This window comes from Hylaeus anthracinus, unplaced genomic scaffold, assembly GCF_026225885.1.
Source record: "Hylaeus anthracinus isolate JK02 unplaced genomic scaffold, UHH_iyHylAnth1.0_haploid 11994, whole genome shotgun sequence".
NCBI classification, from domain to species: domain Eukaryota; kingdom Metazoa; phylum Arthropoda; class Insecta; order Hymenoptera; family Colletidae; genus Hylaeus; species Hylaeus anthracinus.
In genome coordinates, this window is record NW_026534341.1 from 14,857,142 (window position 1) to 14,929,230 (window position 72,089).

The 72,089-nt window shown below is 34.7% G+C and overlaps 2 protein-coding genes and 1 long non-coding RNA gene across 9 annotated transcripts in view; 2 read left to right on the forward strand and 1 right to left on the reverse strand.

The window, feature by feature from the left end:
• Positions 1 to 12,824: 12,824 nt before the first annotated feature.
• On the forward strand, positions 12,825 to 24,310 carry LOC128888567 (pre-piRNA 3'-exonuclease trimmer-like). The gene is made up of 12 exons (XM_054145549.1): positions 12,825 to 13,027; positions 13,103 to 13,337; positions 13,688 to 13,966; positions 14,043 to 14,247; positions 14,341 to 14,442; positions 14,517 to 14,627; positions 14,715 to 14,811; positions 14,902 to 15,001; positions 15,065 to 15,148; positions 15,231 to 15,319; positions 20,304 to 20,402; positions 23,951 to 24,310. The coding sequence occupies exons 1-12, from the start codon at positions 12,897 to 12,899 to the stop codon at positions 24,027 to 24,029; spliced, it is 1,611 nt and encodes a 536-aa protein (XP_054001524.1). The 5' UTR covers positions 12,825 to 12,896; the 3' UTR covers positions 24,030 to 24,310.
• Positions 24,311 to 59,303: 34,993 nt separating this feature from the next.
• The window catches only part of LOC128888534 (calcium-transporting ATPase sarcoplasmic/endoplasmic reticulum type), an 87,263-nt gene continuing 74,477 nt past the window's right edge, over positions 59,304 to 72,089 (forward strand). Inside the window, exons 1-2 of one of the 4 annotated variants that reach the window (XM_054145485.1) lie at positions 59,304 to 59,601; positions 67,921 to 68,111. In XM_054145485.1, the coding sequence (XP_054001460.1) occupies positions 67,994 to 68,111 (118 nt within the window). In that variant the 5' untranslated portion in view covers positions 59,304 to 59,601; positions 67,921 to 67,993. Of the gene's footprint in view, positions 59,602 to 62,051; positions 62,265 to 66,583; positions 66,859 to 67,920; positions 68,112 to 72,089 lie in introns of those variants that run through there. The other 3 variants (XM_054145489.1, XM_054145487.1, XM_054145488.1) reach the window with 3 other exon arrangements.
• The window catches only part of LOC128888669 (uncharacterized), a 5,819-nt gene continuing 1,785 nt past the window's right edge, over positions 68,056 to 72,089 (reverse strand). For 2 of the 4 annotated variants that reach the window (XR_008460299.1, XR_008460297.1), the window contains 3 exons: positions 70,964 to 72,089; positions 68,284 to 70,924; positions 68,056 to 68,197 (listed from right to left, as the gene is read on the reverse strand). The exon at positions 70,964 to 72,089 is cut by the window's right edge. This is a non-coding gene — a long non-coding RNA (uncharacterized LOC128888669). The remainder of the gene's footprint in view (positions 68,198 to 68,283; positions 70,925 to 70,963) is intronic. The other 2 variants (XR_008460298.1, XR_008460300.1) reach the window with 2 other exon arrangements.

Sequence of the window (72,089 nt, forward strand, 5' to 3'; positions counted from 1 at the left end):
ATTGGTTACAAAATCACGAAAAATTCGTTTCCCGTGAACCACTGTACTTGAAACTTGCACAATATCCGCAACGTGCAAGTTAATGGCGCACAACATAAAAAGAAAATGTAATCCAAAGTAGATTAATGTAATCAGTTTCGAGTAGCGATTTCAAAAACTTCGATTCCCGCACGGATCTATTAAAAGGCTACTCAAGTTTTCCACACTTAAAAAAAATCACAGAAAAACCTGTGTTAAGTAACTATTTTGTAATAATTGCTTCTAACTTGTCACATTCCAAAACATATTAATTTATTTCATAGAATTCTTTCTGAAGAAGGTCTCTGTTTTGACGGAAAATATTTACGGAAAATAGTAACGAATACTCACAGTTTATCCAGTACTAAATACCTTTCCTCTAGAAATTAAGATTGAGCACGAAAAAAAAAAGAATTGATCGCAAAAGTGGAGTATGCTCAGAACCTTCTAAAGTGAACGTAAGCGCCGAGAACATGCATGGAAATTGACTTCCGTGTTTCTTAAGTTCCATGAATGACCTACTGTTGTTAATTATATGCAAGATTGTAGCTAACTCAAGTGTCGATTCAGTGTTTGTTAACGTAGTGATTAAGTGATTGCTTCAACAAGTTTCCTTATTGCAATATTAACTGCTCCTTATTACAGCACCACATCTGCATGATATAAATTCTTCCTAACTAAATCTTTTTAAATTCTAAGTTATAAATCCTCCCAAAAATAACTGTGTTCTATGACTAACATCGACAAAGGTCTCAAAACTACTCAAAACCAAGCTACTTTGATAGAATATTACGTCTCCATAATATTAATTCTTGCTAACTGTATCTTTTTAAATTCTAAAATGTAATCCCTCTTAAAAATAAATATGTTCCATCACTAGCATCGACAAAGGCTTCAAAACTACTTAAAACCAAGTTACTTTGATAAAGTATTGCGTCTCCACAATATTAGTTCTTGGTAACTGTATCTTTTTAAATTTTAAGTTGTAAATCCTCCCAACAATATATATGTTCCGTCACTGACATCGACAAAGATTTCAAAACTGTTCAAAATCAATCTACTTTGTTAGAGCACCACATCTTCATGATATTAATTCTTGGTAACTGTATCTTTTTAATTTCTAAGTTGTAAATCCTTCCAAAAATAAATATTTTCTACCATTAACTTCGACAAAATTCTCAAAATCACGCTAATCTACTTGAGCACCACATCAACACATAATTATTATCCTTGTTCACCCTTTCTTTTTAAGTTCTAGCCACATAAACCTTCTCACAAATATACGAGCTCATAATACACATCTTTACGTCTTCTAAATAAAAATAAACGTGTGGCATCACTGATGTCATCAAAATCACGCGTCGTAAAGAGGCAATCAACCGATTAACACAAATAAATGTGACAGATGAAAACAAGAATAATTTTCTCGGAAGCAAATGAGGATGACAGTTGAGAATGATTCTCGATGATAGCAAGAAGTAAATATAATATGCCACTGCACCGACGTGATCAATGCACGAACACCCGAGGTCAGAGTGAAGATCACTGTCGCAGTTCCCGTAAACGACTGACGAGCAGTTTTGGCCCAAATTTCGTTGCCAAAACTGGAGGCTAGACCTTTCCCTCTCTATACGACCCTCTCTCTTGCTCTATCCTTCTCTCTTAGCGCAATTTTTACCGGCGACACCCTCTCTGTGAGTACAGGTAAAACAACATTGAAGATATGTGTCAGAGGCAACGACGAGTGAAAGTTGCCTAGAGGGATTCGTAGACATCGAGTACCTCCCAGCAGATGTGTTAGTGGCCAGGTGGTGCGTGTGTGTCTGCTGCAAATAAATTTTTGATGAATTAATGGAAGGATTTTGTTCGCAGAAGAATTTCTACCTGAAGACACTACTAGAGAATGTTCTTGAGTTCGTTTCCTGGAAAAGACTTTTAAAAATTGATTAATTTGCTTTTTAGAGGCACCCAGTGTATTAAACAAAAATTATTTTACTGTCTAAATTTTATTCTTGATCCTAATTATCTTTAAAATAATTTTTAAGTACTCTTGTCTTTCATGAATTGGTTTCCATAATTTTCATTTAATACATATTACCATAAAGATCCTTAATGACGAAATTCTAAATCCAAATATAAAAATAAAAATTTACTATACTCCTCGTAGTAATGGTATAACTAAATAAATGAGTTGATATATGGTGCATCATAAAATATAGATAGATGTATACCAGGAATTAATAATTATAAAAATAACTTACTTTACATGAATTTTACTGAGCCCAAAATTAAAATATTAACTGCTGATATCAACATTCTGTATAATACATGTTTCTATTCTTTAATATTTTAATCATTCCACTCCCTAAAATTCACCATTCAGATGTTTCATCTTTGTAATTTAACATCTAGCACCTTCCACCCTATCATTGACTAATTACTTCATTTGTCATAGTAAATTACTGGAGAAAACTTACTTTATATGAATTTTACTGACGCCAAAATTGAAAGATTTACTGCTTATATCAATATTGCATTCTGTATAATACATGCTCCTATTCTTTAATATTTTAATTATTCTGCTCCCTAAAATTCACCGTGCAGATGTTTCATCTTTGTAATTTAACATCTAGCACCTTCCACCCTACCATTGACTAAATACTTCATCTATTATACTCAAGAAAACTTAAAAATTCAACATCAAAAAATGTACTTTTGTTTAATATGCTCCAAAGAACAATCCTCAAATTTCTTCATAAAATTAACAACAATCTCCATCATCCAAAAAATGGGGCCCTACGCAAATGTCAACCTCCCCTACCTATGCCTTATATTGCCGGAAAGGTTGGGAAGCACTGTCCTAGTCACCTTCCACGTCCGTGTGCGTTTAAACTCCAAGTTACGTCTGAAGGCGTAGACGGATACTTTCATCTCCTGGCAATTCTGTTCCCCTCTGCTCCGTCTCAGTCTGACCTCACCTTTCCATTGGTCTTTCGACGTTCGCCAGCGTCCACCGTTGTTCGACGATTGGAAAACGGGTGCCATTTCTGGCGGATGTCGAGGTCCGTCACTTTCTACTTGTTGCGGAGATTTTACAAGTTGGCGACTTCGTAATTGGCAATTACAATATTTGCTGTCACGGTTGTCATTGGCTGGATACTCTCTTCCAGGTAGTGTTCTAGTATAAATAGTCAAACTCACTTTCTATCGATAGGCTGATCCATTGGTTGAGCATTGTGGTCCTTGCGTTGATTAGTGGGGACGATGGCACTCTTTTCTGTTCATTTATTAGGTGTAGAAAGTAGTTCTGGAGCTTTTTATTCGATCATTTATAACTCTAGTCTAAAAGGATATTATTAGTCGTCATTTTGGCACAATAAAGTATCAGTAAATCCTCAATCTGATCACTATTGTAATGTATTTGTATACATAACCTAAGTTTCAACCTGGTGGCCTTTACAATGCATCTGTAGGAACTTTAGTAGTTATCAAATTTTTCTTATTATTATATTCATCAAATCTATAAAGAACTTCAAACATGCACATATATTCTAATGGCCATCAAGTTGAGACTCAGATTATCTGTATATATATACATAGATTCATTGTAAAGATGGATTTATAGAGATTGAGTTGGAAGACTTGGAATATTAGTATTATAATGTAACAAAATGACAAGTGAGTATTTCTAATTAACATACAGTTACGAATATATGAATGTAAATGTAGAATTAATTTCTACATCTAATATATATGTTTCACTCTGTTTACTCTTTAGACTGGTGTCTCATTTAAGTTATTGTATTACTCTGTGAAGTAGAGTCTAAAGTGTATATTTTACTAGTTAAGATCGTCGAAAGAAGCTAAACGTCTTCGGACTAGTTAGAACGAAACGGTGATCGTAACTCGAACCATAAAAAGTTAAGGACTCTCCTGGCAGTCTGACTGAAGAAGCTCGTCGATAATGTTCGTTAAACGCCACTGAAGAGTTATACGCATCTGTCGAAATAAATCACGAGCCCATAAACATAGTCCATGCTAAACACTTTCATTTTAAATGACACTTTCTCAAAGATATTACCTAACTTTTTTTTATCATTTAATTAAAAAAGGAAATTTGTTGCGACAGTTATGGTACTGACTACAACGGAAGCGATCTATTGTGTGATCTGTTTGAGGTGTTCTTAATTCACAGCAAAAACATTTTCATCGTGTCTGAATTCTTGCTTCTTTGGCAGAACATCTGTCATTTCAAAGTGTTGCATAAAATTATTTAAGATTGAAGATTCTAAGAGAAGTGTCTTATAACACTTCTCACACAAAGCTGGCATTTATAAAAGATAGAAAAGAAGTGAACGACGCAGAGTGGCGTTAATTATTAGGTTGTATTTACACGTTGTTTCACTTGATAAAAAATATTATATTGTATATTTTATTTAATGATATAAGAATATAAGTAAGGAATTGCCACTCATCTAATAGAGAAACCTTTTCTCAAACTTCAGCGCCATTTATAAAAAGCATCACTCGATAAGATTCGTTATACAAATTTTTATATCAATTTTTATATCTCTATGTATTGTGAATGTGTTTTAAATATAATTACTTTATTCAGTGATTTTACAATATCTAGTCTAGTTAGGTACAAAAGCATGTCTGCCTCTTATACGCCATCTATCCACACACATACCATTACACACACATAGCATTACACTCTATGTTCTTTACTTTTTTCAAAATAAAATCTTGAAAAAGGCCATCGTCATCTATTCACGAACTTTGATGGGAAGACAACCTTAAGGTTGTCTTGTGTGCTCTCTTGTGCGCTCTTTTCTGCTATTCAAGGGATCTAGCTTACATAATCGATCGATAGCCATCCAGCATGGGGAGAATGTGTGGAATAAGTTACGTTATTAGAAAAATTGAACAAACTATAATCAACGATTTCCTTGTCGGTGGCAAAGTGTCTCATTTTCATTTCGTTAGAAAGCTGATCGATGAAACCCGAAGCGTAAGGCGTCCTCGTTCACACGTATTAAGTTTCAGACCGGGTACTTAGAGTCTCTAATGAATTCCTGTTGAATACAGGCGTTGCAACAAGTTAAATACAGGGAGACGTGATTATGCGTAGATTGAATCGTGTACACGTCGATTGTGGATGCTGTAGCTTTCACCTCCATCTGGAGGGGTGGCGACCATTTCTTTGTTCCTGCAACTCCTTTTGTCTATAGGGCCCTTTACTTCAGTGGTACATCTTTGAGTATGCAACTAATAGTACAGGTTCTTATTTCACCATTCACTCTAGTTTAATTCTAAGTTTTATTTTGAAACGTGCAAAACTTTAAAATTTACACAACAGTTTGGGTAAAGTAAATAAAGTAAAATGAACTGAAACACTAATGCAACCGTAAAATAAAATATAGCTATATAGTCCAACTGCAAAGAAGAAGGATTAAAAAAAAACAGTAAAATTATTAATCTTCAAAGTTCATTCGTGACATTCGAACAACCATAACACATACTAATGATAAATAATCCACGTAGTTCCGATCCTTTTCTGAACGTAATCTTTCAATTCCAAGTCGACGTATTCGTGTTAGCAAGAACAAGTTTTTCCTGAAGCCATTGTAACTGTTGAATAGCTTTTTCCTGCTCGAAGCAACGAGCGAAACACTGCTCGTCGGGTGCGAGACTTTACGATTTATACTTCAGACAAACGCAGCACTTTATAATCGGCGAACAACGCTTCAACTATGGAAAAACGTCGACAATGGAAAGGATACTTTCGTTCTCGCCGAATTGCGTAACCGTTCACGAATTACTTTCCCTCGAAACTGGTTTCGGCCAGATCGACTTCTATACTACCGCCCAATTGTCTCAGTCAAAAGCAAAAGTGGACCCCCCATCCTTTACATTTTGTGAATAATTTATCGCCCAATTTGATGAATCAGGGGACCTACTACGAGTAACTTTTACCTCGCACTTTTCACTCTGTCGCTTGTTTAATGGAGTCTCTTGGAAAACAAATTGATCGAGATTTTTTTATTTCCGTATTTTGAATTGAACTTTAGAATGTTATACCGGAACAATGTTTGCAATTAAACAGTGCATACGGGAAAATGTCACTGATAAAAAAAGTTTACTACAGCTCCTGAAATTTCTTATGAACACTAATCTTCTCCAAAAGCTTTAAAATCTCACAGTTGTCGCTAATAACCCAAGTAGTGGTTGATGGGACTTTAAAAAACTAATCAAAAATAATGTTTGCAATTTTAATTGTGCTCTGTCTTTAATTTTGTGAAACTGATCTGCTTACTTTTCGAGAGATTCATATATTGCATTGAAATATAAATTATATAATTTATAATGTTTCTAAAACTCCTATATAGTGTATATATCATACATTCTTTAAATAAATCATACCTCAATTTATCAAAAAACACACGACAAAGTTTGCCCTTCATCTACATCTGTTTTATCTAAAATTCTATCATCAACTTATTTTATTTTACTTTCTCCATTATTGCTTATCCCGATTATCTTAAATATCGACCTAATTTTGAGCCTCTCTCAAGCTTTGAATAGAATTAAAATTGCAGCATATCATCTAGGAGATATTGCAATGACTGTCACAGAAGCATTTTATAAAATTCTGCGTAGTTCATTATTTTTCGAACCCCAAACGTGCCCGGCTCAGCGTCGTACTACTTTCGTACGAAACTTTAAACGCGTTTTTCTCGAAACCACGTTTTTGGAAATGGCGAGCAGGATCGCGCAAAACCCATTACATGAATCGGGATGAAATTTTTTTTCTATAATTTTCGAACGTAATTGGTGGTACTGGCGGTGAGATTCATGTTAACAAAATTTGTTTCCAACGTCTATTAGTCGTTAGATAGGGGAAAAGATACCTTAAAATATCATTTTTTAGTTTATACGTCACCCTATTAACAATTTTCAAAATTTTGTGAATATCTTATTGCCAGTACCTTCAAAATGTAATTATAAAGAAGGTGATATTTTACTTTTTTGTTACAGATGATCAAGTACGATCAAATCCTACTCGCCGAATGACTCCTCTACTTTTAAGTGGTCTTGTTAAAGCGCCGTCTAGAAATATCCACATATCGAAACATTGTGATAAAGTCAAAAATTAATATTAAAGCGTCGATCTACCAAATAAAAAAAAATTCTTGAAAATTGCGTTGAAAAAAACGTTACACAGGTGGACCCCCTTAAACAAAAATTATATTGACGTAGTAAAATGTATTCGATTAAATAATAAGTGTTTGTAACTAATTAATTACACTCTATGATATAATATGCATTACAATTCAATTGAAATTCTATTTATAGTAATATAAAATCAACGAAATAAATAAATCAAAATTAAATTGTCATTATTTATACATTTTCTTAAGGGGTTAGTCGCAGTCAGGAAGAGGAAAAACATTTCTTTGTGATTTTTGTTTAGTTATTAAATAATAATTTGCATAAGTAACAATTAAATATATCATAAAGCATCTTTTAACGAACTAAAAAACATTTTTTATTTTAAAAAAGGTTTAATTTATATCGTCATAACAGCCGATGACGTGGACGATGATTTAAAAACATAGGTTTGCGGTGAGCAAGATTTCTCTACACTAGTTTACCTGAAAACAAAAACAAAGGTAGATTTCAAAAATAGCTTAGTCTAGCGGGTCCCTGAACGAACGATTTTGGAAAAAATTAATTTAAAACAAGATGGCGTACATTTGAAGTTGATTTTCAATTTTTTCACTAAAATTTAGCGATTCAATACAGGATAAAAAAAAAAGTATAAAAGAAAATAAAAAATATTTCGATCAGGGACCCGTTAGTCTAATATATTTTCTAAATCTACCTTTAGTTTTGTTTTCAGGTGCACCAGTTTGAAGAAATCTTGCTCACCGCAAACCAAATGGCCACCCACGCCATCGCCTGTTATGACGAAATGAATTAACTTTTTCTTAAAACAAAAATTCTTTTATAGTTCTTTAAGACATACTTTGTAATATATTTACATTTCATTAATAAAAATTATTATTTAATACCTTAAAAAAAAAACACAAGAAACTGTCCGCTTCCATTTTCCTGACTGCGACAAGGGGACTTTCAATGTTCAAATATGGCAATATTCAATGATTCTGGCAACATACACTGAATTAATAAAATAAACAATTCAAAATTTAAATTATAATTATCCACACACTTTCACAAATAAAAAAGCACTTTCAGTTTTCATAAAATTCTCCATGAATTTTCCTAGCCTTCCAAAATTAAAAGAAATTCTGAATCTAGAAACAATGAATTTTTATATACCTGTGAAAATAGAAATTGGCAAGTGTTCAAATATTAACACCCCTCGCCGCGTTACGCAACGGGTATGGTTGTTTACGGGAAACGCACGAAAGACTTGCCCAGGTAGTACATAGATGCAGTCAAGCAAGTTTACGGCTCTCCTCGATTTTCGAGTGATGTTCGACATCGTTGCCCGAGGAGAAAGCGCGACATTACAGAATCGCGATTTCGCGAAGCAGTGAATACGGCCACGGGGAAAACACCTAAACTCGTACATATTAATTAATAAACGTGAAACACGAAACTGAAAAAACGTTGCGGAAACGAGCCGCACTGTCAAAAACGAAAGAAAGTGTCCTGTAGTTGAAGAAGAAGGTTGAAGATACGTTACATGTACACTACACTTTCACACGCAACTTTCGTCCATGGCTAATTGTTCTGACGAATTCCTCAGGCTTTAAACTTGTCGACAGAGGTTGACAGAATTTCTTTAGAATGACAGATGACGTATAAAAAGTTTGCCTAATTATTTATTCGCGAGGTTCACTCGATAGGACACACTTGACGGAGATGGAACTTCTTATGATCTAGGGAAACATATTGACTTGATAACGATGATAAAGAGTTTTTCGAAAAAAGCTTCAGGATTTTGTTTTTCAATTAAACATCAGTAGGATGGAGTATATTCGATTATTTGATTTTTATTGAGATTTTGATTTAATTTGGGTGTTTATTATAACTAGACTGGCAGGTGTATTTTGTTATTAAAAAACAAAATGATGAATTTTTGCCTTTAGTAACATTTCTAACCTTTGTTAATCTTCCTTGAGTATAGAATGAATAATTAATGATAATATTTAGATAAACTTTGTTCAATGAGAAGCACAATTTGATTTTATTGTGGGGATCACGATTATTATAGGAAATCGAAATTGATCACTATGCAGTAATCGAGATAAACACGTCGAGTAAGTAGTAGAACCATTACAATTTAACTTATTCTACTTCAATCTAAATTCCTAACACACAAATTTTTAAATTTATTTGAAATCGATTAAAATTTTGCAAATACTGTGAGAACAAGAGATGAAAGCAACTGGACGCCAATGGAGGAAGCAATCACAGGTGAATCATATCGCGGATTCTTAACGGTTGTGGCATTTTCTGTGATAATAGCGCGGCTCACAGATGAACATCATCGCGCAGAGATAGCCACTAGATGCGGAAATCTTGATTCGAGGCCATTCACCTCAATAAGTTCAACACAAAATCTTTGTATTCACAATTTCTCTCTGCACTAGCTGGCTTGAAGGCAAAGTCCGCTAGAATATATTAGAGAATCCAGCCCTAGAATTAAGTTTCGTTAAATTCGTTCAAATGAATTTCATTAAAATCAATAAATTAATTTTCACTAAATTCGTTAAATTATATTTCATTAAATTCGTAAATTTGTAAATTATGTTCAATGTAATATAAACAATAATAGTAGAATACAATTTTGGTCGGAATAACTGACCTAACAAAACCATGATTACAAAATTTAGATTCGTAGTACATGACAGCACACGAACATTCAAAAACAGAACCATTGTTAGTTAATATTAATGAATTGCGTTCAGTTCGATGCAAACACAAATAGGTGCTTATATCAATAAATTCTTTAGGAAACTGACCTAACCCAAACCATGAAATACGAAATTCAAATTCGTAGAACGTTGTAATAATTAATAAATTACATTCAAAGTAATGCAAACGCCAATAAATGTCTATGGCAATAAATTCCTCGTTGCAGTCTGCAATCTATGCATTTTAATCGACACAACTGACCTAACCCAGACCATGATACACAAAATTTAGATTCCATAGTATATGACAGTACAGCAACATTCAAAAATAGAACCATTGTTATTAATAATTGATGGATTGCATCCAGTTCGATGCAAACACAAATAGGTGCTTATATCAATAAATTCTTTAGGAAACCGATCTAATCCAAACCATGAAATACAAAATTTAAATCAAATACCAATAAGTGCTTATGATGCCAATAAATGTCTAGATTAGTAAAAGATGACAGTAGATTGACGTATAGAATGAAAACTGACCTGGTATGGGCGTCAGATAGATTATGGTTGCGACAACGGAACTCAGGCCGACGAAAATCGCCAATCGGAAGAACATTGCTGAAATATCTCGAGGGTGGCCTGTGCTCCAATAACGTTATTCGAGCTTCTATTGCTGGAGCGAAACGATCAAGAGCCCGAACTGGCCAGTTTCGTGGTCGCGGCTACACTAACACGATACCAGCAAGTTCATTGCCAGAGAGAGAGTTGTTTCCTGATTAAAAAGAAAGATCTTTCAACTGCGGAAATGTTCGCGCGCCTTCCACTTGCCTTTCAAACCTCGCGAATTATGGCCACGAGTTACAGTCTGCGGATATATTTGAATTTTATAATCTAAAAATTTCGAACAAGTGGCGTTAATACACGATTCAAACGCAGAAAGAAGTGTTTTATAAAAAATTCATTCCATCATTTTGGCCTTCCCATATTTTTTATTTTTCATTTTATTACACCAACTACAAGTAAGCTATAGTGTAACCACGAATCATAATCTGCGGCTGTGTTCGAATTTTATCTTCTAAAAATGGATTTCAAACAATTAGCGTTAATAGACAATTTATATACAGGAAGAAGTTTTAAAAAGAATTATATTAAAAATTCATTGTATATTCTTGGCTTTCTTGGAATTAATAAAATATTAATTCCATCTCTTTAGTCTTTTTTTATTTTCTACTTTTCATTTTATTACAGTGTTGATCATTATTTATTTAAAAAACGTTTCAGGTGGGAAACTGTCAAATTATACATACGTGAGCTTTTTTTTCTTAAATTATTTATATTATTAGAGTAAAATGTATCGTTTTAGGTAACTCGTAGAGGGCCAAGGTAGTTGTGGTCGAAACATTGCCAGTGTTCATGCCAATAAATTGTTTAATTGATCACTCAATATTTTTCTTTCATTTAAGGTAGGTGTCTAGTCCAGAAAGCGAAAACCAAGCTTATTTTCGAAAACGTTTTTTCCCGGCTTCTTTATTAGATATTACAATTAAAAATTTGTCTAGAACATAATGCTATCCTTATAGAATGGAACAAAAATAGATTACATCGTCCAGCGTTTTTTTTTTTTTTTCAATTTTCAGAGGACGCCAAAGTCGAGTCCTCAATAAAGAGGTGTTCCCATGGCGGACAAACAATCTCCGGATTGGCACGTCTGAAACAAAAATAGGAAAGAACTTTTTAAAGAGGAATGTTTACCACGTGGTATTTACCACCGTTTGCCAATCATCGATAATAGAAAAAAGATGGCGGTTATTTGAAGAACACTGTACGAGAGTCGACCTATTTTTGTACCGTATGCGTCCTGTGAATTTTTATATTATCAATTTTTTTCCAAAAATCTGGTAAATTACTACGTGGCAAATCGTTTTCTTTAAAAAGTTCTTTCCTATTTTTGTTTCAAACGTGCCAATTCGGAGATTGTTTGTCCGCCATGGGAACACCTTTTTTTTTTAGGACTCGACTTTTTTTAAATCATTTTTTTTCCATTCGAAAAAAACGTTTTCGGAAATAAGCTTGTTTTTCGCTCTCTAGACTAGATACCCACCTTAAGAAATGAATAAATATAGTTTTTAATTTGCTCTGAAAAGTTCATCAACTATACTCGTTTTCAGCAATTTTCTCAATCATACCAAATAGAACCAGAAAATATTTCATTGCAGCTAAAACAATCTAACTAATACTATTTTCTTCTACTTCATTTTTCATTTGATTACAAGTGGTAGTTGTTATTTAAAAAAGTAACGTTTTAAGCACCAGATGATATTTCATTCTTTATCACGTGAGGAACTTTAAAATTCATTATAAACTAATATCTATAAAAATCAAGAATAATAATAAAAAAAAAGACAAAATTATTAAAGAAAATGAGAATGAAAATTAACGAAATAGATACAAACAAACGTATTCCATTTTCTTTTTTTTTTCATTCGTATTGTGTATTTTGTATGTACTATATTATTTTCATACATAGTTTTAAAATTCCTCACCTGAAGATGGTCATACCATCTGAGGATTAGAACATCATTGAATGAAGAATAATTACCTACTATGTATTATACTTATTACGTAAGATTACCACATAATATAAACTAATCATCAAGTTTGTATTTGAAACTTAAAGCAAAAGACGAATAAATACTATGTAAGTTAATTCATGAAACGATGTTATTTACTGCGATATGTTTGCTTTAAGGATGCCATCCTCGAATGTATATTGCGCTGTAAACATTGTTATTTAACATATTTTAACAGTCAAAACAAATAAAAAACTAAATAATATTTTATCCACGATTAAAACTCTAATCAGAGGAGTTTGAAAATAAACATGATGGTGCTACAATCACTCGTCAAAATAAGGTTGGAAGTTGTAAGCAATCACATGTGCCGCTTTAAGCAAAGGTTAGGTACGTAGCGCACATATATAGAAGTGTTATCATGAATGAAATTTTAGAGAATAATTTCAATGAGAATTTTCTGAAATTGGAAAACGATGTTAAAAATGCATCGTTTATTGCCATCGACGCAGAATTTACGGGAATACAGTCAGGTGAAGATTTCAAGTATAGGTTAGTTTGATTCAATATTTAGAAGTGATTTGTATTATGACCGCATTTATTATCGTTCGTACTATTTCATTTCAGCCTTTTCGATACAGTTGATATCCGATATCAAAATATAAAGAACAACATTCAGCCATTTGTTATAATTCAATGTGGTATTGCAACATTTCAACATGTACCCAGGGAAAATAGATACAACGTACAGTGCTACAGTTTCTATTTGATGCCAAGATCTGTACCATACAATAACAGACAATTCTCGTGGCAAGTGGCTGCTCTAGAATTTCTTTCTGCAAATAAGTTTGACTTTGGCAAAGTATGTGGTAGAAATGTTGAAATAACTTAACTCTTTTTACTCTGCTGGCGCTTGTATTAAAAAATGTTTAAATTGCAAGAAGAGAATAATGATATTTCAGTGGTTTCTTTTTCATTTTGTAAAGGAAACTTAAGTAAACAATACAACAAAGTATTCTCCAATTTGTGTAATTATTTAAAAAGATACAGGTGTTTTAATATCGCCAAATTTTTAAAGCAAATTAAGATAGATGAGATAAGTATGCACAATTTGGTACTGGTGGAGCAGAATGTGCGAAGCTCACAGAGTACAAAGGGTTAAATACAATCCAGTAAGTGTGTAGCGCATAAATAATGCAATTCATGTTTCAGTTTGCAAACTCAGGAATATCGTATCTTGATGAGATAGATGAAAAGCTACTAAAACAACATTTGGATGAAGGTAATTTGTCCAAAAACATGGAACATTTATCATATGAAGAAGAAGATGACTTCAAAGACTGTAAAAATAAAGTTTTCAATTGGTTAAAACGTTCTCCAAACCAAGTCTCGTTGGAGATAAAAACAGCCTCTCCTATTTTACAATATATGGTACACAGAGAATTGAGGAGTAGTTTTAATAACATTTGGACAGTGTCAGGATGTAAATCAGTATGCAAGAAATATTACTTATTATCAATGTTCTATCTAGATTGGAACAGTGTTTAAGATTGCTTTTGTCTTTCAGGTAACAGTTTTAAGAGTATCAAAAGACATTCGTTCAGTTTTAGAAAAAGAAGAAGGTGGTTTACTGGAAAAAGGATTGTTAGATTGCTATATAGGATTCTCTAAAGTATTTAAGCTATTGACTAATGCAAAGAAGCCAATCGTAGGACATAATGTATTTCTGGACTTAATGTTTATACATAAACAGTTCTATAGACCATTGCCAAGTAACTACAAATCCAAATACAAATTAAGATGTACATTTAATAGTCAGAAAAAATTTCTAAAAATTTTATAATTAAAAATTACATTTGTTCCAGATAAATATATAGAATTCAAAAATAATATCCATACATTGTTTCCACAAATATATGATACAAAATTCATGAGTATTGAATTGAAGAAAGTATTGAATAAAAATGGTGAGAATATTTTTAAAAGAATTAAATTATAAACAAATGATATTGAAACTAACAGAAATATTTTGTTTTTCAAGCAAATTGGAAAATAAATTCATTGAGCCATATATACGAATATTTTACATTGTATCGTGGGAAATATTGTATAGTCAATTCACCAACTGTACAGCTTGAAAATGATTCTTTAAGTAATAATTTCTTTATTTCCTTATGATAATGAACATTGCTGTATTTTTCAGGTAGAAGTTTCTAATTGATTTTAAATTTATTTTCAGACGAACATTTTTATCATAATGCAGGATGGGATGCGTACTATGCTGGGTACATATTTATAAAGATGGGATTCTTATTTACCGTAGGGAAATATGGAAAGTATGTTTAATTTATGATAAATATATTTCACTATTGATGATATTTCCGATTTTACTCTCCGAACGGTTATGAACTTTTTCTAAACTTAAGGGGTTTAGCAGACAGGACGGTGACACATACTGAATTAATGAGTGCCATAAAAGATTTTGCAAACTCCATAAATGTAATAAGAGGCAACGAAACGTACTTGGTAAGAAAGAATATTTATTATTATGATTATCATTCTAATTTAGTTTAATTACGGATGTTTCAGAAACTAGATGGAGATGATCCATCGTTAACGAGGTCAGAATGGCTTCACGTGAAGTTAAAATCGCCATCTTTGGATATAAAAGAGGTAGGACTCTATAATCACATAAGAAATTTTCTCTTAAAATTATTTTTATTACTGTTTTTTCAATCAGAAATTTCTATCTTAGGTAGCCGTACAACTTTCATCTTTTGGACCTGTGGATGTGATGCCTTTCGCTCGGAAACGTGTCTTAGTAGCTGTCGCGAACCATAGGAGGTGAGTCAAATTTCTTGCTTTCTTCATCTGATGTATTCAAGGCAGGTATTGTGGCTTATATTGTTGAACAAGCATGGTTTATTCATTTAATAATAAGTAGATAAAGCAACATATTAAATAAACAAATTACATTTGTTGAATCCTATTCGATACATGGAATTCAAACATTTTTCAAGAAACCACTCGTCTCACTTTGAGATAGTAAAAACTTTTAACCAGTCGTTCAATGTTGCGTATATCTTCATCCTACGAATTGCAAATATTGGTGCGTCCATAAAGCCTTTCAAACAGATATCTCGTTCAGAGGGAAACAAATTTAAACTCGGTTGTCGTCGGGCACAAATAACCCCGCTGCAGCCTGTCAAACTGACATGAAACATGCTCACAGAAACTCATATTTTACATTTTGCACGCTACAGTATCCGGGTTAACAAAACAATGGAGAGATTAAAGGGAAACGATGGGTACAGCGAATCTCTTAGATGATTCGTAACATATTGAGAGTCTCTAACGGGCACCGTACGAGCGCCAATTGACAAGTCTGGTAATCGTTTTATTTACCCGTTATACTTTACTTCACGCATCGGGCAAATATAATTAGGTATTAAGTACGCAGTTGGTATTTTAGTATGAAGCTGCTTCGAAGTAAGGTGGCGGAACTATTTTGGATCATATCCAAGGGCAATCGCGTATACTCATCGTTGCACTTACAAAGTGTAATATCGGTGCACGTGATTTTATACGACGTAACTGCATTTTCATTTTGCCAAAATTTGCTCGGGTTAGACCTCCCCTGGTATTCCGAAATGATATTGTGCCGAAAGAACTATATGCGAACGCGTGCGATAGAATGTCTCTCTTTATTTAACGCGGAAGACAACTACTTTCAATTACGGAATGGAAAATACGTGCGAATAAAATGACGAGTAATATGTTTTATCGAATGCAAGGAGCTGGATATAAACTTGCCGAAAAATGATTAATTGTAATCGTACATGATGTCGGTAGAGTATCACCAGGAACGCTATAAATATCAGCGGAAAAGGTAAACGACCTAAGATCCCTTGAAGATTATTTAGACCATTGGAATTCTTACATAAACGTTTAGTATAAATTAAATTCTTGATACGCATAATGTACGAATGTATCTCATATGTACATATTTATTTTCACATATATATGACAAATAAGGTAGACAAGCAGGATGAAATGTGAATAACTTTTGTGGCATTTACAGCATGATTGTCTATTATTGCTCATTACAACTGTTATTTGAAAATATCATTAAAAATGTTCTATGTGTATTGCTTCGTGGAAAAGAAGAATTCATAACTTCGTTTATGTATTTCTTTTCCTGGCGCATTGATAACGAGTCGAGAATTACAGTTGATGACACACGTGACCATTAATCATAATTCGCTAGAGGATTGATTTTGATTTTCCATTTCAGTGTCAGTACAAGGAATAATTCATTTATCAATACTACCTTTATCAAATTTAGATCTAAACGATTTAGCACGGAGAAAGTAATTAATTGTATAAAAATAAAAATATCAATGAACCAAGACTATGTCTCAAGGATCTTAACAAATCTGAAAAGACGTAAAACGTGGTCGACGAGAAGAAATGACCAACGACGAATCTGCTTTATGCGCGGTCTCAAATCATTGTACTCACAAAGTCACAACAATCCTCACATGCAGTTTGTTTCTTCGGGCATCTAGAATGAACAATCGGTCGCGTTTTCTTAATTCAGACAGCTTGGAATCACAAGCCGCCGCCAGTTAAATATCGGATTCAAGCAAATCCATTAAAATCGGTTTACTTTTCATTCGACGAGCTGTCGAAACAATGAGCACTTACATAAGAACTATCGGAACTGGAATATCGTTCGGTCTCACTGTTTAAATTGCATCGTAAATTTCGTCTACCCAAGCGTTTATTGTTCCATTAACTGTCTAATAACCATATCCTATCCAAGAAATTGTTGAAACAATATTTTTTAGTATATCTCCATTCGTATAGTTCGTAACAAAAACTCTTCATATTGTTGCAAAACCAAGAACAATGTGACATTATTCTGACAAAACTCACTTTCAGGTTTCTATTGCAGTCGGCAATTGAGTATATCTTTTGCATTTAAGTCGAATAGCGCTTTTATATTTTTTGAAATATTTAAGAATTCCTTATACATAAATTAAAAGTAAAATTAGTTTAAAGCTATGATTTTGTAGTTTTTGTATGTAATGGGCTGTTTTCGTAGTTAAATATTTGATGGCAGGAGTAAGAAATTATTCTTGAAATATTGATTTCCCAATTTTGTCTTTCCTTCTACTGTATTCGCAGGTAATAGTAATGACCCCAGGTTAAAATTCTATTATAAATAAAAATATAAATAACAATTCGGTAGAAGTATATTAATCAGCTAACGACAAGCATTTATGTTTGTGTATATTAAGAGCTTCGTAAATTTCAAAAGTTGACGATACTTATTCTCTTCTCTTGCGAGGGTAGATGGTGTTCCAAATTGCACCAATAACTTTTGTTAAGAACACAAAGAGAAGGATTCAATCCATAAAGCTCGTCGCGCACATTGGGGGTACGCAAATCAGGTGACTTCATCATTCCCGAATTAGAACAAAATGAATTATCCGATGCCCCACTATCAAGTATGCATTTTCACGAGCGTGGTGCATTTTCTTTCACGTTCACCGCTATTCTACACAATTCACTCGCGGCGGCCTACCGACGTTCATATATTATAAGCGTCAGATTTTCTTCTCGCCACTGGCGTTGTTCCAAAGTCTCTGTATCGTTTCTAACCAACGAACTTTTGTATTAGTTCGCGCATACCTCGTTCAGAAACTATGCAAATCCCTAACGATTGTTTTCAATGAAATTACACGATTTGTTGATAGGTGCGAGATGAGAGTGAGATTCCACGCTTGATTATATTGTATTTTACTTACCCATCGTCGAGGTCAGGGTCTCATTATTAACAATCTGGCTCTGACTCACATATTACTTTCGTTACATTAAGTTAATTAGTTTGGACTCAAGCGAATTCGAAAACAATGAATTTGAATTACGTGAATGATTTTATTAATCGTGGTTCTTAATATGAATGCTGCGGAGCATAACTATAGCACCTTTAAACATTTCAAACTTTTGAATTAGTATGAAATAGAATCGTATGAATTGAACGTATCAAGACATTAATGTTGAATTCTTTAGTCTGAACATTTCTAGAAACCAATAAGAGATGGTCAAATTACTTAAAGTCCTAAAAAATACTTCAACGAATAATAAACTTAACTAGCGTTTTTCCAATTTCGATACATGTTTTATCATACTTTAATCTAGCAATTTCATTCTGTGTAAAAAGTTCAGGTGCACTTTCGCTTTTGTTTTACAACGTTAGGAGCTTTTTTAAAGATTTGATGTACAATCCATCGTGAATTATTCAGATTATATTCTCTTGGTTTTGGATTACTAGAATTTATTGAGATACTGGCAACTTTTATAATTACTCGTTCAGCACATGAACTCAGTTTTTTCTTTGAACCGCCACTGTTGCCATACTTGGTTGGATTACTTAAAAAGTTTATTACAATATTGCGAGATCTTCCCGGTCTACGGGCAATTCCTCGGATGCTGACAATAAATTCCACTCGATGTATTAAAATTCACCTTTCTCTTCAGCATTAAGAAAAATGTACCACCTGTCATTTTTTTAATGTATTATATTAACTTTATTAAAAAGGAAATTAGTGAGTTCATCCACGCGTGTCGCAATTCTAAATCTAACGAAATTCGTTTATTTATATGGATGCTATCATTATGCAACAATTGAAAATCACTACTTAAATTGTTTCATGTCGTTTTTAAGAGTAACTTCGAAAAGATTAATTTAAAAATCATCATTTATCATATCCTTTCAGCTGTAATTGATCTTTTTTTATTCCTACTCAAAAGCTTGATATATTTAAAATTATCAATGGTGCTATAGTTATGGTTCGCAGTGTATAATCTCTCTCTTTTTTTTTCGTTTTTACATTCAAATAGGCAGGTTGCTTTTTGTAGGACGTATTTAAAAGTGCCAAAACGACGTACAAAATAAATTGCATTTAGTAATATTCCCAATGATCACAATTGTATATTTATGTTGTAAGAAAATCAACTCACCACTGAGTTTTCTTTACGGACAATTTCGACGAGTTACCCAAAAATACAAGAATGGACTGTCAGTTGGACGTCCTGGTCAAATAAAGGCCCACACACACGTTAGATGGTTATTGTTAACTTCATAAACGGCTAAATTATTTTTATCGGAACCAAAAATTGTAATATTGAATTATATTTACAAAAGTTACATAACTAATGAAATAAGTTAATATATGGTTGTCTAACGAGGAACATGAGACTGTTAAGTCCTACAAATTGTTGATAAATAGAATTTCTGATCCGTTAACTCTCGATACTGGAACTACCAAACCTATCAATTTGACCTACATAGTCTAAACTTTTTTTGGGATTAATTAATCAAACAATGCTTTTGCTGCAATTTTGTCGCGACTATTACTGAAATAAGGAGTTAGTTCGTCACACATTTTAAGAGAGCACATATTGTTATAAGACCAATTGTCGTGTGTATTCCATTACTATGATGGTAATCTAACATGATCAAATGTGCCACGTTACAAATTGTTATAAATAATTAAGTACTACACCTAGTTAATATAAATTCTACACTTAATATATTCATAAATTGATTTGCTCCCTTAATTTTTAAAACGTAGTAATAAAATAGATAGTAGTTCCAAGACCGATTGTATAATAAAGTAATTGATAAATTAATTCCTCGTCCACCTTTGCGCTACGTGTTGAACGACGGTGCAGGCCAGCGCAATGCTTAACGTAATCGATACAAAATTATTTTTACCTACGTGTTATAATCGTGGCCGCTTTAAAAATTCTGTTTCAGCGCGCTGGACATATTGAACCATTTCAAGAACAACACGGAATTGCAAGTGGCGCGATACAACCCTATAAGGCACGCTCCTCCGAGTAGGGTCTTTTTATGGTATGTATACCGAAAATTTATGTTCTTAATCATCAACACTATTACGTTAATTCGCAGGAAAAATATTTCATTTAGTGAATGATTACCACTTGCACAATAGGTGGCCGCGTGGAACAAAGCTTTCTGACCTAATTTCTCTTAATCCTACAGGCATGAATTAAATATTTTCAGCTTTAATATTGTTAGGCGTAGACATTAATTCGGTGCCTTTCTATTCGAACCAGAATTATAATTAATTATGTAAATGAAGATATACAGAATTAATTTCTCTACTTGATAATTGTCAATTAAACTGGTATACAGTATTTTGTATATTAGAGGAACAGTGTTACTGAACTTTGAATTCTATAGATAAATTGTAATGGCCGTCAGAGTGGCCGTGAGACTTGATTATGTACAGTATCATTGTGATTTATATTATATTGTAATTAATTTAAAATCAGATTGAGAACTTAGAAGGTTGATAATTCAACATAACAAAATGATGAGTATTTTTACTTACACTACAGTTATAAACAAATGAATGTAAAGGTACAGAATTCATTTCTACATCTAATATTTTGATAGTAGGAACTCTCACCTTATGCTTTATTCTTTGAGGTTGCTCAAATTGCGTTACTCGTTGCGAGAATTATGCTGATGTATTTATAAATTTCTCCATTAAGGAAAAATACTTTTTTGTAACATTCGTAAATTACACACAAAGTAGCGTCAATTTAATAATTTCATATAATAAAAAATTTCATACCATCAACGACTACGGCTCTAAACTGCAGTGTTGTGGAAATATCGTTTAAAACCTATTCCTTAAAACCCCCAAAACGAAACGCGGAATCGCGGCGCGGCTGGTAGGCAAGTGTGTGGCCCGTCGGAGTGATTTAACGGCCCGGGACATTTATCGCCGCATAATTGACTGCATTATCGTTGATCCTAAAATTATGTAGTCCGTTGGTACGGTAGAATAATTATTTCGCGAAAGCGAACGAGATATTCGTTCTTGGTTGACCCCGAAGACAAAATATTTCACGATTAGAGCCGGCAATTTTCGCGATTTCGCCGGGATTTTCGAACAAATTTTTTGGCCAATCTAATACTTCTTATTTTAATTTTAATTCAAATATGCCCAGGTCTGGCACCAATTCAGTAACATTCTTCACCCGTGACGTAATCGTGATCCCAACGAATGTGCGAGGTACAGATTCGATTCGTGTTTGCGGACGAGACTATCCACGTTACGTCAAACAAATTAATGGGGCCTTCTTACCGAGCCGCAAAACCTGTGCCCGCAAAATCTCTAATTAGCACTAAGATTGCCGTAGATGCACAAGCGTCGATCGCAGTGCCAATTGTTGCGAAGGCAGCGTTACTGCGTGGCACCCATCGCGTTACCCAATACTAAAACCTGAACCGTTGAAGACGCTCCGTTTTCGGTTGCTTCTCCTCGAACCTTACGAAACCCTAATTACATAAAACAGGGATTAGCAGAGACGAATCCATATAGCAATTTTTCTAGACCTTTTTGTGAATTAAGAAAGAAGGTGTTTCTTTACTGAACAGAATTTCTTGCTCCACTTGACACTAGAACTATCAATAGTCATACCTATTATTGTAAAATTTAGGAAAATGAAGAAGTGGTCAAATAATAACGTAAACAAACACGTTCTTTAGTGTTCGAGAAACTTTATTGTGAAAATACAAATAATAGAGAAAATAATGTGATTATGCGATGTCACCCTTAAAAAAGAGAGACATTCCTTTGTAGGCCAGTCATATTAGACAATTTTTTTGAAAAAAATTCCAGTAAATACTGTAACTTTGTTTTTTTGATATGTTGTTAGGAACCACTCAGATACTATAAATCTAGATTTGCAACCCTCAAAAATAAAAGCCAACCGAGTTACAGTCGAAAATTACCGCGAAATTTTCGCACTTTTTTCAGTTTCTCGCAACAAAGTCACCAAAGAAGTATTCTGACGAGAGAAATCATTACAGTTACCTTTTTTTAAGTAGACACAATTGTCTACAATTGTAGATGTGTTGGTGCTTCGTAGCTATTTAGTTCTAGAGATACTGTGTTCTGCGAAAATTGGCAATTTTTCCGAAAAAGTGGAAGTTTTAACTTTCGACCGATACATTGATATAAATACTCATCCTACACTAAACTTATGAGAAATGAAGTTGCAGCAAATTTAATTGCCTTAATTTTAAGACCACAACAGAACCTGTATGTAGATCAAATTGACTCGCTTGGTAGCTTCCGTGTTAGCCATGCTAAATTTCTACAGTGAAACGTATTGAAATTGTCATTTTGTGTGTCATAATAGCGAGGAGAAATGATTCATAAGCTCCAAATTATTAGTAATATATGCACAAAATAGTCTTCATTTAATACTTGTTTATATAATCACATCACTTAATAATTTATTTATTTATTCAGTTATCAAATTTGTTTTAATCCTATATAACCCCGTCTAATTTTCAAGTCACACACTAATAGATCGACAGTTTCGCAAATAATTTTAGTTTTTTTTTTTCGCAAAATGAAGTTCACGTCTTAATTATATAATGTTTCTAAGATAATCAATACCGATATTGACGACAATTGGCATCATGATCAATTTGAAAATAAAATGCAAATTGCAAGTCTTAGTTTAGTTGTAAGTGTGTTTAGACTTTTACAAAATGTAACACTTTAGAAAATAATATAATTAATACATAAAACATAATACGAATACTATAAATAAAATACAAAGAACAAAATAACAATGGAATAAAATATATATAATAACAAATAAGTAACTATGTATTGCTCTTCAAGAATAATAGCATAGAGAATTTCTCTGCTTGCAATCCGTTTCTTTTTTCCGTTAAAAGTAATCCTGCTTTAGAAAATATTCTTTCGCATGGGATTGAAGTAGCCACCACACAAAATAAATGATCTACTAATTTACTTAATAAAGGAAATTGAAATTGATATTATATGCGGATTTTTTATGCAAACTATGTATATTGAAACATTTTATAAAAAGTAATTTAATTAAGATCGAGAATTGTGATCACGCAATTCTAGCTAGATAAAAGAACCACGATCACGCTCGTGTATGAAATTAAATCACGATCAGCCTTGTGAATGAAATTAAATCACCATCGTGATCGTGATTTTGCGATCACTGTGATAAATAACGGTTAGTGATTTTGCATGCCATCACTACTCCACATACACCCCAGAACAACGTTGAACCGAGGAAATACGTATCAAACGCCATCAGGATATCACTATTGTAGATCCAAAGATCGTGGGTTCGAATCTCCGTTCCTTAACCACTATTTTCACGAGTCTGATTCGTGATGCAAATTTTATACCAAATTTAAAAATCACGAGTCAGGCTCGTTGTGAAGTTTAAGTGCGACCATTCGGACGCACAGGTTTGGCACAGCTTTTTCCAAGTTTCAGCGTAGTGCAAGGGGTTATTTTTCGTAGAGACTCCTACACTATATATTAGCGCAACCACGTGCAATTGTTCGACACCAATCGCTTTAAATTTCAGGAGCGGAATCGTCTTATCCGGTGGGATGATCGCCTGGATGATGCATCGCATATTCAAGAAGTCCGTGGCGCCAAACTGATCGGACAGGGTTGTGCAATACCGTTCGTTCAGAACGTCACGACGGGGCAAGTGTGGATAAATTTTCGATTGCTCTCTATCGGGCGTCAGTAGTATCGATTACATACGTCGAGGGAATAGACAAAGTGGAAAAAAGTCAAGTTGCGAGCGACAGTGAAGTATTAGCGCCGAGATGACGAAATGAACCCGTTTTATCTCGGAATGTTTTTGATACCAGCGTACGATAAGCGAACACACCATTGTAAAGAAAAACGAATGAAAAGGATAAGAAAGAAAAGCAAACTTTGAGTCAGTTCCCGGACGTTGGACACACACCTTCATTTGCGTTCCTTTGAACGGCGAGGTTCTATTTAAATTTTCGATCAAGAAATCATGAGTGGGTATCTTCCGCACGAGGTGTCGTTATTGTTATTTCTATACTCGTTGGTGCCTCGTCGAGAGCCAGAGCTTCGCCGCTGCCAAAGCCGTAGTACTCTTTGAAAAATCCAATTATCCCTGCCCCGCGACGACGCACGTCGATCGCCGCGGCGCTCGTCCATCTATCATATCTTTTTTCCGCCTTTCATCGGCCACGTCACGGACCTGCCCGTGCCAAATAACACCAGACGTTCCGTGACGTCACCGGCGTCGAGAATTCCTTGGACACTTTCACGTTGTAGCGTCGTCGAACGTCGTCAAGTAGCGTCTTCTCGCTCCTTGCGCTCGATGACGTTCTTTATATTTAGTTCCAGCTGCGAAGGCTGTTGGAGAAAATTTCAGGGATACGGGATAGATTGTACCTTTTTGGATGTTTTGGGGAGAAGAGCGTTTAAAATGATTTTCATTGTTTTGGAAATCATAGCGGGGAGCAGGTTCTCTTCCTCGATAGATCTATTGTAAATCAATTGGAGGACTTTTAATTGCATAATATGATTAGTTGGGGGCACAGAGCAATGCTGGGGAAAATTTGAAAAATATTTGCGCTATGTATCCTATAGGAGACATTTCTAGAGATTCTGTTGCTTGTTGTTTAACTTGAAGATTAATTAATTTATGAATGTATACTGGCCAACACAGCATTACATTTAATTTAATCATGAAACACTGTGGATAGTTTTGAAAATCAAAGTGAGGGGCAGGTTCACTCGTTTGATAAATCTATTCTAAAGCAATTGGGAGACGATAGAGGACGTTACATAGGAGAAAAGTTTATGAGAAAATCATGTGTAGAATATATGCCGAAGGTCACCACGACATGTGTACCTGTGAACAATGAAATAAAACTTGTTGGAGAATGTTCTCTGAAAAGTAGTTCCTCTAGAAATGAGTAAATTTACAGCACTGGTAAAGATGAAACTAATTGTGACAGTGATTATTAAAGTGTAAACGTTATACATTCATGTAAACAAGAATTCACTATAGTCACCATGATTTGCAACAGAGTTGTTTGAGGGGAGGAACAGCTCGTACAACTGGTGATATTGGCTTCCTGGACAAAGTTAAATTTGAAAGGGAAGATAGAGAACTTTAAGAAACCATTGATTCAATTGAGAAAGGTACATGCAAGAAATGTTTACTTTGTTATGCCTATGTGATATGTTCAATGTGTGTGACATATGGCAGCTGGAATTAGACAGAACAAAGAAAAAATGTCATTATTGTTGACACTTGTTTTACATTACTTTGTATGTGTTGCTTTTCTTGTTGATTATTCCTGCTTATATTTAGAATATTCACAGATTAATCGTCTGAATTTTGACAAACTTTAGAGTACCTATTCCAAGAAGTGTAATTATTATTGACACTTCTTTTTCATTACTTTCTATGTGTTATTTTCCTGATTATTCCTGATTATGTTCAGAGTATTCACAGATCAATCGTCTGAATTTTGACCACATTTTAAAGCACCTATTCCACAACACAGCGCCGTAGTAAATGGGAACGTGTGGTTGACACGTGACGGTGCACGTCGTAACTTTTGTTGTAATCTTGGCAGACGGTTCAACGATCTACGGTCTACAGGAGAGAACAACAACTGCTGATTTACGGTATGTGAGACACGCCCATTACAATGTCTACGGATGTAGAACTGAAATAAAAGAGTAAGTATAGAGTTGAAGTTGCAAAATCTGTGTCAGATACCGATACATCCGTGGATATCTCTGGAAGAAATTTCGATGCACTTGGAATTTGATAGCCAAACGATGAAAATCTGTACTAATATTATACAGAGGTAAAGTTTTCTTGTTTGTTTGAAATGTTTGCTCTATAAAAGCTTTCCATTGGATTTATTTGAAAAAATTATTTTTGGCCCTTGCATACGGCTAAGCTAAGCAGAAATTTCTTAAACTTCGTTTCCTGCGCTTCATCTTGATAAAACAGTATTATAATGAACGAAGAAAAAAATTGAGTCCTTGGTGCAAAAACTAGAAACTTCAGCTTTAAAATGCATTTTTTTAAATTCTTTTTGCGACCATTTTGCGCAGAGATACAGTCATTTGGAAATGACCAAAATTTTCGGGAAATTATAGTGTTCCCTGAATTTTAACAAGGAGTGTATTGGTTGGGGTATTCGTATATTTAATAATATTTTTCATGGTTTTGATGCAGGTCTTGTAAGCAACATATGCCTCCTGGATGTTGCAGAAGCATTAGGGTTTCTTGAATTGCAGCTTATTAACCTTAGGATGACTTTATAAATTTCTACTTCTGGACTCATTTGAGAATCCTGTGCGAATATGACTATTGTGACATTTTAAACAAGTCATATTATAGAAACTGTATAAGAAACTATAACTGTTTTTATTTTTGTATATACCTTACTACTAACTGTGCCCCACGGTTCCAATCGCGTGGAATACAATTCTTATTCTATATTGCGTACTTAAATGTTAAATTTTAAGTTCCTAGATACATTTACGGAAATAAGGCAACCTTAAAGCAAAATAATTGGAAACATTTCTAGCGAACGTTTTTCTATTTTTACGTGTTATATGTCGTTAAATTCGTCTTGTTGAGTACATTACTAATTCCCATGTCATGTTTGCGGAATTTCGTTAATTTGTTGTAAATTTTCTAGAAAAAAGTATGGTTAAATGTCAATTTATAAATAGTAACAAATGTTTATTCATTTGTTAATTATGTGAATGCTACTTTTCAAATTCCTACAGGATTAAATGTTAACTTGGTGATATAGGCATGTTGGGTGGGTAAAGCCCATGGAATTTTGTTTTTATTTAAAAATGTATTGTTCATCTACGAAGATGTGTTTACAACTAGTGATTGAAAGAATTACATTTGACATTTAACCATACTTTGTTTTTGAAAGTTTACAGCAAATTTTACACAAATAAACGAATTTCTGTAAACAATGTAGAAATTAGTACTGTACTCAACAAGACGAATCTAACGACATATAACACGTCAAAATCGGTGAACGGATTGTTTGCTAAGAATATACCATTAATGGTATCAATGAGCATATTAACACTTTATCTACCGGGCTATTTAGAAACAGTCTTTAATTTAAGAAGAATTTTCTACAGTAGCATATGCCAATCTAGGCTGTCGATAATTCCTCCATACTGTTACTGGATACATTGAAAGCCAAGTCTGTTTCCAAACACTGAACAATATAAGTAGACAACCATCAACACAGTAAATAAATTCAAAAAGCTAAATACTGGAATTAAAAAGTCTATAAATAGGCTCCCGGTAAATCAAGTGTTAAGATCAAGTATGAAGTAAATCGGACTACGAACAAAATATGTCTCATACAAACGATGCAACCCCTTTTCCTCTATTAACTTTCGCGGCTCGAGCTCCGTTAGAGCCACGCGCTAGATCGGATTTACGCTTGCGATGCATATAAAAATTCCTACAAAAAAACGTCGTCACTATAGTTGCTCACAATAAAGGTCTAGCTGCTCTCCGCGGTTTCACCCTGTGGAATACTATTTATTTTATATCGTTTGCGTTCGACTGACAGTTCAACCACGTGAATGTATTTTATGTAATTTGCGTGCAACTACGTAAATCTATTTTACGTCATTTGCGTTCAACTGACAGTTCAACCACGGTGAACACCTTCATGAACCAGGCACTTGAGATTTCGAATTTAAACCTTATTTTTATCAAAATAAAATATAGCCTATGTCCTTCCTCAGGATGGAATCTATCTCCTTGGCAAATTTTATCGAAATCTGTTCAGCGGTTTAGGCATGAAAAGGCAACAGACAGACAGAGTTACATTCGCATTCGTAACATTAGCGTGGATTGTATAAGATGTACAAAATCATGGACTACCGCTATAAGATGATTATTTTTCAAACTAGAACACAATTACAGTTTGATTTTCATTTCGTTCTTCTCTGTAGAGATACGCCTGGAGGTAACTGCCTAACACAAATCTAATCCCCTAGGAGGATGGACCACCCGTGGGTAAACACTCTGTATGCTCTATGAGAATGTTTATTGGTGTCGAGCTCGGTGCACTCGACTCGTGGACACTTAGTGCTACTCTGTACTTATCTCGAAATCCCGATGGCCGAGAAAGAGCCCAGGCGTTCCCCGATATTTCAAAAGTTTTCTCTGGCCGCCACCCAAGGCTAAAACACTCGAAATAACGCAGTAGCAATTCGTGTGGGCGTTCTGCCGGACGGTCAGCCTGGTCACACTGGTGTCCGATGGCAGGTGGAGGAGCTTTTGAGGTGGATCCCTCTCTATCTCGGTTAGTCCGACCGACAGATGTAAAGGTCGCGTGCGCCGAGTGAACGAGGTCTATGGAACTGGGTTAACCAAATTGACTATTTTCTGATTTACCACTTGACCATCTATATCGCACGATGCCACGGATATCTTAATAACGGCCATCGACGATCAACAGGACGATTTGGACAAATATATTAGTAGACTGCGGATGTTTATATAAATTCATATGTTCAGAGAGACAAAAAAAGAATTGAAACTTAAATACACATTTCTATAGGTTGACCAATATTTTCATTTGCCATAAACGCATAAACATCCGCAGTCTATTTACTGGGAATTATGTTGAATGGTAGGTTCCGAAGATGGTTGTAGAGGGTATCGCAAGGTACATTCAGAATTCCAGATGTAATCGTACAGTTCATTTAAAATTGCATATATAATTGTGGGCTATATTTAAAATTCCAGAAATGATTATTTGTAGGTTGTATTGTAGAATATATTTAGAATTTCATAAGTTTATAATGGTCATCGACAGTCAACACGATCATTGGGCAAATTTATTGAGAATCGTGTTAAATGTTAAGGGGGCATTTCACTGTGAACGCAAAAAAAAGCATATTTTCAATAATTTTTTTCTCAGGAATTATTCCATAAAATTGAATGAATGTTTTTCCCCCTTAAAGGTATGATAAAGGAAAGTAAATAACAATTTTTTTTTTTTTTTATTTGTAAAAAATATTTTGTGATTTATTTACAAAATAATATCCATGTGTGCAAAAAAAAAGTTATCCGCTGGCGCAGGTGATTTTGGCTCTCCTGGTAATCTGAAACAGAAAATTGAAAAAATTTTTTTAACTATGTCGTCACACCTACCATCGGAACCTCCACTTATTTATTTCATCAAAAATAAACAAAATGGCAGCGTTTCTTGTGAAAGAGGAAAAAAACTTTTTTTGTACCGTAAATCAGGTGAAATTGTAAGTAAAAATCAAAATATCAACTACTTGGAGGTTCCGACGATAGGTGTGACGACATAGTTTAATAAACTTTTTCGATTTTCTGTTTCAGATTACCAGAAGAGCCAAAATCACCTGCGCCAGCGAATAACTTTTTTTTTGCACACATGCATATTATTTTGTAAATAAATGACAAAATATTTTTTACCAAAAAAAAAATTTGTTATTTACTTTCCTTAATCATACCTTTAAGGGGAAAAAATATTCATTCAATTTTATGCAATAGTTCCTGAGAAAAAAATTATTGAAAATATGCTTTTTTTTGTGCGTTCACAGTGAAATGCTCCCTTAAGTTCCAAACATGATTACTTTTAGAGCGTGTTTTAAAATACATTTAAAATTCCAAAGATAATTGTTTATAGACTGTAGTATAGATTGTGTATACTGATTCGAATTATAAGTATGACCTACGATCGAGAATCTGTTCCCAGAGCGTTGATGAATGGCGTACGTCACAGGGCGACCACGAGACGCATTTATAACGCAAAACGTGAAAGTAGCTGTGTCAATTTTAAACGGAAAGTTTGAATTGAGAAGTAGGATCATTGTACGATGAATCTATTTTTTTTTTTTTGCGTGGGTTTGTAGATTCAGAATGTCTAATCAATATTATTTCTGAGATTATCTGTTCAAACTAATTAGCTTGCGAGTCTTCGCGACTCAACACATGAAATTACATATTTACAAAATTAGATAATATAGTCAAGTGAGAATACAATACATTTATAAAAACGATGAAAAGTTATTTTAGTTTATGAAAGTAAAACAATTTTCTTATAATATATAAACGATTCATGTTTATTGAATTACATTTAATATTACCATTCTTTAAAAATAAACCTTGAGATTTCAAATGTCAAAATATATAATGATAACACCATTTAGAATGAAATTGGTTGATTAAAAATACATTGGTAAAAATACGAAATTACTTTCCAAACAACCCAATATATCAAATTGCTATCACTGATGATAAGCCAATTATTGACGATGACCCAGAAAGTGAAGGTTGAAAATGTTCGAAGTAAATACATTTAAAATCAGATGATTTCTTACATCGACCAAGCAATTATTAAAATAAGATGAAATTAGGAATTTTACAGAGTCTCGACGGTCAAGCAAATGGAATCCTCGTGCAAGATTGAACTATAAAATTTAAATTTAACTCGTCCGCTAAAAATACCATTGTAGCGATAAATTTAACACTGCAAATTATAAGGTTAAGTGTGTCAGTTATATGGAAGATAAAGGATATTTTATGCAGAGTAAATCGATTGCAGAATAATAACATAAATAATAGTGCAAATGATAGTTAACCAGAAATTGGGAAGAATAATGTTCTAATAATAATTTTATTTCAAAAACACTTCTGTTTATTCAATGTAATATGCAATTTTATTTTATAATTCGAATCATGAGTTGTTCTTTAAATATTCTTTAAGTAATTGATTATGCTCTTGAAACAATAAACATCATAATTCATGTTCTTAGTGATCGAGTGTTCCTTCAGTGGATCCTCTTCAATAGTTTTATTCTACAATGACAGTGAACATAGAGAATGGTTCTGTACACAATAAAAATAAAAATAACATACTATTTGTAATAATTTACAAACCTCTTACCTCTCAGTTTTATTTTATTAATTTACGTGCCAGTATGATCACTGTTATCTTCGAATAAAGCTACCACAATGACCAAAACGTTAAGCATACAAATTATACGATGTGTGTTTATCTTTCAGTTTATTCGAAATTTTTACCTGGACAAAGAATTTTCATGATCTCTGCTGTTAACCACGTACCTTTATAACCGAGGCACTGTAGATGGTTCTTGGCAACGTGTCGAACGGAAACTATTTCTTATGTATATATTAAGAACGCACCATATGGGATCGTATATCACGATATCAACGATACACACCCTGTACATAGAATACCTTGCCGAATATATCGATCGCGGCACGAGAAAGATCCGTAGAATGTGTCGATTCTGCTAAAAACTTGTTACCAAGGCTTTAAATAATTTACTTCTGATCCGTCGAGGTTGGTCAGGATTCTCAAGATCGCAGGGCTTCTAAGAATATTCCGAGTAGCTCGAAATCGAACAACGAATCGATAACTCGTGAACGGATCACTTGCTCGTCGACACGACAAGCTTAATTTTACTGAGACGAAGCTGAATGAAAGCAACGCGTAACGATTCATTTTAGATTTGAAGTGAATTGAATTTTGTGTATTTTTAAATAACTGAATAAGTTTGATTATTTCTTTTGATAGGTTAAACTGTTAATCGTCTATTGATCTGTCTTTAACCCTTTGCACTCGAGGCCGTTTTTTCTGATATGTATCAGTAACTCGAGATGCATTCTATTGTCACGATTGACTTCGAAAATGAGATCTCTAATTTGAGATTTGAAAATCAGGTCACCTTTGCCTCAACGACAATCATTTTATTGACACTTCGAGTTCCAAAGAAATTAAACCTAAAGGAAACCTAGTGGTGACTGAGAATCACCTCTCGAGTGCAAAGGGTTAATTTATATCTATCAAAGAAGGGAAGACATTATTCTGTAATTATGAAATTCCTAGCTGCGCGGTTTCACCCGCGCAGAATACTATTTATTTTATGTCGTTTGCTTTCGACTGACGGTTCAACCATGTGAATGTATTTTATGTCGTTTGCGTTTTACTGACAGTTCAACCACGTGATCCTTCGTGGATTTCTGATTCTTTATTTACAAATATTGTGATTTCGAACTCAAACCTTTTTTTATCAAAATAAAATATAGCTCATATCCTTCCTCAGGATGCAATCTGTCTCTTTGCCAAATTTTATCGGAAAGTGTTTAAGAATAAAAAGGTAACAGACACACAGAGTTACTTTTGCATTTATAATATTAGTATGGATTAGAAGTTTATGTCTAAACTACAATTTTGTGAATCTCTAAATTGAAGTTTGTTGGAATATTTATTATAATTCAACCTTTTATTTTGTTACAAAAATAAATGTACTGAGAATATACAAACAACATTGTTTTGAATTAATCTATCTTCCATCTGTTTAATTTAGATCTACCAAATAAGAGAACGTTTTCTCAACATAATTCTGTATTTCTTGCCACGTGTTCCGTTTGTACACTTCGTACACTGCGGAACACATAACTATAGCACCTTAAACATTTCAAACTTTTGAATTAGTACGAAATAGAATCATATAATTGAACGTGTCAGGACATTAATGTTGAATTTTTTCGTCTGAAAATTTCTAGAAATCAATAAAAGATATCCAAATTACTTAAAGTTCTAAAAAATGCTTCAATGTCTAAACTTAACTTGCGTTCTTCTAATTTCGATGCATGTTTTATCATACTATAATCTAGCATTTTCATTCCATGTAAAAAGTTCAGGTGCACTTTCGCTTTTGTTTTACAACATTAGGACCTTTTTTAAAGATTTGATGTACAGTCCATCATGAAATATTCAGATTATATTCTTTTGCTTTTGGATTGCTAGATTTTATCGAGATGCTGGCAACTTTTATAATTACTCGTTGAGCACAAGAACTCAGTTTTTTCTTTGAACTGCCACTTTTCCCTAAGTGGGTTGGATTACTTCAAAAGTTTATTAAAATATTGCGAGATCTTCCTGGTCTACGGGCAATTCATCGAATGCTGACAATAAATTCCACTCGATATATTACAATTCGCTTTTCTCTTCAGCACTAAGAGAAATGTACCACCTGTCATTTTTTAATGTACAATATAATATTTATCTTTATTAAAAACTAACGAAATTCGCTTATTTGTATTGTTGCTATAATTATGAAAACTGAAAATCCCTATTTGATTCGTTCCATGTCGCTTATAAGAGTAATTTCGAGGAGATTAATAAAAATCATTATTTATCATATCCCTTCAACTCATATAACTGATCTTTTTTCAATCCTACTCAAAAATCTGAAGCATTTAAAATGATCGGTGGTGCTACAGTTATGCTCCGCAGTGTACAAATTTTAAAATTTGTATTGCTGCTATAATTATGCAACAACTGAAAATCCCTATTTGATTCGTTCCATGTCGCTTATAAAAGTAACTTCGAAGAGATTCAAAAAATCATTATTTATCATACCATTTCAGCTTATATAACTGATCTCTTTTCAATCCTACACAAAAGTCTGAAACATTTAAAATGATCGGTGGTGGTACAGTTATGTTCCGCGGTGTATATCATTTCTTAGGCTATATTCTTTGTTTATAGAGCTAAAATTCTATCTATTACGTGTTTGCGGCTGCGGCCCGTATAGGAGCCGCGTGTACCCGCCAAAAATATGCTAAGAAACAACTGTTCGGGTCGCCTTCACCTATCGGTGCGGCCAGGACGAAGAATTGCTCGAGGGGCAACCGAACGGCACTGCCAGCAAACAAGACGATTGAAAATACCTCGGGGTTTTCGTCTCAGTTTCGAAATCCGCGCCCGAGGATTGTAGTAACCCGCGGCGGGTCTAAGCCTAGCCCGCTGGCATGGGCTGGCACCTGTCGCGCGTCGCCGACTGTGGAAATAGCTGTTTTCAACGAGGAGAAACGTGCGCTTGCTACCCACTGACAGAGAATAACGCGACTACGTGGGTGCACGCGAGATTAATTGCTTGTACCAATTACTGAAATAATGGTAAATGGCCCAGGAACATTATTACTGCGACGCAGAAATAATTAAACCGAGCGTCGCGATCTTTTCTTTGTTTCGGGTCTTTCTGTCGGGTTGGACACCTTGGCGAGATTGTTCATGGTTTCAGTGGTAAGACACATCCAAAAGAAGACGGCCTTTATGACTTGGAGAATCGGGAGAGGGGCTAATTATTGCAAGGGTCTCTTAGTTTCTGATTAAAGGTCATACAGAGCTTCATTTCATGGTGACTCAAATGTTCATGTCGGCGTGAACACCCTGGTGATATTGTTCATGGTTTCAGTAGTAAGACAAATCCTAAAGAAGACGACTTTGATGACTTGGCGAATCGGGAGACGGGCTAGTTATTCCAAGGGTCTCTTAGTTTTTGATTAAAGGTCATGGGAGTCTTTTAGGTATTACAGAGCTTTATTCCATGATGACTCAAGTGTTCATATCGGGTTGGACACTTTGGTGATATTGTTCATGGTTTCAAAGGTAAGACACATCCAAAAGAAGACGACTTTGATGTCTTGGAGAATCGGGACAGAGTTCAGTTATTGCAGGGGTCTTTTAGTTTTGGAATAGGTGATAAGAAGTGGTATTCAGAGGTTCCCGTATCTTAGGGCATTTTAGGTATTATAGAGCTTCGTTCTACAATGACTCGTCTTTGCATCAGGTTGGACAATTCGGTGAGCTTATTCATGACTTCACTGGGAAGAAAAATCTGACAGAAGACGACCTTGATAACGGACATGTCCTTGATAACTTAGAAAACGTGGAGATGAAGTAGTTATTGCGAAAGTCGTATCTCCTGGCTTTGGATTTTGATCGAGTCTTTGAATCTTACGGGGTTATAGATCTTAACACTTGATTTACCGGGAGCCTATTTATAGGCTTTTTAATTCCAGTATTTAGCTTTTTGTATTTATTTACTGTGTTGATGGTTGTCTACTTACAATGTTCAGTGTTTGGAAACAGACTTGGCTTTCAATGTACCCACTAACAGTATGCAGGAATTGTCAGCCTAGATCGGCATATGCTACTGTAGAAAATCCTTTTTAAATTAAAGACTGTTTCTAAATAGCCCGGTAGATAAAGTGTTAACTATTGTAGAGCTTTAGTATCCTCAGAGGCTGTAGTCATGCTTGATCGCAGCTAACGATCCCGAGGTCTCCGAGCTATAGGGAATTTTTGTTTGTATATTTTTATATTTTTTATATTCCTGTCTCTAAATAATAATTGAATTTCAATAGTTTGTTTTACGTTAAACAAGATTGAAATAATCAGTTAAAAACGTGTTGACATGTACCTTTATCATGATTTGGTCTCCATTCTCTTATTTATTTAGTTATATCAATTTACAAGAGTTACGGACAATTTTATTTTTAAAACAGATGTGCTTTAATATGTTAAGTAGGTTACATTTTAATTTAGGTATACAATATTGGTGTGTTTACAGACTTAATAGCCAGTTACACCTTGAATACAACGTCGTTATAGTCAAGACTATAAGAATCTTCGTAAACATGTACGAATGATAAACAAATAAATAAAAGTCACGTCTCCAATGGATTACACAATTTGTTCCGAGTTTAGGGCTCCTAAATAAACATAGAATAAATTTTGTAATTTGTCGTGGACACGATTCCGCTCCAAAAGTTACAATTTTGATGGGGCAAGAAAATAAATATTTGAACAATAATGTGAGCATAAGAAAACTCCTGAAACAATTCTAATCGAGACATCAATTCTAATCATGACACAATATAACACGACACAACAGTATTCACTGGTAAGGATACTAAAATTCCTGAATTAATTATGTTTAATGGATAAATATAATCCCAACACGGAGTTAAAATTTTACCAACAATTAATGTTTCTAAATATTTCTAATTATAACGGTGTTGTAATAATTTTAATAGGCCAGTCATTTTAGACACCAAACATTGCAAAAAATACTGTAAACTTTCTTTTTTGATACATTGTTAGGCCACCTAGATAGTATAAATCTAGATTTGCAATCCTCATAAGCGTGAGCCAGGCGAGTTACAGCTGAAAAAACCTTGAAATTTTCGTACTTTTTTCAGTTTTTAGCAAAAAAGTCACCAAAGGAGTATCCTGATAAGAAAAGTTACTATTACTTCTTTTAAAGTAGATAAAATTTGCTACAATTTCAAATGTGTTGGAGCTTGTTAGCTCCATTCTTCATCTTAAAGTAACTTAATATTATCCCTAATTAATCAAATGGCTATATACTTATAAAGTAGATAACAGTAAAGATACATGATAAAATGAATACAAAATTTCAGTTGAAGTTAAAGATCAAGTAATTGACGAATACATATATTTTTGTGTTACGTAATAGTAAAAGGAGAGCGTGGTAAATTTAAAGAACCGCCAGTACGGTAATTGAAGTATGAAAATCGTCTTTCTCTGGGTAGCGGGGCACAAGAGGTCCCAGCGACTTCTCGTTTGGAAGCTCTCTAGGACTATTTTTGTCCATAAGCTGAATAGCGGAAATAGCCTAGCCTAGCCCCTGGCCTAGAGCGTAGGCTTGACCGGCCATAATAGCGTCTGTTTCAAGGATGTATCGTGACGTCGCAATTTCTTCGGTTAGAAAAAGCCGACGTCAGTGACTGGGCCGAAGTGACGTGTTACGTTACGGAACCAGTGTCTATCTCTAATTACTCGCGAGTCGTACTTTCGTAATACCGAGAAATTTCATTTCCCTTTCGAGTCGAAATGTTCTACAGCTGCCCTCGATATCATCCACCCACTCGGTACACCTTTTTCGAAGATAGGGCAGAATTGGTCTTCGAGTTGTGTCCATGTATGGATAGAAGAACGATTATGGTGGCGTACTTTCATAGCCCGATAATCCGCGCACCCTTGACGTCCATGTCCAACGCTCGCCAAGTCCGACCTCGGCGTGTATCCTTGCGACTATTTTCGCGTTACGCGTTTCGACATGATAGATGAGAGTTTTCTGCGTTTCCTCGACGTCGCGTTTGCTCGAAACCTGCCAAAGATTCTCCCCGGTGGCAGGGAACGTTGAATAATTTAGGACCGCGGACAATACCTGTCGTTTGCTCGCACGACGCCCAACCAGAGACAGTCGCCGCGGGCTTACGGCCTATCGTGAACGTTTGCCAACGAATTTTGCTCCACATCTCGACACCAATCGTTCTTGTGATGGCTTTACTGTTTTTTTTTTTCAGAGGGAATCTCCATTCTTCATCAAATTTCAATTGAATTTCAATTTCGATAGTTTTTCAATTTTTGCGTTAATTTTCGATAGAATTTCAGTTTTTAAAATTTCAATAGAACTTTTTGACGTCACTGAAATTTAACAGATTTTTTGCTTGTTAAATCGAGAGGGTTCGTGTTGGGCTAGCTCGTATCTGTCTATTGATATTATATTTTTGAATTAGGTTTATATTAGCGTTGGTATGTGGTGTTTCTTAAAACTTTGTTTCTTTTATCCCTTCCTATTCTAAAGAAAATTAGAGGTTTCTTAAATTCTACGTTTCTTCTTTCATTTTCCCTTCTCTAAAGCAATTATTCTTCACTCCTTGTTGGCATAACTAGCAACAGTTCATCGTAAAGTTTATAGAATGACAAATCTAGAAGATCTAGTACGATTTTACGGGTTAACAAAAAATTGTGACAGGATTTAAGGTTTCAAGAATTTAAAAATTTCATTTCTATTAATAATACGATTAAATGAACTAATACGATTTTTCGTGATGTTTCCAAATTTTTTCGAAGAGGGAACGAATCGATTGACGTCACCGGAATATAGCTACCAGATTTTGTCATCAATGGAGAGGGACTTCAAGCGTGTAGTTGTCCCTTGTACCAGCCATTGACCTCATATTTTTAAATAGGATTTATATAGAGCGTAAAACGACAATTTGCCGAATACTACCCGTTCTGCCTTGTTTTCTCTGCTCGTATATTTGAATTTCCATATAAATTTGAATTTGAGTTTTGATAAATGTAGTTACCAGATCTTTTGCGTTCACGAGGAAAAGATTCAAACAACAGGAATATAAGCGCCACAAGCTAGGATACATGTACGCTGGCATGGTGCGTAATGTGTATGCGCATTAGTCAACTTTTGCGCATCTAGCTTGCGCACCACCTAGCAATCTATTCTTTAAATAACGATGCTGGTACTCCTTTATGAAGTACCTTCTCCTATCAGAAGAAAAATGAATTTTCATCTGTTAAGTAGTTATTACCTATTCATGTTTTTACTTTACATTCTTTCATATCTTTTTATATTTTTTTCCGCTTTTTTTTATATTCTATTAGGTACCGGAAAAAGTTCGTGCGGTTTATTTGTTAATTGTAACTACCGATTATATATCGATTTTCGTGTGGTAATTGGCAACTGTAAGACATGAGTTTGGTGTCATCTTAAAGCTTGATCTTTGTAATTAGTATGCATGCTCTGTGAAGTTCAATTTTGTTGTTGTTGTATAGCTATAGGAACAGTAAACATGAACAGCGAAAGACCGAGTCTCCATTCGAAGAAGCTGCACGATACACGAGGTATCGTACACGTTGATTTTCTTCCAGGTGGCAGACTATTACTGCAGATACTTATTGGAAAGAAATTGATGAAGTCATTGATGAAATTGATGATAAATGCTGATTATTTCGTTGAATAAACCTATGATTTAAAACAGATTTGAGTAATTGTATTTTTCTCTGAAAATCCGCACGAACTTTTTTCGGTACCTAATATTTTCACCATATCTGATATCCTTGTTATCCTCGATCTCATAAAATTATCATTATCGTATCATTTACCTCTTCCTCTATTTAGATTATTTATTTTATTTATTTTATTATGAGAAAGATTTCAGGAGCATGTTCAAAAACAATTATTATTCACCTCACACTCAGGTTCTACACACGGCTGAAAGAGGTTTGAGGTGCCGAAAAACCAGTTTTTTCCTAATCGGAGAGGTTCGGGAGTGTCCCCCAAAAATACATAAAATCCGATGTCGGGCTAATTTTAAAATGACATATCGATTTTTACCTAAAAACGCACGTCTTTCTGCATTCAAACGTTATTTTCTCCCTAAAATACCATTATAAAATTTTTGTTGACTATACCATTGAAAAGCTGAGACTTCGAGGAAGCTTTTCCTGAGAAATGCCTGTCAATCAACTATGTAATTGAAACCGGAAAACGCATAGAGAAAAAGTCAAATTTTTATAAATTGTTACAATTTAAAGTTTGACCTAATTGTTCACTTCTTAAACCTACGTAATTAATCTTTGGTTGGCATCAGGGAGATTGGAAATTTAATGCTCGTTCAAACGGTGTACTTAGTTTTTACTTTACTCTGTAACTTGATGGACTTATGGTCGTTTAAATAGTGTATAGTCGAAAAGAGAAATTAAATTAAAAGTGAAAATACTCCTTAATAAGGGGTTTTAAGAAAAATGTCTAAGAGTAATTGTTTGTTGGAAATTAGTTGTAAAATTAACTCCCTGAGTTTGTCCGGATTTAACTGTGAACACTCTGTATGTATTTTTATATGTTATACTCGATATCGCTTTTACCCTCGTTCTTATACAATAATCTCCATTATTAAATGATTTATATCTTTTTTATTTACATAACTCATTTGCAATCGCATTTTTCATTCTCTATCACAGTATTGAACCTTCGATCTCGTCAACGTGGAAAGTGGCCTTGAGAGTATCCCACTTTAAAAAAAAATTCTTAGCCCAGAAAAGGGACATACATGAGTGTTGTTAATATTGGATTTTCCTTGAAAGCTGACCCTACTTGCTCCCTCGTTACAACCCTTGCGCGATCCCATCGTGCAATGGGTTCCATCTTCTACACGTGGGCAAATTTTATTCGAAATAAAAATGAAATTATGGATAAATAACGAAAAATAAAAATTTTAAAAACGATGTAAGATCTTATTGCCCATTTGGTCATTTTTACTTGCATATAAAATTCAAACAATACAATAGAGGAAATTTATATTTCAATATGCTTTATTATGCTACCTTTGTATAAAATGTTGCAACCATTTAAATATGATGGACATGTTGAATGATAATAAATAGATGATTAGAGAAGTAGATGAAAATTATTAGATCTTTGAATTTACCTATAAATAAATCAAAGTAAGTCATCTTGCTAGAATTTAATATAAACATTATAAATATGCTTTGAAGTATCATCATAATCATCATAATTTTCTACCATTTAATGGTGGTCTTTCTACTTTTATAGTCTGATTATTTTCAAAGTTATTTCATAAAGTAAGATGTATGAAGTATAAAATAATGCACTCTGTGATTTTAAATAATAATTTAAATGATATTATTTGCAAAGTGTCCAGATGTGTTGTTGTCAAATGTTTTTCAAGAGGGGGATTAGGATTTTATTTTATAGGAACAATATAAACCTGTCAACGATATAGTTTCATTATTCAAAAATTGATGAACTGAGGTAAAAATTTATGTAAAAGTAGATAGATTCCAGGCCATTTAAATTTTATTGAAAATCAAAATCCTAAAGAACCTTCAACTTTGAACATCTGTCCAATAATCCACCACGAACATCCTCGACGTTAACTTTCTCAATGGTCATCATCGGTTGGCAGCAACGCATAAACAATTGCGAACCTTTTATTTATAAACCCTCCACGTGTTGTCGGTGATTGAATTAAAACAAACATACGACATTGTACGCCACTTGGCACTGATCGTTAGCGAGGTTCCCACTGATGATCGCAGTCGAAACTCGTGGAATCGGAAAATTAAACTCTTGGCATGGATTCTTTATCGAAAAGATTACAAAATTGATTCCTTGACTCGATATTCTGCTGTAGAGAACAAAATCACAGTCTCAAGAATAATTTTAAAAAATTTATATGCAGAAGTGGAGTCTCTTTCACGTAATTATTGATTGACAATGAGTATCAATAAAACGCAACAGAGGAGACTGTTATCATCAACCTCTAGAATGCCTAGAGATTTTTTTCAGTGTAAAAAGTGTTCTTGTGTCTATACATTGATTTATTTTATTTAGGTGTATTTATGTAGTGTCTTGGTATCCGCAGTTCTTTTAATTAAAGAAGAAGAAGAAAGGAAATAAAAATGTCTGCTCAAGAGACAAAGAAAATTCAAATGCCCCCGAAACACGTTAAAGAACAAAGGAATTCCTAACTTTTATCTAAGTGATGTACCAGGTGTCCTAAAACCTACCAAAGTCACTTTAGTATCCATAATTAGAGTGTTCGTAGCATCCAAACTTTGATAAAGAGGCAAAGAAAATGTAAATACCACCAAAACACCTTCAAAAACAAAAGAATCCTTTCATTACATCTCAGTGGAGTACCAAGTGTCCCGTAATCTACTAAAGCTTCACTCTAAAACTCCTCAAATACCTAAATAGGACATTTCGTCTAAGTAGGCTGCCGGCTGTCCGGGGTAATCGTTGAAATTCGCGGCCAAGTTTCGCGAAGACGAAATCGTGACCAAAATTAGATATGTTGAGATCGAAGGATCGACGCTGGTGATCCAACGATAGGCATGTCATTAGGGAATCGTGGTGACAGCCGCTATTATACTCTCGGTGGTCTTTTACGTTGCTGGCGGATGCCAACTATCGGCAGTCGGCTATGTAGAGATGTCGGACTATATTTGGGACGTTGAGCTACGGTTACTTCACTGGCCCAGTTGGCCGTTGATCGGACCCCACGTATTTTTAGTTTAAGTCGTAAGCACCTAAGAGCAAACTGCATCGCAAATTACTCGGAGCAACGTGTACGTGCAGGTAATGAACGTGTACGGAGCAAGCGGGGCTCTGGCCGTGTTTATAATTAGACACGCCAATGTTACTCGTACGTGATTTTACATAAGTGGCACCGATATTCGCGTTAACCCTGAAAATCAGCCACGACGAAGACGACGGTCTCTGGGCAGCCCGGTGAGCACGCTCCGATCGTTCTTGATTCGTGGCTGTCACCTCCGGCTTGACAGACGCGTTGACTGCGTGTCCCAGACTTCCTCCACGGAGGGAATGTCGACGTGATGCAAGCACCTGAGCCAAAGACCCGTTGTTGTTCTTCAACGGATCCGCAGTAGTCCACACGTGGATGATTAAGGACGTGGGTCATTAGGGGTGACCATGATCGTTGTCTTGATTCGAGAAATTGGATAAATTGGGAGAGAAGTTTGAAGGAATTCGGAATTTGTAGGTTTAGGTGCTAGTAGAATTGATAGATGACGGGGTCAAGGGTAGTTTTAGTTGGAAAGAAAGTAAAGCATGAGGGGTGGAAGTGATAGAATTATTGTCGTATTTATTGGGACGATGTTTTTAGGAATTGGGGTGGTAGTTGTTTGAGAGGATGAGGTATTTTTATTTGTTTGGTGCAATGGAATTTTTTCATTATTTGAATTGATAAAATTGTTTCATCATTTAGAGTAACGGATTTGTTTTATTATTTGGAACAATGGAGTTCATTCATTATTTGGACCAATGAAATTGTTTCATTATTTGGGGGAATTAGAGTTGTTTCAATATAAGAATCAATGAAGTTGTTTCATCATTTAGAGCAATGAAATTGTTTAATTATTTGGATTAATGGATTTGTTCCAGTATTTATAGCAATGAATTTATTTATAATAATTACTCGAACCAATGAAGTTGTTATATCATATTAAATAACAATCATTTTCTATTCCAATAAAACATTACAACCACATCATTTACAAAGAATAAAATTAGCGTTTATCAGATGTTCTGGTTACTTTGTCACAATAATTTTATTGTATGAGGATACAAGTTAAAAATTTCGAAAATAACAACATGTATAATACATGTATGCTATAATAGTTCTACTGCTTTAGTCGCATTTCGCATTCATTTTTCTGTCTATTCAGAAAGGTTATGCATCATAATTGTCTTCCTTAACTCCCAAAAGAAAATAAACATGTATTTTACGGACCCATCGCTCAAAGCTACGTTGAATTATGTAGAAACAGTAACGATCTCCTAAGTTAAGGGTTCCAGAGTTATCGCTCGTTATTAGATACATAAATAAATGGGGACATGGTCCTTCCCTTTGAGAGACCTACCGCCTAGCTAACGAAACGTGCAACGCGTGTATCCATCAATGTGCAGTCGAAAACACACTGTCCCCTTTTCTCGATATTTCAAAACGTAACAGGCTCAACAGTTCCTATACAGTCAACCATAACTACACAAGAAACTTTCCTCGACCATTGGTTTAAACTGTTTACTTCTTGGAAAGCCCTCCACCGAAGGTATTTATACAAATGACGTTTCACGTGACCCAATGAAATTAAATTTAAAGAATCATAAAGTGTAGCCCTTTGTGTTTTAAAAAGAATTATAAAACAGAATTCTAGGGTTTCTTTCGGTGTATTTTTCACCATGTGCGTTACATTTGTACAAAACACGTTCCATATGCCCCACTAAAATTCAATTTAGGGAATTATAAATTATAGTAGCCCTGTAATTAGATTTGCCCCCTTAAAAAGGGTTGTAAAACGAAATCCTGGAACCTCTTTTGGAGAAGCATTTATCAAGTATATTTATTATACAACTTCATTTGTACAAACGCCATTTACGTGCCCCCAAAAAATTAAATTCCAACAATCACAAATACCCTTAGCCGTGTAATCGAATTTGCCCCTCTTAGGGAGGTCATCCTGTGTGACGGCCATTTTTTAAGGTTCTTTTGGAATTTTTTATAGCGAAATGAAAAAACACAGAGTTTCCACATTTTTACTATATATTTATTCAGCCTTTAACTGTAAGTTAAACTGTAAGTTTAAATTTTTTTAAGCAAAAATATAATGTGGATATAATGTGGATCGCGAGATTTGTCGCTCGTATGGTTTCTTTAAAATCTTGAAAATTCAATTTTTTATATGCTTTTAAACATTAAGACTCAAAATTTCATGATATTTTACGACTGCTTATTTATGAAAAAAGAAAAACCGTTCAATATTTTGCAAAAATCCTAGTTCGAGCGATAGCCATCCACCTACAGATTAGCATGCAATTTGTTTTTTTTATTTCAGATTAGCCAGTCTGCCGGAATCATGGACGCCGTTCACCTACTTTTTTTTTACATGTGTACCATACGAGCGACAAATCTCGCGATCCACATTATATTTTTGCTTAAAAAAATTCAAAGTTACAGTTAAAGGCTGAATAAATATATAGTAAACACTTCGAAATTATGTTTTTTCATTTCGCTATAAAAAATTCCGAAGATACCTTATAAAAAAACGGCCGTCACACAGGATGACTCCTTTAAAAAACATCAAAAACAAAGTCCTAAAGCCTGAAATCCCTTTTTAGAACCCTTTACCAAGCACATGTAAGAATCTCATTTGTACAAAGCACATTTCACGTGGGCCAAAAACCCGTTACGGCGTTACGGCACAGATCTCTAGCGATCGTCTGGAGGTTATCGTTCGCGGTTTCCAAAGTGGCGCATGATGACGGATCGGACAGCCGCTGAAGAGTTCCTGCTTCCTCGTTAAAAAGTGAACGTACCCAGACGTAACCCGCGCGTCCCGCGCATATTTTTAGGCAGCCGACAGGATAATACAGAATTAGATCAAGCAGCCTTTGTACGTAGCGCGTCATTAGTTGTTCGCGGGAGTTCGGGTGCGCGTTACGCCCGATCCACTCGGCTGTCCCTGGGAGGCATTATTGTTGCCAGAATCCAGAATAGACGTGTCCCGGCACGCTCTGCCCCTCGTAACCCCCATCTGTCATCCCGAAATCTCAACTTTGATCCGAGTGTTCGCCTCTACGTTTACAGAGGGCCGTCTCTCACGCATTCTCACGAAATGATGGTGATTTGTTGAAGGTAGAAGTTAGAGGTGCCAGGCGTGACATTTCTCTAGCAACGTGTTTTGGGCAATACTAACGACCCCTGATGAGACTTGTACGAGCATTTGAATTTACGTTGAGGGGATATTCTAGTCCAGAGCGTCAATTTTTAGTTCTTTTTGAGGATTTTTTTTTTTTGAATCTATGTATAAGGAATTTTTATAAAAGTTCTGCATACATATTTATTCACATTTTAAGAACACACACAATTTTTTGCAGGTAAAAATAATAAAAATTGTAATACATATACTGTGGTGCATAGCTATAGCACCACTGATATTATTAAGATTTTTTAAACTTAAGAGAAAAATTCAAAGAAAGTAGTTGGATAATATGAAAAAGCGATGTAAATAATTAATTTCAGAGAAAATATACTGAAGTAGTCTATCGAGATAAAGTCGAAAAACATTATAGAATCGGTGCAAAACTATAGCACCACCTTCATTTTCATCACACTTCAAGCGTGTTTGTCACAAAATTTTCATCTAATTCAGAGTTTTATTTATTAATTAATACAATGCCACGCGGTAAGTATTTTACTGAGAAAGAGCAAGGTGAAATTTTAGCTTATAACAAGCTAGAACTGAGGATTAGGGGAATTGCACGCAAATTTGGACGATCCCCTAAAGTAATATCAAATTTTGTACGCAATTTGTCGAAATATGGGCAAAATAAGAAAGGAGGACCTAAGAAGAAACTATCTGATCTTTCCCTCCACGATGGGAAAGCAACATTTTCCGTGGGCCCTTTCCCGCGCGGCGCCCAATTCAAATCAAGCCGCTCGAGCAGCACACGCGATCGCACGCGCCGAGGGCAAATAAAACAATATATTTGTGTGACTAAAACTCATATTTACAACACACATAAATTATGCTATTGAACCGCGAACATACTCATTATTAAATCATTCTCTTTTATTCGTTGAAATTATAATTTAATCATTATATTATAATTTAATATTGTTATTATGTTGTAATTCCATTGGTGCTATAGTTGTGCACCCATGAAATATATATAGTATTATTATTAGTTGTCTCAAATAAATGTTATGTTCGCCGTTTTATCATTGCTATAATATATTTCTTTCACATGATACTATTAAAAATTAGAAATTATTAATTAAATCTACAAAACGCACGAAAATTGTAGCGGTGCTACAGTTATGCACCGTAGTATAGTACAAACACATAGTACAAGTGATCTTGTACAGTTCCTCTTGAAAAAATTATGTTCGTGGTTGCCAGGATTTCGGTCGTATTGCTTACCTGAAATGAAAAAATCGAAAAACATCTTCGTTAACCCTCTATCGACCGAATTTGTTTTTTCTGGAGACAACTTGCAAGGCATTTACTTTGATATATCAGGTTGATGGCGCTGCCAAGGATCATCAATATTATTATTGGTTATCGGTAGAGTGCGGATTATACAGGGTGTAACAGGACGGGTGGTACAACCCAACAGAATAACATTTTTTCGTTTGACGCTTCGTTTTCGAGAAAATCGAGCTTGAAAATTCTATGCAGTACGCGTGGCACTGGACTGTCTCCCCAAGTCATTGTTCGCTACAAGTTCATGACTCACTAATAAGGCGAGCAATGATATGTACGCGTCAACAAGGACAGCACTTTGAATAGTTCATTCAATAATGTTATGTAATTATCGTTATTAATGACAATAAAACTAATAAACATTAACATTTCTTATTTATAATACATATCTAAGCCTACAGGCGGTCCAGTGCCACGCGTACTGCATAGAATTTTCAAACTCGATTTTCTCGAAAACGAAGCGTCAAACGAAAAAATGTTGTTCTTTTTTTCGACTTATTTTTACATGTAGTATCACCCACTGTTGGGTTATACCACCCGTCCTGCTACACCCTGTATGTATTCATGTTATGAACTAATATAATAAACACATACTAAATATAACCAAAAGATATACGCACTTATGCAAAATGAAATAGCAATATCATTATAATAACTATACTGCGGATCTTTACACATTTATAGGAAATTTGAATGTACAAGAACCTACAAAATGCAAACAATATGCAAGAATATAAAAAAGATTGAAAGTAAAGTTCAGGTTATAATATTTGCAGAATAAAATAAATTCCTATTTAGGTTCAATTTTTGTAGGCACGTTCGCGAAAACTTTAGTTTGTATAAACATTCGCAGTCTAATAATAACTGTAAAATATTTTCAACATATATTATGTACATTTTCTATATTATTGCACGTTATAATTCCATATAATCCGTAGTCTAATTATTAGAGACGTTATACAATTAAGATGTATATGTCACCTTGTAAAAAATAAAAATAGAATTATTAACTGAAATGTCGATATATTAGCATATGATCTGTAGGTTACACGAGCCCCTGGAGGGTTAATACGTATTAGTGTCGCTATGGCCCGAGCCAGAATAATTATGATATATTGAAAATTCAAAAAATTGCAGCACTTTAAAGTTTGAATATCGATATTTTGTATCCTTTATGTCTCTAGTATATTAAAAGAAATATTTAGAAGATTCACTCCGAAATCATTCGGTCAACTAAAATTCGAGATACCGTGGCAATCATTTCAAAAAATATGGTTGTGAGAAAACCGCGCTTGTAGCCATGGTTAAGGAATCAAGGAAAAGAATTCTAGACAGACAAAGGTTTATTGTGAGGAACATGTTTATACAGAGGATTGGGAATGGATAATTGTAACAGGAATTCAGAATGAACGGAATGATATAAAAGAGCATAATACAATTTCTCATTTTACAATATTTTACAATTTTCAATCTTTGAAGTAGAAGAATCATTCTGTACTCTCCCGCTCGTAATTGGCGTCCAGGTATTATCGCCGAACTCTCCAAAAACGAACGGGCGTCCAGGAATAACCTCCCCCTAGCTCTAACTGGGATGTCCACGAGTAGCTCTGTTCTCTTCTACTCAACAGGCGTGCAGGTATTATCGCTGAACTCTCCTTGTCGAGCAGGCGACCAGGAACATACTCCCGTCCTCTCTCTGGGATGGCCACAAGGAGCTCTGTTCTCTCCCATTCGACAGGCGTCCAGGTGTTATCGCCGAACTCTCCTTGTTGAATGGGCGACCAGGAACATACTCCCGTCCTCTCCCTTCTCCAGCAGGCGTCCAGGTATTATCGCCGAACTCTCCTGCCGAAGTCCCTAAGCTGACTTCCGAGAGCGGCCGATAGTCTTACCTCGTCCTCTCTCCCGGAATGGCAAATAGGCCGAATGCCTCTACGAGCCCTCAATTTATATCGCATGGTTGCTAATCCGCGGCCGCGGTTGTCAACAGTCGCGTCGTTAGGCGAGAAGATTCGCGAGTTCGCGGTCCGCGCCTCGCGTCTCGCACCGCGCTGCGACCACCCTCCTATGTTCTAGAAGTTTCGTACGCTCGCTTTTCGTATTTCTTGAATTTCGTATGCTACACGTTTAAAATATTTCATACCAAATATGTATACTTACAATTACGATCAAAACCCAATTCTCAATAACTTGCTTATTGAAAATGAATGTCACTTTTGCACATTTTACACATTACCAACGAAGAAATTGTATTAAAAACTGCAAAGAGCTTCGTTAATTTTCTAAATTCGATAAAATCCTTTGTCAGATATATCTTTAAAGGTTTATATTTTGAAGAAATTGTAAAAACAAAAATATTATTTTGAAAATTCTAGACTAGAATATTCCCTTAATTCTACACCAACCACGACTGGTCAAATGACCTTTTTCAAGCTTTTGTATACACATTTTATATATATACAATATGTAAATGGTATACAAATGTTTCATGAATCCATTGTTCAATTTAGTACCACATGAAATACTTTTGCATTCAGTTAAAAAAAGTATCTTTAAGACTAGTTATTTGTTCGATCACACTAGAAATAGATAGAAATTAAATCTAGGCTTAGTGTTAATTCTTTATTGCAGCAATTTCAAACTGGTCCAGAAAGAAGACTATTTTTCATCTCGCGATACTTTTAGGAAATACTTGGATTTTCCCTTTTTCGAATGGAAAATTTAATTCTCTGGGTGATGGAAGGTGAAAATAGAGGCTAATACTCTGGGTAGGTAACGTTGCATCAGGAAGATTCGCATTGGTTAGCCCTTGGGGGCTGTTACTATGTTTGATTGTAATGAGAATGCCAGAGGATGAAGAGAATGTGAAGCAATAAATGAGAATGTAAAGAAAGAAATTAATGAATATTGTAAAAAAGAACTAAGTAAAGTATTTTTCTGAGCGGTAGCTCAGTCAATGTTTCATTGTAACTGCAGTACGGGTTTAGCAATGCTGAGGTACCCGAGCTATAGGGGGTCAGTATAAACTACTAGAATTCTCAATGGGAATGATTAATCTTTTGACCGCAGAACGATTTTTGCTGGAAATTCTAAGAGGCGTAGAGGTGTTAATTTAAAAAAAAATATCAGCTTATGGGGAATGATAAGACAAAACTTTTTTATATATACTAGATACTTATAGAACGTTTAGTTTCAAAAATAAACATAAAAAACTTAAAAGACCTTTTTCCTGATATCTCGTAATGATCTTGACCTGTTGCTGTTTTCTTAAAGAAAAAAGACAACAGTCGAACAATCGAATTTAAACAAAATATCACCTTATAGAGAATAGCGAAACAAAACTTTTTTATATGTATAGTTTATTCATGCGACGTTTACGACGTTTTGAACTTCTAACTATTCAATGTTTATTTTCGAAACAAAGCATCCTATGAATGAACTGTAAATATAAAAAGGTATCGTCATCCACTGTAAGCTGATATTTTTTAAAAATTGATTTAACGAATACTAACATTTGTATGAGCTCATTTATCAAAGGCGTCCTTCACAATCAAAGGGTTAAGGATGAAGATTAGAATTTTAACTTTATAGGTACAGTTGAAAGTTAAATAATTTAACATTTGTTCTAATATTTAATTCACAAATCTTATTCAAATTTATTTTAATTATCGTCTCACTTTTGGAATTAACTTATTTGGTTCCTTACTAAAAAGTCTTGTTATTCTGTTACCCATTTCTGGATGACGTGGCGACCAACGTGTTAAGTAGCTCTCCAATAAAGTATTGCGTACGCAATGTTTTCATACAAAAGTTACCATGGTATCAATGAAGAGGAAACTATCATGTATTATAGATGAAATTACTTTTTCTCTTATCTTGTTTTTTATAGAGTCACGAGAGCCATCTTTGTTTCGTTTTTATTTTTATTATTAATAGAATGGCTAACCTTCTTTTTTAGATAGAATTTCGAATAGAAAAGTATTAAAGTACAGATGGGCCGCGAGTAACATTCACTAAGTCGTTAATAAACGAGGCTTTAATGTTGCAAACACTTGAAGAAACGATAGTTGGAGTACGATAAACAACATGAACAAATTTATCTTCCGTCCAGAATACAATAAAACTGTGTTTTAGGAGTGATTTAGCACGTCATCTATCTCGAAGATAAATTTGTTCGCGTACGTTGATTTTACCCCAACCTAAGCCATCGTGACTTTGAGTGCATAATGTGTAACAGTTCCTGAAGATTCGACCACCTGTTATTTCGAGTGAATGTTAATTCATTCAGGGATTCTGAGAGAATCATTTCTTTGCTGAAAGATAAAATAAAATTGATAGAATAGGTGCGTATAATATATAGACATAACAAAAATTCCATTAATTCGTTTAGTTTTTGTTTGGTTTGAATGCATATAATTGCATGAATTGATAAATGATTAGGAAATTATTTCTTTCATCAGATATAAAAAAAAATTCATCCAACCAATATTATTAATAAACGAGTAAGAAACAATTTCTGAACATCTAACACGGAGACATCTCAAAGTTCTACAAATTCACTTAGTTATTCTTTAGTCTGAGTGTATATAATTGTATGAATTGATAATTAATTAGGAAATTATTTTTTTCTTCAGATATAAAAGAAAATTCATGCAACCAGTATTATTAATAAACGAGTAAGAAATAATTTCCTTTCTCAAATAGTAAAATTAAATGCACACAATAGAAGGATGTCTAGTATAGAAACATTTAACAAAACTAAAGATCTTGTCATATTAATCAATGTATAAATTTGTAAATCATCAAAGAACAATGTATTTCAGAACAATACAAATATATCAATAGCTCTCCATGTTGAATCCCTCGTCCTTCAGTTTTAATATTAATTAAAACAAATGTGTAATTGTATAAATTACAAGGAAATAACTTACTTCTGCACAAATGACATACACAGTATACAACATGTGAATATCTGATAATAACTCTGCAAACTTCGTTCCTCCATCCTGTATCTTAAAAATTAACAAGACCAGCCAGTATAAATTTAAAGAAAACAATTTCTCCCACCGAAGACAAAAAAAATTCGTGCCTCAGAGGAACAAGATCAGGCTTGCGAGCACTACGTACTCTAAGCTGAAACGGTGTTCCTTATCACCAGGAGAAAAAAATCCAGTTCCGAACGTGTTACGTCCTGTCGATCACTCGACCTGACACGCTGTCTCATCGTGGATGTTTAGCACTTCATTTAGAAGAAAAAGGTCCATAAATAAACAGGATTCGGTCTGCCTCGCGGCACGAGCTGCTCGAAGAAGCTCGCTAGCTCGTTGCTCTATTTTCAGGGTCTGCCCGATGAAATTCGCGTCAGCGTGGAATCAAACTCGCCGGGACACGTGTTCTACTTAATAAAACATGATTCAAGGAATGAAAACTGGCCAAAGAAGGCACGTCAGGCGTATTAAAAATGGATCGAGCGAAAACGATCGAGAGCTAACGACAATAAGCAATTGATTCGCCTGTAATAAGTGTTCGAAATGATCATATAGTGTTTTAAATCCCTCACGTCTACTAATTTACAAAAAAAAAAAATTCTATAAACCAGGAAACACTTTCCAGCAATGAATTTACGAGGGAGTACCGAAAGCCTGGTCATAACTTGTAAAGCGTGGAGAACAAACATGGTTCGCCTAATGATGTCCCGCAACGTCGGTACACCGGCCGACTTTTACGTAACACTTTATGTTTTACCTAAAAATAACGTCACGCTTTGAACCGCGACTACGTGTAAGCGACGAAATAACGATGTCTATTTTCGTTCACCGTAATGAGAGAATACCGAGAATGCCGCGTACCTTTCACGGAGAAACGAAAACAATTTTTCAATCAGGCAATAGATTGTCATTATTGGTTAAGTCAGTCACGTCAAATAAATGACGTTAAACAGTGAAATCGTTAAGAATTTGCAGGTTGGGGTTTCTTGAAGGGATTAAATAGAGTGAGTGGCCTGTTTTCTTTCTTCTGAGTCTAGGAATTAGGGTGCTTCTTAGCTATGGATGTAAGGGGAATAAGGGTATACTTCTACCATCTGGTAGGCGATCGAAATTCAACCGCAATACTTTGGAGTCATTAAAGAACCGAGTCCAACTAACAATTTAACCAAAAGATAATGAATTGTAGTTATCGGTTAAGTCAATCGCGTCAAGAAAATGTTATTGATTAATAATCGTTAAGAATCTGCAAGTTGGAATTTCGAAAAGAGATTAAAAAGGGTAGGTAGCCTGTCCTCTTGCTCCTGAGGCTGAGAATAACGGTGCTTCGTAGCTGTTAATGCTAACAAACAATAGATTGGCATTATTGGTTAGGTAAGTCACGTGAAATAAATCTAGTTGAATAGTATAATCGTAAATAATCTGCAGGTTAGGATTTCTAAAAGAGATTAAACAGAAATAGCCTGTCCTCTTCCTCCCGAGGTTGGAAATTAGGATTCTTCTCGGCAGTGTATGTATGTATAGTATATCAGAGAAGTCTATAAAAGGAGCCATAGAAATTGTCTCGTACAGTCATCAGTAATAAAATTTCAACAGTTCGCGATGAAGAGAATTTCTCCAGAATTAACTAACAATATATTAGATTACACGAAAAAAGCTACCACAACAAGTACATAGATTAGGGCAAGTAACATAGCTTAAGACTTTCTCAGCGACTTAGGCATGCTTTCTAGTTAATAACAGAACCTATATACTACTAGATTCTTCGACAGTCTGTAAGATTTCTCGAACTAAAGTACACTGAAACAAATAGTTGGTTTGGAGGACAAGTAATGCAGTCTAATACTTTCCCAACGAATCTTGACTTAAACACAGCTTCCAGTTGATAACACAGGATATATAACAATGGATTAACCCTCCATTTACACAGGAGATAACTGCTTTCGAACCGGTAAACAACAAATCGAACCAAATATCCCTAAAAATCAAATTCACAGTACTTACAGAAGCGCGAAACGAGAAGCACAACAAAGAAAAACCCTGGCGTGAACGTAATGTTACCTCGGCAACTGAGGATCCTTATACAAGGCCCCAATAATAAGCAAACTACTAGGAACATTATTCATAAATAGGAGCAGAAAAGAACCATCAGCCTCCCACGCGACGGGCGCTTGAACGCTTCGAGCGCAAGAGCGAGCGAGGAACAGTCACGGGGGCCCGAGGGCGACGAAGAGAACAGCCACGGTCAACGTTCTTCAGCTTCTTGCAACGGATTCTAAATACATTTAATATACGGCCGCGTCTCACCCTGTCTTGTCGTCCAACGAAGACGTCCGGGCGTTTCGCGTTAAATCCGTTCCATCCGACGCGACTGATTCGCACTTTTCCGGCCGAGTTTATTACAAGGGGAGGAATAAATCGGAAGTAAATATATTAGCGGCCGATTAAAAATAAACACGACGAAGTTAACGCAAATTATTCCTACCGAAACACCGGTGATGCGTATTCTCAGAAACGATGAGGCGCAATGCGGATGGAACAGGAGAGGTAACCGCGATTTCTGGACAAACTTTTGAAACTATATGCCATTTTATATTCTATTTTCATTTTATTTCAATTAATTCATTTTATTTAATTTTATTTCATTCTATTTCATTCTACTTCATTCTACTTCATTCTACTTCATTATACTTCATTCTACTTCATTATACTTTATTATACTTCATTATACTTCATTATACTTCATTTAATTTTATTACACATATATAAATATTTTTTTCTATTTTATACGTTCTTGAATTAATTAACCCTTCGGCTGCGAGACGATTTTTGCTGAAAATTTTATGAGGCGTAGAGGTGTGAATTTAAAACAAATATTAGCTTTTTTATATGTACAGTTGATCCATAGGACGTTTAGTTTCAGAGATAAAAATTGAAAATTTAAAACACCTTTTTTCTGAAATTCAGTTTTTGCGACGAACTTCTAACTTTCCAATTTTTATTTTCGAAACAAAGCATTCTATGAATAAACTGTAAATATAACAAAGTTTCGTCTCATCATTCCCTATAAGCTGATATTTTTTAAAAATGATTTAACGAATACTAATATTTCTGTGAGCTCATTTCTCGAGGACGTATATATACGCCCTTCGCAGTCAAAGAGATAACATATAAAATAAGGGATGAGAGGTCTAAAAAACATGCACGACTGTTAGGTGATTAATATATTAAACGTCTGAGTGTTAAATGGATATATATCCTATTTCACATCTTCATACATTACTTAATACAGAAAATAAAGGACGAGATGTCTAAATTTTACACTTACTAATTATTATTCATTTATTAATACTCAAAAGGAATCCAATCAGGTAAACAAACTAAACATTCTTAAATTGATACAGCTGTTCATTCGTTCTCACTAGCCCAAACGTATAAAATAACGTCTAAATAAACGTCTAATAAAAATATTTCTAGCTACGACGAAGTAATACAAAAATATTCCAATTATATTTGTTTTAACTGCACGCAATCAGCACAAGCTTCGCATACATTTTATCCTGCTCGCGTGTCCCGTAAATTAATTAAACCGGCGTTCTAATTATAAGCCACTCAGGGAATCTCGGTTTTGATAGAAACAGAGATAGCATGGACTTATTTTCAGTTTTACGTTGGACCACACGACGCAGAAGGAACGAAAATTATGTAACAAGGTGTAGTTTCCACAAGACAATCAAGGTTCGTCATTGCATGTTTGTGCGTAGAATAAAAAGAGGAAACGATGCTGTTGCGCGTTGAACCGTGGTTGCGCCGTGTTAAGGCGTGATGATACAAATGATGACTGTCGATCGGGGTGAAATAACAAATTTCTTGGACAAGTTAGGTCGTTGGGGGTCTCCGTCGATGGATTGTCTTTGAGGTTGTAGCTGATATCCCATTTGGACGAGCGCCAAGCGGACTATTTTCGTTCTTAAGAAAAATGTGTACCTTGAACGTTTCTAGTAACACCGTTCTATTGAAAAAATAGGTAATCCAATCTTACGTCGATGGTTTCTTTGATGGATCATTATTAAAACGATCATGATACAGTCCCATTCATTATTTGAGGCCAATAAAAGAGAAAAATAAGTAAATATGTATAAATTCAAAAAATAGAATAATAATTATCGCGATGCCATACTGCGTATTGTATGTTCACACTTTGTTAAATTTTCGTTTCAATTGCTACAAATAGATATTTACTGTCTATTTATGCTGCGTAAATGTCACAGCTTCGTCTATTGAATAAATTTATTGTAACAAGTATTTTTGTTCAATGTACGCGTCTGAATTCAATAATCTACTTGCACAAACATTGTATACTGGTGCCAAGGAACACAGCATTCGCGGAAAATTGCTGGGCCTATAAACGTAGCATTATCTGTATGAAGTAGTATAAAATCAAAAGTAATTTTTTTTCAAAGTAAGCACATAATATATTTATATACTATAATCCATCGATATTTTAATTAACCATGATGCACTCTTAATGTGATACTTCACTTTTGCTATATTTCTTTAGTTTATGAATGTGAAACCTTAATTACTGAAAGAGATGAGAAAGAGATTGGAAAAGAAAAAATTATAAAGAGATATATCCCTAAATATAAATTAATCCTAGAAAGGATACGTAATGTACACACTGGTCAAAATCGATTCTTCATCGCAATACGAATCAAAAAGTCCTTTGCCATTTTGCAATTCAAAGCCTCCTTTTCGAGATATAAGTAGTTCAAAATTCAATCACATGTTTCTCGCGAGTCATTGCGCGTGCATAACTGTTCGATCAGCTGAGTGGGATACAAAATTGAGTCGGATTTGCTAACCTTTAATTGTTCATATCAAGTTATCGACTGAAAAAGTAAATTAAGAAAATAGATATTGTCATTTTCCGACAAAAATATAGAAAAATAAGATGTTTTGATTTAATAGCAGAAAATTAACGAATTTGACGAAGTTAAAATGATCCGATTTCCGCATTCAGTTTACTTGAATGAAAGCGTTTATAAACAAAGAGTGGGCTCGTAAAAAGACAGACACAAATTAAGTAAATGGCAGGAGAGATTAATGTTTGCCCAACATTGGGTTTTTTAATAATAATACCTGAAGAACGACTTTAGGCAAGAATTTTGTTGCACGAACTGATAAATGTTTACAAATACGCTGACAGACCATTTTGAATATTTCATGGAGTGACTTATGGCTTGCAATTAATTGGGGTCAATGTACTCGATTGTTATGTCAATGTCTGTCATAGTTCTCAATGTTCGTCATATTTTTAACCAACTTCGAAAAGGAGGTTACTCAATTCGACATGTATATTTTTTATTTTTTTATTTTTAGATATGGTCGGTATGTTAGATATGTTAGATAATCAGGATGAAACCTCTTGCATCTGGTAGAGCACCACTGTCACTTGGTGCATACAAAATTTGGCCTTGTTTTATTTTTTACCACTTTATGTCACTTTTATCGCAAAAAGCGTATTACTTCACGTATGTGTAGCCTAAAATCGACGAAATTCCTTACATTTTGCTGCCGGACAGGTTTTCGCGATGACCACATTTGCAAAAATTTATGAATTTTTTATTGCATATAACAATTGTTTTTGCAAGAAATTAACTGATTGCGATGAATCCTTTTACATTTAGTTGCACATATATTTCAGATGATCCCATTTGCAACTATGTATTGTTCATAACTTTTGTTACTGCAGCCTATTGGTTATAGATTGCCACTAAAAAGTGTGAAATAAAATAATTTTTGGAAAAAAAATAGAACCGACTCCGAAAAACATTAAAACTGCATTAAAAAGTATGGAATAATTCCTATTTCCTTTATGTTAAATTGTATTAAACAATGTATTAAATTTCTATTTCCTCTACATTAAATTATATTAATTGCTCCTTTTTAAAGGCGGCGCAAAATTAAAAATTTTTAATTCTTGTTTAAGTTAGTTTTTGGTGGGGGCGGCAATATTGATTGCTGTTAATGTATACATTTATAGTGTCTACGTGGAAATACTGTCTGAGAGGGTTTGATGTACTTGTTTTGGCGATGGGGAGGGGGGCAATATTGCATACAGTTAACGTATATACTGGAAATACTGATTGAATAGGTTTACTGCTAAATATATGTATTCTCTCCATGGAAATACTGTATGCGTAGATTTGTGATAGTATTTGGTGGACTTCGCCGATATTGAATAGTATTAATATATATGATGTCTAAAGTAGATGCAATGATAGCAATAATTAAAAGTCATATTTTTTGTTTCTACAACAAAAAGTTAAACCCAGTTTGGTAATTTTGAATGTGGGTAATTTTAAATTTTTCGCCGTCTCCGAAAAGGTTGCATTGCATTTAGTATGCTGTATTTAATAGTTTAACTAAATTCGTTCATACTTTTCACTGCATTTTGTCAATACTTTTAAACGATTATATCTCAAGCTGGCGAGTATTCATATAAATTAGCTACAAATTATTTCGTACTTTTAAGTGCAGTTTTAATATTTTATTCAAGGACATCTCATATATCGTATAAGAGGAATCATGAAACCTTACAACAATAAAAAATCTATACAAAAAAATGTATAGCTATGAGTATTATTTAAGAAAATTAGACAAGAATTAAGTCCATCCAGTGAAGATACAATAAATCAGTTGGATTACAGAAAAAAAGGCTTGATGATCATTACACAATAATTTCAATTTTTTTTGTATTATTGCATACTGTATGCATTTTGTAGTTTCTTGCACATTAAAATTTCCTATGACTGCATAAAACCCGTAGACTGCTGATAAGCAAAAACAAATTTATACGTATTATTCATTTCACAAAATAATTATTATATAATTATATATTTACAATATAATTATATGCTTACATATTACATACAATAATTACTTATTACATATTTAGACAAGCCTTTAATCTTTTAACGAGAGATTAAATTTTATTTTATAATTCTATTTGTAATGTTTATTGAAGGAATAATAGATCACAAATTTGTTTGTATATCAGTTGTATAATCAGTTCCTACAATAGTAGCATGTCACAAAAAAAGAACTAACCATTTATTCCCTGCTCTCCATATAAAACTTCTACTATGAATTCCAAAATAAAATAGTTCACTCCATTCATCATTTAAATTAAACTTTTTTCATCTCTAAAATACCATCCTCTCGAAATATTATTACAAATCACTACAAGGAGGTTCAAACTAATCTAAAAATGTAATTTCCTGTGCGAAAGAAGTTTCGGTTCACCCAACGCGACGTTTACAATGGCAACATGCTGGTTCCGGAAGTCCACCTGGATAACGGTCGCAAGCAGCTTCCCGGTCGCGAAACGGTGTAGGAAAGCGCGGCCATATATTCCTCCGCGGCGTTTGGAATCTACCGACGAGCGTCATCTCGACGAAATTCGAAGGTTAAATTGAAAAAAGTGCGACGACAGTCACGGGGAGGCTGTGCCGCCGTCGCCGGGACCACTGGCTTCCGGCCAGAGTTTTCCCTCGTTCGGTGTCTCGCCGCCAGGTAGCGACGCCTACGGACTATTTAAAGGAATTTCGGCGACGATTCGTTGCTTCGTTTCGTTCAGCAGCGCAGGCGTTGCCCTTTGAATGTTTGTTTGTTTGTTTTCCGCCCTGACCCTTCATGTAAAGAGTAAATAGTTCATGCCAACCGCGTCTCGAGCGATGTTCAGGGAGGAGTAGCCGAATTCGGAGTCTCCAGCAATATCACAGTGTGACGAAAATCGAATTACGTTTGTTCCGTTTTTTTTTTACACAACAAAACGTATACGAGTATACGTAAATACGTGCGCTGATCAGTGCGAGAGGCCGGGACCTACGGTGCCGGGGTTCGTCGTTTAAAGTCGACACGAAATAGATGAAAAAAAATTAAACGGGCCTGGTGAAAAAGAAGCATTGGTAAGTCAGCAACTGGGGTGACACCGTTCGAGAGTTAGTGTTTTGTGATTTGGTACACGCCGAAACAAGTGTGGGAACCGCCTGGAAGGACGGAGAGCGGCGGTGACAATTACACATGGGACACCGAGAGCAAAGTGTTGTGCGACCGAGAAAAGCTAAAAGGGACTAGCCGCACTGTGGAACCTAGTGTGGATTTTTAACGATGGCGTGAGGGAAAGAGGTCCTATGAGACGACTGATAACGTTCTTCGAGCTCGTTTCGTGATCCTGCGTGTGTTGATCGGGTTTCGTGGCCAATGTCACTTTGCTGACTATGGTGGACAGGCCAAGTATCAATAGAGGATAGATTCTCTCGATCTCCTCGATTACGAATCCGAGTGTCCTTCGATAATAACTTTTAGAGTTTCGATCACGCGCATTAGGCGTAGAAATTAATTCTGTGCATTGCGTTAGTTCAAGTAAAAATATTCACTCGTCATTTTGTAATGTCGAATTGTCAACCCTCTAAGTTCTCAACCTGGTCTTAATTACAATGATGGACAATTACAATTTCGGTAGCCAAGAAATTTTTCTTATACAAGTATGCTTGACAATAGTAATAACTAAAGAATAACGATAAGCAGAATTTCATGAGTAATAAAATCCATTGCAATAACCATCAGGTTGAGACTTGAGTCGAATTCAACGGAATCCATTAGCATCAAAAGATCTGCATTTTAAGAAAATGCCAACAAAATAGACTCTTTGAATGTTCTAGACTCTAGCTTTTAGCTCTCAACTCTAAACATTAAATTTCTAACGTTACAGTATCAACTCATAAATACATACAGATCACTTCGACTTTTTTTTATTACTTCGAATGGTTTTTCTTTGTAATTAAATCGTAAGTTTACCTTAGAATTAATTTTTACACCCAATACCATGGAACACGAATTAGATCTTAATCGATGGTTAGGCTGGGAATGGTAACTTTGTTTCTGGAGAGGATTCTTCCACGGGGGAGATAAATATAGTAACTTGTTGTTCTTGCAGTATCCAAGTATCCAAAGTTATTTCTGTCGGTAAATTCTACATTGCCGACGGGTTGTATTGTTACACGCGTATTAAAAGTTTTGTTGCTCGGTATCGGTAGTTTTTAGCCCCAAGTAGCAGCCAGACTAACATAGCGTATTGCTTCATCGGACGTGTCGATGCGAGGCTCACGTTACATATAAACACGACCTCTACTTGTTTGCCAACAAACGTACTACATTTCCTATCTTTATAGCCCGTCCACCATGTTGCATCTCATCTTCAAATAGAAACCGTTCCGCCACCACGCTACGATTCGAATATTATATCACCGCCCGTCGGTTACCTAACAATATTTTTGCACTAACGTATTCGCTCCTTTTACTTTAAATGACTCATGCCCAGCGATTGCGTGCATGCCAGCGTTATTTTTGAGCATAATGTGTGTGTTTCTCGCTAATCGGAGCCATAAAATATTGTTCTCGAGGAAATTAACAAGTTTTAATCGAGGAAATCGTGTTGAGGTCGAGCGTGTAGCTTGGAGGAAATTTGTAATCTATTTAGTCACTGGAAGAAACTAGAAGTATCAAAGTTTCGGATCTCTAGGTTTAGATTGTGATATATAGAACCTGGCCAAAATATAATTCAGCATTACATAAGAAAGTGGTTAAAAACCTACGTGAAAATGAAATATATATAATATTGTTTGATGGCGTTCTCGAGGAAATTAATAAATTTGAATTAAAAAAACCTCTTGAGGTACGTGGCCTGAAATGAAACTATGATCAACTTGGTAGTAACTAGAAGTACCTATGATTTGGATCCCTGGGTCCTCCTGATATATAGAAGCTGCTCAAAATACAATTCATTATATAAGAAAGTAGCAAAAAACTTAAATTTTAGCCCCGAAGAAGTTCCCAAAAAATCGTGCATAATTCTAGAGTTAATTAAAATCCCAAGAACACAAAACACTTATCCATTACATGTCCATTACCATCGCCCTCCGACAGAGCTTTTCAACGAAATCAAAATACCAGACACTAGTCGCGTCCATTTTTGCAAGAACACTCCGCGATACTCGTTCTTCTTCTTTTCTCTTCTTTTAAACAAAGAATAATATTTACCTAGGCTCGCATAGCCCTCTGACACTAAGTAAACAGATTGAGAAAAAATGAGGAATCGACGAGGCCCGAGGCGGTGTTATTATTTTTTTTAAAGTAGGCATCTAGATAGGCGAGTTCGGGAAAAACTGGTGTATAAGGATGAGACAGTGGAGCGAGAAGGACAGCTGAACTGGGCTATAGGCGAGTGAGAGAGGGAGGGAGAGGAATCGGAGTGCCTCCTGGCCATCTCTGCCAAAATAATTAGGAAGTCGTCGTCAGAGACGTGCTAAAATCGTCCGCTAGGGCACGCGCGTTTTGGCCTGCTAGTCGCTTCCCGGGCGTTCGAGCGAGCTGGTTGTCCGGACAGGTTTCGGACCGGTTCCCCAAGTGCTTCCACCAGTCCCGTGCGACCGACCGCCTATTTGGCCACAGTCGTCTTACTCTTCTAGCCCGCGCTTCGTTGAAAGTTTACCCCAATCGACACCTTGATATGATCGTTTGGACATTTTCCTCGGTACAACAGGACAGCTCGCACTAGCGTCGATAAAGGGTTAGTTGGCGCGAGTTTTTCATAACTTGTTTGGAACGGGCTCGATCCGGAGATGGGCAAACTTCTAAATACAAATTTCGAATTGCGGAATAAGACACAAACAAGGATTCGTTTACTTGGCCATTGGGCATTTGCTATATATGCAGGACTAGAATGTTGTTGATTGTGGATTGTCTGGAGTGGTTTGATTAGTGATTGAGGACGTATTTGTATGAAGTATGAGTAGGATGGACAATGTTGAATTAAAGGGGAAAAATTAGGAGAAAGGCTTGGTTCTTTTTTTATTGTTTGTGTAAATATTTTGTGTTTGATATGGTTTGTAGAGTGAAGTTTCTGAGGAAAACGTAACTAATGTTGAAAGCTCGATTTTTTTTTTTATTTTTTGTATAAATATATCATGTTTGATATGGTTTATAACCACCAGTGGGGGCACAATTGATATTGAGTGAAATCCATTTTTTATACTGTTTATATAAGTAATTCGTGTTTGATATCGTTTGTAGAGTAAAACCTCCAAAAAGAACTCAATTAATATTGATAATTTTTTAATTGTTAAGCCACAAATATAGGCGCAATTAATATTGAATGCTAATTCTTTTTCTATTATTTACATAAACACTTCATGTTTGCTATTGTTTGAAGAGTAAAGCCTCCACGGAGAACACAGTCATTATTGAATATAACGAAACGTAAATTATGACGTCTATCTTTACCAGCTTATTCAATGGTCAAGTATTAAAACAATGAGCAATCTTACATTTATGCTACAATTAATACCAAATAAATTCCAAGTATCTAAGAACCCAAACTATGACTCATATTTTTGAAATCACTATCTGATACAAAATTCTACAAAAATGAACAATCTAGTATCTCTAATTAATTGAATAAAATGTATAATCTCAATGATCGAATGAGACACGTTCACTCTCAAAATTTGTCTCGATTGTCGTTCAGCGACGTCGAATGGAATTGTGCCCATCTTCGGCTAGAGAAAGGAGGAAGGGGAATCTTTTTTTTTGGGGGGGGGGGGGGGGGAGGGGGAGGTCCCGATGGAACGCGAAGCTCGCTCAGGTATCATTCCTTCAGAGCTGTTTCGACGCGTGAGATCCTTGTTCGTCGAACTCATGCGGGTCAGAGGCGGATCATCCGGGAAACCATTGAACTTGTATCGCGTGGCGAGTTTTCTTTACTTTCTTTTTTTATTTTTGTACACTGTATGTCGCTTGTGACAGATTCTGGTGGCCATAACCCCGATTGATCCTTGATTAGAGTGCTCTTCCACCGACGCTTAAGTTTAGTACTTAACCTTGGCTTGGACGTTTCTCCTAGACGCGACCTTCGAACTTGATTCGAAATCGAGGTTCGGCGCGTGACGACCTTGGACGTGCTACGATCGACTGGCAGTGAGATTTTCGATCGACTCGCGACGAGTTTCGTGTGTGCTTGAGGCCTGGATGCCGGCGAAAATTGTTACAGGAAACTTTGGAGCAACTAGTAGCTGCTTTTAATCTGGTGTTTGTTCGGTATAAATTGCAGTCTGAATTGCAAACAAGATTAAATTTAGTGAATAGGGATTTGTAGGGAGAGTAATTGTTTATGTAGAAGATAAATTGTATGTAGTGTTTCTATTCATCTGTGAGGCGAACAATACTTTAGTATTTAGTCTAATGTTTTAGAAATCGTTAGCATATTTGAATAGAATTTTTTATTGTGTAATAAATAATATTTTCTGATACTACGATCAATATTGCATAATTTTGTTGAATAAAGCTGAGAATCCTAAAATAAAACTGGACTACACTCACTACATCTGGAGTGACACTTTATATTAAAAATGTTACTTGTTATTGTTAATATATTTAAATAGTATTTTCGGTGCTAAAATTAATATTATATCATTTCTTTGGGTGAATTGTGCAAACGATAAACATCACGTTTGAAGCTATATCCTCTAAATCTGGAATGAAATTTCCTTCTAAAAATACTACTTATTTTTGTGAATATATTTAAACAGAACTCTTCCTTGTGTAAAAATAATATTTTGTCGGTATTAGGATAGATATTAAACAATTTTCTTAAAACAAATTTTAACGCATTTAAAACTAGATCCTCTAGATCTAGAATGAAATTTTCTTCTAAAAATATTATTTATTATTATCAAATCGCGAACCTATTATCATAATATCCCTTATTGATTTTTTTTTTAATTTGAAGTTCTTGTGAGTGTGTTTACTAACATATTCACATGTGTCGATAAACGGTGGATCATAAGTATCAATTAATAATAGTTTTCCTGAGCATTTATTCAAATTTATGCTAAAAGCACTAAGTAATTTTCGTGTTACACAAGTTCGACCATTCGTACAGCTGGACGTTTTTAAGTGGTTTACAAGTTAATAGTTGTGTGATTAAGTTTGAATTGACGCGCAGGGAGTAATAAAACAATTATGAACGCAGTTTCAATTACACGTGTTATTCGTTACCATACTGTTCGACGTTAGCATATTTAATAACGTAATTAAATTGCAAATGTATTAGCCACTTCACTTAATAATAAGCAAAATGGTAGATTAAACAACCTGTGGAAAATATAAATGGTGAAAGAAGCTTGTTTATCAGTAATAAATAAATAAATGTTTTGTTGCAAGTCACTAATGTATTTATTAAAATAACATTAATATTAATAGCATAATATTAATAACTTAAACACAGTTTCTGTGTGGTCAAAAATGATTTTAATGCATACGATATCTTAAATTTTGAATTTAATATTAACACAATTTTGTTTGTTACCGAAGAACATAACCTTCTAAATTTTCTTAATAGAAGTAATGTACCCATTAATATTATACTACCATTTATATTACTATTAACTAATGTGTAACCATTATTAAAAAATTACCAGCAATAGAAACTAACAATTTATTTCGAGTATATTTTATAATCTCGTTAGTATAACTTTCGCATAAACTAAACATGAGTACACTCAACTCAAGCATTCCTACGTTACATAATCAATTTGAAATTTTCACATAACCTCCAGACATTGTCTATTAAACAACTAAACAAACATTTACATACTCGATTAAAAGCAAAAATTGTTGCTCCAAAGAACAAATACATTTAATTTGCGTGTGGTGGTAATAATTACAATATACATAATAATTACACATATCAAAGTCGTTTAAATTAAAAGTTATACTTAACAAGCAATCATATCAATCTCCCGAAAGAGATAAACTACTCATTCAATAAAACTTCGAATTGAAATAAGAAAGTGAAATGTTTTATAATAATAAAAATAAAGAATTAAACATCGCGAAAAAATTCCTATATGTTAGTTTCATTCGTAATTTATTATTTGAACACAAATTTTAACCATTTTTGCTTATAGTATACGCTAAACCTCCTCTTTATTACAAAGAAATTAGAATTCACAACTTTATAACTACTCGTTACGGAGTAAAGTATAGCTAGATTAGAAAAAGGAAATTATTAGTTGTAAAAATTAATTTTCTGCCTTTGTACATTTAATTATCTATAACTTCAATTTAAACAGAATTATTTTCCCGCTATTTTGTTACATTAAAGTATCAGACCTTCATAGTAATGAAATATACAGTCTACTAGGTGTAAAAATTAATTCTCTGTTCTTACAAACTTAAACAGAATTATTACCTGCCATTTTCTTACATTAAAGTATTAACATAGTAATGAATCACAGAGATAAAGAGAAGATCGAGAGAAAATGAAAAATTGTACGGCTGTTCTTTAAAATTGAACGATAAGTTTACCTTAGAGAAGCACGGAATTCATTTCCAAGCGTAATAAATCATACGAGCAACAGTTACATAATCGACAATATAGTAATGTCCTTTGAACGTCTTAAAATACGCGCCAAGGAAATAGACTAGCAGAAGACTGAAAATAGCCAGAGCGCGTCATACTTCGCGCACGCTGTTCAGCCAATGGCGTCGCTCCACATGCTCTCTTCGCTCAAATCGCACGCATTCCCTTGTCGAGTGGCGCGCTGCTTGTAACTCCCGTTTCGAGAAACACGCGATAAAAATGTCCGAGCGTCTGTCACGGGAATTCCTTGATTCCTGAACGAGAACGATCGTACACAAACGACGACAGTTCGTTTACAATGTTCGACAATTTAGCCTTATATATTTACGTTTTTGACACGATAGCAGACGGCGCGGTGTGGCAACACTGCGCTAGCAACTTGTTAATGGCGCATTCCGCGAGGTGGCGCACGTGCGCAATGATTCGCCGTTCGCTGTGTCAGTCTCACGGAAGAGGAGGTTTGCTTAGCATTTAGGGGAAATATATCCGTGAAGAAAATGACGTGCGTCTCGAATTTCTGTGCCCGCGTATCGTGATACGTCGTGTTCCGGTCGCAGGACAATTATTCTCGGCGTCCGGGCAAGTTTGTTCGTGCCCGAGTTCGTTTTCACCTTCGTTACATTTTTTTTTTGAGTGCTCGAGTGAATCTTAGGAACCCGTAGCTAACCTAAATATTCGGCAGCCGTAACGTAATTTCTCTGTGACACGTCGTCAACTGAACGCTACCGTAACCGTTTTTCTGGTGAGTTACGTTCGATCGTCGAATTTATCGTGCACTGATCGAAACCGGGAAAATCGAGTCGATGTTGCAATTTTACGCAGTTGGACGACGGTTTCAACCTGATGCGGTTTCCACGACGCGATTTACGTGGAGTGTCGTGCATGCGGTGCTATTCATCTCGTGCTCTTTAACTAGACCTACTTTTCCACTGTTACTTTCCCGGCTGTTATTGCATGGAACAGGGGGGATGTGTGCTATTGGTGAAGATGTGACACCTCTGATTTTTCAACGTTTCTGTATGTTTTGAGGTGGTTTAGGTTTAAAACTGAAAAAAACGGTTACAAAGTTTTGTATGCATGGTGTGTGTATGTATGAATATGTAAATAGACCTGTTTTATTTTGTATTTTAAGAGTGGTTATCAGGACATGATGCCAATTCATTTAAAAAAAAAAATTTGCTAAATGGAGATATTAATGTAAGAGATATTTTGTTTTCTAACATAGAGTCTTGTAGAGAAACTGAGTGAGTTTGTAGTCAAGGATGAGTCAATAGGAATGGATTGAAACATGTTGTCTTAGGCACGAATTCATTCTTATATTTAATAATCTTATTTCAAAAGCAAGGCATCAAAGAACTCTTTTTTCCATGGTCTTAAAATGTTTGGTTAAAAACAGAGATAGGTCAAATTTTGTATGGACAATAGATAATGAATAAAACCAACACATACAATGGTTTATTTTTGACGTTTATTTGATTGAACAGTTAAATTCTTGTTTGTTTTAAATTTATTCTGTAATTCAAATTATAAGATTAATACAACAAGTAACTTTACATAGTTCCTTATCCCTAATTCATCATTACAACTTCTTATTTGAGTAAGAATTTTGTTCTTTTCTAATTAGAAATAGTTTCTAATTAATTCGTAGGACTTGTTTCGATTGTGAATCTTTGTACTTTTTATTACTACTCTTGGCATTTATACTTCCGGTTTATATTACTAATACCTGTTTGGTGTAGCGCGAATAAACCTTCACAATTTTCACTTAATTAAGTTCTAATCGACAGGTATGTCTGTATTACAGAAACTACAGTGTGAATGAACGTGGACAACCATTAAACAAATAAAATTAGTGACATACTAATACAGAAGCAACCATGGAGGACGGCCATTGCAAAACCGTGGACGAGGTGTTAAATTATTTTAACGTTGATCCAGAGAAAGGATTGTCCGTTGATCAGGTCAAGAGGAACCAGGAGAAGTATGGTCTCAACGGTAAGTAAACACAGCATCGTTGTCACTTTTCTGTGTCCTTGGCTTGTACGTGCAGTATATTTAATGCATCCGTTGGCTTATTTGGCCTACAAGGAAACAGTTTTATTGCAGATCTCATATACCAAACCGTTCAAAGTACAGGAAACCAGTGTTTATTTAAAGTTCGTCTTACCCATTGTTTTTAACGTAGTCAGTGTGTAAAAGTTGACTGGATATTTTTGGATTCGGGGGATACTGAATGTATTAAGATACTGATGGAATGCTTATTTACCATTGTAACGTATCAGAAGCAGAACACCGTTTCCGTTGTGTGTACATATTTAATTAAACGTCACGCGATACGTTATTCTGCTATCTGTACAACAAATGTAACTTTACGAGACTTGTCTAACGCAGGAATTACGCGTTTGTACCTCTTCTCGGTGCGCGAAGAAGCCACACGAGCTACGAAATAGTCGTTTGTAGCCGACTTCGGTTAGTCGAGTTTCCTATACATACATATACATATATCATGGATCTATCCGCCTGACGGAGTCGAGTAGCGCAGTAAAAGTGACTTTATCGAACTACGCGCTAGCATTGGTTTATACACGACGCATGTTGTTTATCCCTACCACTCTCGATTCCACTGCCAGTCGTCTGGTACACGTGTTCGAAGTTTCCTTAATGGCCCGCATCAGCGAAATACTTTGAATCATCTTCCTCGATGTTCTATAGAATTTTATTACATCAGTCGGAACCGTGAATATTTCTGTTATAATACAATTATGACGTTAGAAGGGAGGTCTTGGAGCATCAGAAAGAAGCACCTTCTATGCACATATAGTACCATCGAATTCGGTTATAACTACATTTTTAATTTGATTTATTGAAAAATTTAGAAATATTGGGTTGGTTCACAAATAACTTCCGTTTTATAACTTAAAATTTATATCTAAATACATTACTACGTAACGAAGCTTAATCAATTATGTAATCACCATCATTGGTCACTTGCTCTTACTTAACAGGAAAATTAAAAATTGTAAATGCAATGAAAGTTATTTATGAATCAACTCAATATTTTTGGTGGCGTACGTTAGACACTTTCCCAGAGTATTTTCAGACTATTTTGATTACACAAAATTGTTGTTTCTGTTGGTATTTTATCAAATATGATTGCGTAATTGTAGATAAAAAATTAAATAACCGTGAAATAGGTTCATACGTTATTTACAGACTAATATCGGATACAATTTGTTAAAATTGAGTATACCCTACTACATTAGAAAGTATACGGTACATCTTTGTTTATGTAGTGCCAATTGGAGCGTGTGAATAAATTAATATTTTTTGTTTCGGTTTTATTTTTGTTTATCGCATACAAAGTATTAAGTACTGGGTGAACAAACAAAAATTCTGGAAATACACTTTTTGGGCTTTGGTATCATTAAATGAACCCAAAAGTATTGGAAATTTGAGGAACGTATATTGTTACAGAAATACCTGACCTTACAAATTTATTTCATATTTCAAACAATGTTATTTCAAAGGTAGCCTGTTGGTTAACAATAGCTACGGAAATAACATTGAATCAATATAGATTTCTTGGTAATGTAGAATGACATTGGTAAGCGGAGCATAATTTTATTTATTTTTTGGAATTTGTTGATCGTTCGCTGGTTGCCTTCAGGAGATAAACTAAACATTATCACGTTTAAGAGTAATACAGTTTAAATATAAAGACGAATGAGTATAAATAAATAAAATACCGTCGATCTCATAAAACGACAGTAACGAAACCTTAAGCTCCTTGTTCGATAAAAGCGAGATAAGCCTTATAATCGCACTATGGTATACGTTGTACGATCAAGTTCCTCGGAGAAACGTTTGATCCCAGTCATTGCTTGCAAAATGATATTTTGAAAATCGTGATCGAAGAATTATAAAGGATTTCTCAAGAGGGGAAATATAATTATAAAGAGGCTTCGTGATTTTATTTTTTGATAAAACACGAATGGTATAAAATATATCTAATTTATATATTATATTTATGTAACATATTTATATTTATTTAATTTACATTAATATGTCGACTATGCTTCCAGGTGTTGCTAAAAAAACAAAATCCTGAAGCTCCTCTTGGAAAATCCTTTAACGGTGAACTTGCGTTCGTTTTTCTTTTTTCGCGTAAATGTCTCCATCACGTTTGAAAATAATAGTAGGTCATAGATTGTCAATAACGGCCTTGAATCGTAGCACCGTGGCATACATGGACAACCAGTCGGAAGATATGCGCTGCATCTCACCTGAAGCAACGTAGAAACCCGCGGTACGTCCACGTGGAATCGATAAAACGCGTTAATAACGAAGTATAGTCTTCGATGTGCTCGCCACGAGACGATTCGTGTGTTGAATCATTCGTGAATTGTGTTGAACTCTCATCTTTAAAATCCTTAGCCTTGTAATAAGTCATCAGAATAATTTTTTTTATAAAATTCAAGTAATCATCTAAATTCAGTTATTTATTCAATTAGATGATGTAGTATCGTGCCCCCCCCCCCTCATACCCATTGTCAGTAATAAGAAGTTCAGTAAGAACAACGACTAGTAGGATGCGGAATAGTCCCGTGGGGAAAAGCGTTGACTATGAATCTGGAGAACTCAAGTTCGAATCCTGGCGCTCCCAGTTTTCGTTTAGTCTGTATATTGTTATTAGACAAATGCATCTTTATAGATAAAGAGATGGATTTATGAATAATAAAAAGATAGTAGAATACAAATATATAGAAATTATAATCGCGAATCGTTCTGATCAAAATTTTATAGCAAACCTAATCGCGAATCGTTCTGATCAAAATTTTATAGCAAACCTAATCGCATATTCGGTTAGATAAAATAAGACGTACTTAATCTGTTTTCTCGATTAGGGGTCAAATTGGCTAAGCCCTAGCGATTACGCAACAAGAGTATTATTCCACTAAATTGAGAATCGCAATTATCGAAACTATCGATTGCCACCAATTCGGTTTCAAAAGGTACTTGTTCTACTATACATATACAGTGGGTATAGAATGTATTCGTACATCTATCAATTTGCCAACATAGTTTTGTGTGAAATTGTAGTTTCTTAACTTCTTTTTTTATAATCTATGATATTTTACATATTCTCGGAAGTTTCTAAGATAGATATAGTTCAAACAACATTTACTAGTTAATATAATTTGTGAAATTAATAAAAAATTGCGAAAAGTGGGTAAAAGTATAGAAGCAATAAGTATTTGTACGATTCTTATGACGAACCATTTACAGCAGAGTTTGTAACGTAAACACATTTGTTTATTGCTCCGTAAGAATTAGAAAACATCAAATTTCCAGTAAAGTACTTTTAAACAGTTGTGCGAATACTTATTGCTTCAACATTTCTATCGCTTAATTGTTTTTTTTCTTGTTAATTTCGCAACTTACATAAATAGCTATTTTTGTTGTAATCTATCTATTCTAGAGATTTCCTAGAACATGTAGAATGACATTGTTTATAAAATATAAGTTAATAAATTACAATTTTACACAGTTTTTTGGGAAATTGATCGGTGTACGAATACTTTCTACACCCACTGTATCTTCTTAAGAGTTGATTGCCTTAATTCTGTCATCTTATCTCGTTTGTGGAAAAATGTCCTATCCTCTGATTATTATTCCTAGAATTATTTAACATTCCGTAAGTCGTAAAGCAAAAGATTATGACGAAATCCATTAATGTATATACTCGTTGTGTACGTTCAACCGTTGCAAACGTTGAATGTCGACGACAGCAAAATTGGTACATTGCTATGAGTTGCGAATACGACTCGTGTTCGTCACACTTGGATCGTAATCCGAGTCACTAAAATAACGCAGCGTTATAAGGCAACAAGTTAATAATTCAACGGAAACTAGGCATTTCAGACAAAACGATACTAGACTCGAGTAGCTTCGCTAATCGAGGAATTCGTCTCG

Excerpts from the sequence above, each read along its gene's own strand:
- LOC128888567 (XM_054145549.1), top strand. The coding sequence starts at position 12,897 with ATGAATGAAATTTTAGAGAATAATTTCAATGAGAATTTTCTGAAATTG. Across the intron at positions 14,812-14,901 it reads ACCGTAGGGAAATATGGAAA|GGGTTTAGCAGACAGGACGG; the intron begins GTATGTTTAATT and ends TCTAAACTTAAG. Across the intron at positions 20,403-23,950 it reads CCGAGTAGGGTCTTTTTATG|GAGCGGAATCGTCTTATCCG; the intron begins GTATGTATACCG and ends TTTAAATTTCAG.